The sequence below is a fragment of the Acomys russatus genome, chromosome 15 (genome assembly GCF_903995435.1).
Source record: "Acomys russatus chromosome 15, mAcoRus1.1, whole genome shotgun sequence".
In the NCBI taxonomy this organism is placed as follows: Eukaryota; Metazoa; Chordata; class Mammalia; order Rodentia; family Muridae; genus Acomys; species Acomys russatus.
This window is the reverse complement of record NC_067151.1, coordinates 67,226,985-67,297,033: the sequence shown is the minus strand read 5'-3', so window position 1 is coordinate 67,297,033 and position 70,049 is coordinate 67,226,985. Positions and strand designations below refer to the sequence as shown.

Genomic DNA, 70,049 nt, shown 5'->3' with positions numbered 1-70,049 from the left:
TCAAAGCATCTGACTCTTTTTTTTTTTTTTTTTTTTTTTTTTTTTTTTTTTTTTGATTTTTCGAGACAGAAGCATCTGACTCTTATCCCAACATGTACACACGTCCCTTGCCAGCAGAAAGGAACACTGGGTAACGTGGCTAAAGCATTACTCTGCCTATGTCTTCCATCCACACAGAGAAGGAGGGAAGTGGAAACCTCATGTTCCACTCAAGAACTTAAACTGCAGAGGTCCCTGCTCTTTAGCTAGGAACCTCTGAGATGTTCAGAAAGAAATGACAAGAGCCTCCATCCATCACCCAGAAGTCCAGGCTCGATGCCCTTAGAAAGTGCCCTGCTGCTCTCAAGCGAAACTCCAGGCAATGCAGGAGCCCCAGGTTCTGTGTCTCAGTGTGAATACAAGACTCCACACTTGTGATTTGAACCAGCAAAGTCACAAAGAGGAACCTGGAGCTCCCTCTTGCACTGTCCTGGGACACAGTGCTTTCTCTCACCTTCTCTGTCCTCCCCTCTTCTCTCCTTTTTCCTTTCTGGCAGTGAGAAGTGAACCAAGGGCTTGTGATTGCCAGGCAAGTGCTCTAGCACTGACTGTAACCCTAGCTCTGTTACTTCTTATAATTCAATATTCTGGATTTTCTCTAAAAGTTATAGTACAAGGAGGACACTAATAAAGTTCAGTTATCTCCTGTCTTTTATTCTCTTTAATTCCTATATTTTTCTATTTCAAATAACACCCACTGGAATGTTAGCTCTGGGCAGATAGGACATTTTCTGTCATGTAACTGCTCCATTCCCAGGCCAAGCACCAAGCACTGTGGCCGATGGTCAACAAATGTTTACTGAATGAATACTGAACGCATAAATGAACAGTGAGGGAGGGGTATTGGCTTAGTTTCTGGGAAGAGTCAGGTTAACATAAATAGGTTAGTGCTGCCACGGCCTTTGCTCTTATGTATATGGAGAGCGGCTCCTACAGAGACACAGACAGCTGGGCAGACAGGCGTGAACTTTGTGGAATGGAGAGAAAACACCGGTGAGGAGGCTTATTTTAGGATGAATGGAGAGGTTGACCATGAAGCAGAAAGGTGCTGAAGAGGGAAGGAGGGTTGTGGAGTCATAAAAGGAAAGCTCGCAGGGGTGTGCGGAGCCCTCTGTGAACTTGGAACTGGAACATGACTATTCCCAGCTGCGGCACAGGTGTGATGCCAGGTGTGCGTGCTCTACAAAGTGCTCCCCTTTCACAGCTGCACTTTTCATGAGTGGGTCTGCATATTTAGGAATTTGGACCTGTAGATGTCACAGAGGGTTGTAAGCAAAGCCTTTCATCCCACAATCCACAGTGATGCCAACTGTTTATATTCTCAGGAGGAAATTGTTTTATCCATTATTTAGAAACCAAAGCCCACCATTTCAGCTCCACAGGCTTAAAGACCTAACTCTCAGCCCTCACCCAAGAATCTCTGGGCTCCGAACTACTGTTTAATTTCTCCATTTCCACTCAAAGTAGAAACAACAATGGTCTTTATTGGCATTATATGATGCTTTTCTGTGAGGCACCTAAATCTTCCCTTTAATATTGATTACAGCTGTAAAAGGTGTGTTATTCGTAGGTGGATGCTAATTCTTCCCTTTATATTCTCACAAAGAAAACACAGTAAAGAAGGTTTAAATAACATTTATAGCCCTTGCTCTTCTGATCCGTGACAGAAAACACAATAAAGGAGGTTTTATTAATATTTATAACCCTTCTGGCTATATCTTCTGATCCATGACAAACTGCAGAAAGGTAAGATTCTAAGCATGCCCAATGCAAAAAGTTCTTTGGCCTGTGCATTACATGCAGTCACACTTCCCTAGTGACAAACTTCTCTGCTGGTTATTGCCTGGGATGACCCTGAGGGGAGAGACTGCAGCCATAGGTTGTCTCCTGACAGTGGTGTCTATAGTATATGTGGACATTTCTGGAGATTTTATTTTATTTTTCAAGTTGAGATTTTTAAAGACAAACAGAGATTTTTAGACAGTAAAAGCTGATGCTTTGTATTTGAAAGGAAGCAGTGTCCACATGAGACAAGGAGGAGGGGACACAGTGGACAACAGAGCCAAGGCCAAAGCCCAGCAGCTTGTGCCAGGCTGGGGACAGCAGGAGGGTGGGTACTCAGGCAGGATGAAAGGCAGTGCTGCCACAGGCCTTTAATCACAATGCACGTGCGCTCTCGCTCTCTCTCTCTGCATCTCTTCTATCCTCTTTCTCTGCCCCCTTCCACTTTGTCGTCAGCATGGAGACTTCACTGACCTCCCCATATGAGATCAGTGAACCTGCCTGAGAGCTGCCCCCAATAAACCTGCCTTTATACTTTAATTTGTCTTGAATTGGCTCGTTTCCTTAGCAGAGAATACCTACCAAGAATTTTACAGCCAACATCATCCTAAATTGAGAAAAACTTGAAGCAATTCAGCAGAACATAAAATTTGTGTGACAGTCCCTGAGGATTTTTGGAACAAGGCAAAAAATGTTAATTATTTTTTCACACACTTGATTCCCGCTGAGGACACATAGAAGTTTGAATCAATATCAGTAGCCTTCCATGCATGTCTCTGTATGCTGACCATGGAGCAAAGCCTGAGGGAAGCTGTTACAGTGGGTACTACAGAACCATGGCGAGTCAGGAACCAGATTGACTTACTACACTGGTAGGCATTTCATTACAGATGTCTATACCTATACCTATATCTATGTGTGTGTGTGTGTGTGTGTGTGTGTGTGTGTGTGTGTGTGTGTGTGTCCCGTGGCCCCCTCCACTGTATTTCTCCTTGCCAAACCTCCAAAACAAGAATCTACATCAACTAGCTCAAAACTCATTTTCTAAAAAAAAAAAATCTATTAAATATAATTTGCCTCTTAACAAATTAGTTAATGTAGCTTAACACAAAGTAAAGCACTGAAAATGCTTAGCTGGATCTTCCCTCATTCCATAAACATAAAATGTTTGGTCCTAGGCGGTAAGATTATACATGCAAATCTCCATAACCCAGTGTCAAACCCCTTAGAACTTCTTACCAGCCCTAGGAAGAGGGTATCAAGCACAGTAAAATAGCTTAAGACGTCTTACCTTGCCACATCCCCATGGGGTCCAGCAGTGATTAAACATCAAGCGGCTCTGCCGCACCTAACCAAGAGGTTAGAGCGGCGAAGGCGGAGCCCAAGCGAGCCTGTCGGTCAAGCCCGCCTATGCTAAGGTGGACACAAAGCCGAAAAAGGCCGGGGGAAAGGATAAATATCAGAAAAAAATGTGCAAGCAAAAGGTAAGAGGAGCCGGGCCTGGTGGCGCACGCCTTTAATCCCAGCACTCGGGAGGTAGAGGCAGGCGGATGGCTGTGAGTTCGAGGCCAGCCTGGTCTACAAAGCGAGTCCAGGATGGCCAAGGCTACACAGAGAAACCCTGTCTCGAAAAACCAAAAAAAAAAAAAAAAAAAGGAAGAGGGAAGCAAAGGGAAAACAGATGGAAGTGGCTGACCAACAAGCTACAGATCTGCCTGCAGAAAACCATTGTTTCCTTGTACAATCCATTACCTTTTCAAATGAGTGGCACATGAATAATACATTAAATAAACATTGAACAAAATGAACTTAAGTTTCTACTAACATACAATATATAATATTTTGTCAACATATAACATACAATACATAAGGCAAAAAACGAATAGCAATATACAACGTAATTTTTTATCAGTGTGAAGCAAAAGTTGAATAAAATACTCTTAAATTTCCATCAGTCAAAAGTGTTACATTTTGAGTGTATATTTCTGCAAAATACCAAATAATTATTTTAAATGTTAACATATTTTAAATCAGAAATAATATTTCCTTCTTTCAAAATGTTATATAATATTTTAAAAAGGAAAATATTCACAAAAGCATAGTTGAGAAATAAACTCACACCATTAGGTTTTCAACCTTTCTTTATCTTTTCTTTTTCTCTGTTCATCTTGATTTTACAGGTTCAGATTTTCATCCTTTATTCTACATTTTTGCACCCTCAAATGATGCTTGAACATCAGCATGGAAGTTTTTCAAGCCTAGGGTCTGGAAATAAGTTGTAATTCTGACACCAGAATCTACGAAGCACATGAAAGAAACAAAACACCAAATAATCAAGATAAAAGTGTACAAACAAATTGAAAAGGCAATTTTCAAAAGCGAAATACAAGCATTCATAAACGTGTGGAAATGTCCACCATCTTTAGTCACTGAGAGTCATTTCTCCCCATCATGAAGCTCTCACTGAGAATCAAACACCAGTGTGCTCTAGTGTTGTTGATGAACTGTGGAGTCACCCAGAGCCTCATGGTCCCCAGCTGGGGTGTGGCTTCAGGAGGCTGTGATATCTTTGAAATCACGTTGTGTCTTGCAGGAGTATGTAATCATATGGGTGGACATGAAATGACATTTGATTTAAATCTAAGCTTTAAGTCGTATTATTCTCATAGATTCATATTTCCCTGTTCAATCAAATCAAGCTCTTTCTATCATCCATCCATCCATCCATCCACCCATCTTTCTATCATTTCTCCCAATTTGGTTCCTCAGTCTTTGTACAATAGTCTTAATCCCAGGAACACTCTTTGGTCTGCACTTGTTATAATAGAGACTGTTCCCCAGACAGCCAAATAGTAACAGCCTACAATCTAGGAGCTCATAATGATGACGATTTTAGACTAGAACACAAGCTATGATTGTTTTAAAAATCACTGAAGCGTATTCCTGCCTGTTCACCCCGCAAAGAAAGTTTGATAACATGTTAAGTGATAAAAGTTCAAAAGAAATTAGTTACTGTATAATTCAAATGGTGATTAAAATCTTCATGGAGACATAAGAATTATTTAAATAATACCTTGCTATACAAGATGAGGCGAGCCGGGCGGTGGTGGTGCACGCCTTTAATCCCAGCACTTGGGAGGCAGAGGCAGGTGGATCTTTGTGAGTTCGAGGCCAGCCTGGTCTACTGAGTACAGGACAGCCAAGGCTACACAGAGAGACCCTGTCTCAAAACAAACAAACAAACAAACAAACAAGATGAAGAATATTTTCCTTAAAAGATCATATTACGCTCACAACAATTTCTGGTAAGGAGAGAAATTTAAATTTTTCTTCCATTCAATTTCCCCACATATATTCCTCCCCATATATTTTAAGAATTCCAGTCAGCGTAGAAGCACTGGATAAGAGTACCATAACATCAGGCTCAGCCCTGAAATCTGGGTTTATGATTTTAGACAGAGCATCTCCTCTCTCACTAAATGGATCTTCACAGTCCACAGTGGCCTCTGGTCATACTGAGATACTGAGTGTTTAGGGGAGGACAGTGCAGAGGAAGCACACAGGCAGTTCCTGAGAGCTACTCCACAGAAGCAGAGACAGAGCTGAGGGGTAGACAGGAGCACTGAGACAAGGGACTTTACTGTGGCAGCCACCCTCCACTGCATCCCTGCTGTTCAGCAGTAATGTTGGGATGTGAGGGGAACTGGCTTTCACATCTGCCAACCCTCCAGCAGCAGGGCTCAGTGTGCAACCATGCTGGATCTGGGGTTTACAGGTAGAACTGGACATTTAGGGCAGAGAAACGGAGCTGTTTTATATGTCTAGGACACAGGAGCAACTGTGTTCCCTGCTTAGGTCCTCCTGACAATCTCTCTGAAAGTAGAGTCACTGCCAAGGCTGATTATTCAGGTTTGCAAGCTGAGCACCAGGGGGCTGAGGTAGCTGGGTCACCACTAGCTTATGGCTAGCACCCTCTAATAAATAATGATTTCCTAGAAAACATACCCTATAAAATAAAACCCTGCCCAGTTTTAACTGACTCTTTTATGCATGTTAAAAGTCATTGTTAATTTTTCCAATATATTATTTTTATTGATTATTTGGTAATTTAATACAGTGTACTTTATACTAGTTTTCCACTGCTCCCAGTTCCATGTTACTACCATTGTGTCCCACTCAAAAATTTTTTATATAGTGCATCAATTCCAATCTGAGTTGTTCACATACACATTGAAGCATGGACAAAATCTCAGTGCCCTGTCCCTTAGTGATAACTGAGTCCTTCCTCATCCTCAACACCAGCCAAGAACCATCATTCCTGAAGCGCTACAAATCAGCATTTTTATCCCAATTGTAATGACTCTCTTCAGTGGCTTTCTGTCTGTACTGCTTATTCTGATGTGGGGCCTGAGAGGTCATGGGCGTCCACATGATTTCTGGCTGAGGCAAGGACCATGACCACAACCATGGCTCCAGCTACAACACAGACTATGGAGGTCGTTTCAGGAGGCCCAATCCAGAAAATGAACGCCTGTCCATCTCCACAGTTATGAGCTGCAGAGCCTCTAGTTTCACTTCTCTCTGCCCCATGCATGGGGCTCTGCTCAGCCATCTCTTCTTTTCCAATTTCATGAGCCCACTTTTTACGAGTATATTATCATAAATCTGCCTTTTTGTTGTTGTTATTCTGGACATAGTGTGTGCTCTGCATCCTCAGCCTCTGCTCCAGGGTCTCTCCTCTGAGCCTTCATGGGTCTCTCAGGCTCCTTGGAGTTTTCCACAGTGCGTAAGGTGTCTACAGCCACTGACATCTTGACTCTTCATTTTACATCCATAGGGATAAAGCAACAATTTAATATTGCTGTTTTTTTTTTTTCAATTAAATTTGTTTTTAAGTGTTCATTATACAATGGAGTTTGTGACTATCACCCTGCCTCAACCACTGATTTGTAGACTGAAAAGCCTGTATCTTCGGAGCTATAGTGGTCCTTATTTTAGCAATGCATACATTAACATGAATTAACATTAATTCCTTGAGAAGCAAAGGATCTTCCTAGCTACTTGTTTAGGTAGTGGCAGGAGGGAACCTTGGAATATTCAGGTCCTCAGACAACAAAAGTGTCCTGATAATAAAGGACCTTGCACTAATAGGACAGAAAACGTGGTAGCATTGAAGCTGCAAACAAATGTAATTTGCAGTACCCTGGCTAATTTAAAAGCCTAAAGTCTTTTTCTGTGTTTAAACTAGTGAACTCAAGTGATCATATATCATTTTTTTCTTGACATTGTCAGTGGGATCAGAGGACACAAGTCAATACTGCGACCAGTTAGTTTTCAGAATACATTGCACTTCAGCTCTCAAACACCTTGATTCCCAGAAAACATGCGAGACAAGCTTGTGCAATGGTCCAAGGTGCTCACCATCATCAAGGGTTAGTTCCTTCTGCCTCTTCTCAGCTTTAGTTTCCAAAGTCCTTCAACAGCAGGAACTGAGCTTTCCTTCCTCATTGTCACTAAAATGCTCTTGAAGACTTGAGCATCGTGTCTACTAATTAAATTACCAAGGGCACCCTATCACAGAGCCTCGTACTTCTAGCTGGGATTGGATTGTGGAAGACATGAATAGGGGATCCTCCCAGCTGAGGTGCTCCATAATAGTCTTGGTGATATCAGGAGACACCTCTCTTGTCAGTGCTGGGTTCATGCTTATGCACAGTCCTCCAATGTGACCCCAAAACATACAGCTATGCAAAGTCTTATTGTGCTAACCTCAATAAATAGGCTGTCTTTAATAACTGGTCCTAACATAAATACTGCCTGAGAGCTTCACTGCATTGCGTTTTCAAGGGGCACAAACACGCCTAGTTCCGACGCTACCATTTTACTGCCATAGTAACGGGATCCCACACTTGATTGGTCACTACCTTTATTGAACTAAATCACAAGTGGTGTTTTATCCGTTCCAATATCTTTAGGGAGATGTTTGTCACACATGTATGAACACGCTTGCACATGAGTCCTGGGAGACACACACACACACCGTGAGCTAGCTGGCCAGAATAGCAGGATAGAAGGATGGCAGGAGATGGGTTTTGGTGTTTCCTGTCTTCTCTTTTCTATGTTAGAACATTTGAAGAGACAATGATGTCTACCTCCCCAAGAGTGGCTCCAAACCTTAAGTTAAGTTATAGGTCAGAACATTGAATTCAACAAAAATATTTCAGGGTAACTTACATGAACCTGAGAAAATACTTCTTCAAAATGGCAGCTGACCTGGATAAATGTGGACAACATGAAGAAGCCTTTATTATCTACCATAAATTCCCCATGTGAGACGCTGCAGTTTCTGTCTCCTTTCCTGGGACTGTTCCCTCACCCATGCTGCTCTCCTGTTTGTGTTCCTCACATTTGCTGACAGTCACTGAACTTGACAATGTCATGGCTAGTCAGATTTCTGAAAGTTCATAAATATGTGTTTTTCCTACTTATAAAAAACAAGAGGACCCAAGGTGGCAGTATCACAAAAAAAGGATTTCATGAGTAGGAGATTTAGTTCTTGATCCTTTGCCCACGTGCCCAATTTTAAAAAACGGTTTGACGGAGAAGCAGGGTGTGTCCAGATGCCGAGTGACTTGACTTCCCCATTTCCCCTCAAGCAGCCAGAAACAGCCCAGATCCCTCTTCTCTTAGGCTGTAGCCTCTTGAGTACCGTAAGGGGTTAGCCTTCCCTGCAGGGACACAGTTATCAAACGACTATAGAGCACATGGAGTCAGTGTGGTTCGTCACATAAAGCCTTTTTCAAAGCTGATCATCATACTTGGAGAGGAAGAATAAAAAAAAGATTGAAAAGCTGTCTCCAGCTAAGGACTCTTACCGCCTCAGTGAGGAGAGTACTGTGTGTTCGGTGAAGTGAATGTTGGTAAAATCTCACCAGTCGTGTGCATCCCTGAGTTGAGTGAAGCAGAACCTAAAAAGATGCACATGGGTCTCAGCAGCTCAGGCACTAGGGAGGGGGTTTCTGGGACATGACTTCCCTTGTCCTTAGAAGACTGTGTGTACTGAGTAGGTACATCACTTTCCTGTTTCACAGAGAAGGAGGAAGCTCAGGATTAGACATGACCACAAGTATGACATTTTTCAAGATTGCATTTCCCAGGTGGTGCAACTCCTAGTACAGGGGCTGCGTTTTGTTTTCCACAGATAGTATCCTGAAGAGTGAAGGCATTCTCCTGAGAACACAATAACCCTCCTTCTCATTTCCTCCTCCTTCCAGAGACAAATCACTCTCACCAGGAATTCATGTGTCTTCCCCGATATCATTTTGTCATACTGAGTTTATGATCACACCTTCCTCCCAAGCAGAATTTCTGACAAGGTCATGAATCTTTCCTAATTCTTAGTCTGATGTGAGGGTTGAGGTAGCTTAGCAGTCAGTACCCAGGTGTACAGCATCCCATGGGTGCCCACAGCACTACTCCCGCTAGCTCTGAGAATCCTCAGTGTCTCCTGCCATTACCTCATGGTCTCTGAGGGGAGGTTGTGCCCTGCTGAGAGACAATACACAAAGGTGCTGTGTGAGCAAAAATCCATATTGTGGTTGGTAATGGAAGAAGGAGACCAATGCCTTCATTTTCTCTTTTAAAGTTCAGGAGTGTGACCTGTTCCTCGGGGCTCCTTGGGTCTACTAATTCCATCTGCTGACTTCTGAGAGCATGGAAGAAAAGTATGCACCATGATAGCTTAGCTCTGCTTCTCTGCAGCTGATGTTGCCAGTCTAATAGAAGAGTGTGGACACTGCTCTGTCCAGGCACCAGGTCAGAAATGGATGCTGCACTCCTCCGTGTCCCTCTCTGGAGCCCCGACGCAGAGGCCACATTTCCTCAGGGCACTACTTAGGCATGTGGAATTTTTCTTCACGTCTTAGTCACTCTGCTCTGTCCCTTTAGACTGTACCTGGAAAAACTCAACAAAGGCCCCACACAGAGAAACAGTGCTGCCAGTAGATGACCAAACTTCCTCAAGGTGGGTCTTGCTGTCTATGTGTCTGACCAAATATCTTCTGAGCAGAGCTACTCTAAGAGAAGCCACATATCCTGACACTGGGTGGTGCTGCCTCAGTAGAGCAGGACAGAGGAGAGGGATGGCGGGCATGGGGTTCAAGTTGTGCATGAGCTGCTGCCGCCTCTCCCAACTTGTTTTCTTTCTTTCTTTTCTGACATTAGAACTGTTCTAATTTCCCATTCCAGTTTTGTGTTGTAGGATATGCATACAGTGTTCAAGAGGGTTGAGACACTGAAGGGGGAATCCCTAAAAAAAATACATCATCAAATATGAGCAACACCCGGCAGAGAGGGTCAGTGTGAGGAGCAGGAAGACAGGGGAGTGTGTGCAGCTAATCAGCCTATTCCCAGGACTGTACCGTGCTGTTCAGTGGACTCTGTGCTTCAGTGAAGAGGCTCCACATTCACTTGCACATAAATGCACTTGCACTTATACAAGCTCCGCCCCCCCAGCACACAAAGTGGGGTAGGTGCTGAGAAGACTGAGAATAAGCTGTTACTGAAGACAGTCAAAGACAACTGAGTAAGGGGGAGTGGTTGTTTTCCGACACCCAGGTTTATTGACCCTATGCTGAGATACCAGGAGAACTACAGTTTGTTCATCTCTGTGCAGACAAGACTTTTCTTCTGAGATTTGAAGTATTAACCTAAATCCTTTCCTCTTCCTGTAGAAGAAAGAAGAGGAACTTGCACAGCAGGCAGCCTTCTGGGAAGACATAAGAGACATCTTGACAAAATCAGGATTATTCAGCTGGGGCTGTCTTTCATTCAGGCCTGTGTATGGTTCTGAAGAAAGCAAAAGTGGGGAGGCAGGACCTGGTGCACCATTAACATCAAAGGCAGCTCAAACTCCAACACCAACCGCAAACTCCAGCCCACCTCCTTTAGGAGAGGGAGCCTCGGATGAAGTAGTCTCAAGCACATCATCTGTCAAGCATCTTGGGAAAAACGGCACAGTGAAAGGGCCAGGTAAGTCACCAGAGGTTCCTGACTTGGAGCAGACATGTGTAGAAGTGGTCCCCATTGCATCTACGTCAGCCTCACAAGTGTGAGACTGGAGCTTCCCAGTAAGGCAGGCAGCTGGTGGGCAGCTTCTGAAGTCTGGAGCACTGAGCACCACAGAGACTGTTGCGTGTCCTTGTCCGTGTCCTCAGTCTTTTGCCTCTATGGATCCACTCACTCTGCTGTGGTAACAGAATCCCATGTGATAACTGCTGTTCTGCCACTCTATCTTATAAATATATAGTTTAAATCATGTCTGTTTCCTCAAAACTTATTGAAAGTCAGACCTTCATCTTTTAAGAGCTCTGTAAGAAACTGTGGGTGATACAGTCTGGACACCTTGAATTTAATGACTTTGTATTTGGTTGCTTTTGAGAGCCCCTTGGAATTTTTGCTTCAATACTACATTTAAATTTTTTCATTCTAGCAGTGGCAAATGCCAGTAATTCAGGTCACTGGCAAACTGAAGCTGGAGGCGTCCCTCAAGTTCAAACCAGCTTCGCAGGCAGAGTGAGCCATTGTCTTGAATGCAAACAAGGCAGAGAGCGGGCATGAGGCATGGAGACAGGCATGCTGACCAATTCTAAAAGGAAAAGGAGGACTCAATTATTTTGCGACCTGGTCTGAGCACCTGCTCTGGTAAGCCATGGAATATAAATTATCTAAACACCTCAAGACTACCAAGCAGACTTGCTGGCTGTTGCGGGGAAGAGTAGAGGCCTAGGATGTGCCAAGAGGGACAGCGCAGGCTCATCTCAGCATCTGTTCCCTGTACAGTACCCAGCTAAGCACAGAGCACCCAAAGCTGGGAAACATTGAGTCAGGGAAGGAAAAAGAGGAAAGTCATTCACTGGGGTGGGTGACTTACTTGTGTTATGAGAGAGTAGATTGAGACCTCCAGGGAATTGTGACAAATTGTTTTCTTCTGGCAAGTTAGATAGGAGTATCACTTTACCCAGACCATCACTCCTCTACAGAAAGGAGGCCCTGACTTTTGTTATGCCGAAAACAAAGAAGAGCTCTTTTTTATGCAAGGAGACCTAGGGCTTCTCACCTTATGGTGGATTCTTGTGGACAAACTGACCTCCCTGGTGGTGGGAGTCTCTTGTCTGCCTCTTAACAGGGCGAGTGTAGTGGGACTGGGCAGAGGCAGAATCACCAAACAGAAGAGCAGGCTCAGAGATGACAGTAGAAGACAGTTGGTGCAAGAAGAAAGAAGGTAGAGTGGGGCTTGAGAGAAGAGATGGAGTAGAGTGAAAATAAGAGACAGTTGACAGTGAACTGAACTAGCAGAGTGAGAAGAAGAGACAGTTGGTGACAGTTGAGAGACAGTTAGGAGGAGAACTCAGAAAACACAGACAAGCAAAGGAACACTGTAGCCAAGAGAAAAATAAAGACTAAAGCTACAGGCTCCTATTCACACAGAGAGAAATCTCATGAATCTCAGAGGCAAGACTGAAGGCGGTAGACAGATGAAGACCCAGAGAGATTGTTGACCTGATATTTGAAGTAGTCATGAAAAATCTTGGTGGAGAAGGATTCCATCTGCTGTGGGCAGGAGGAAAGCAAAGGTGGGTTACAGGTTGAAGGACAAAGCATCAGTGGCTCCTGCCTACACATCAGGCCTAACCAAGCATGGATGATTAAGGAGCCTTGTTCTCAGGCTAAAAAGCAATGGAGAGAAACGCAGGTAATTTTGACCTTCATGTGTTAGGAGGGTCTCTCCTCCCCCCAGCAGATGAGTTGGGCAGTCATGGTAGAGACCAGTTGTTGAAGCTCCTAGGGCCTGCCTCCCTAGGTGGGTCAGGCATGGCTGGTCGTGCTTACTTTGAATCTTGGCTTCTTTTGTCTTCCCAGTCCCATCCAACCCACAACATTCAGGTCAAGCTTGAACCTACATACCCATTTTGCTCGCCAGAGGATGCTTCCCAAGTGCATCACAGTGCTTTGTGGCCCCAAACACAGTGAGTATATGAGATTCAGGTCAGGAAGGCACAAGAGCTCTCTGGATCAACACTATTTACAAACTATCTACATAGTGTCCCGACTGACTGTTATAAAAGCCTTCCCTTATATTGCACATTCTAATTAATACTAAGTCCTCTTGAAAGATATGTGACATCACTGATGGTTTTCAAAGACAAACCCTCAAGAAGTGTCTTCAAGTGCCAGAATTTGAAGAAATTCCATACCAAACACTATGTGAGTTTCATCCCTTTTCATTACCAATGTCATAATATTCTGAATTCCTCAACACAGCAAGTGCTGGGAAAGCCATGGATAATCTTGCTTTCTGTTGTAATGAACTTTTGCACCCTTGATGATTTCCCACATGGACTAGACAACCCTGTTCTTGGCATTTCTGTCCCTTGTTGCTCACACTGGTGGATCTAAACAGACATAATCCAGTCCTTGGTTCCTTCTCCTCATGTCTACAGTTGAACTCTTCTTCCCAGTCAGGTCACTGTGCAAGAACAGTATTTAGAAAGAGAGATCCAGAGAGGGATGTGGACATGCAGGAGCAAGCAGAGGAGGAGGGGGACAAAGGAAGAGGGAAAAAAGAGTGTTAAAAAAAGGAAAAGGGGGGGACAACAATGAATATTACAAGTGAAGGAGGAGAAAGATGAAAACAATCACTAGGAAGCACAGGAGGAAGAGGGTAACTGGTTCTGGAAGAGGAAGAGTGTGTTGTGCAGAGAAAAAAGAAATGGGGGAGAGGAGATGGGAGAAGAAATAGAGGGAAAGAGAAAGAGGGAAAGAGAGCTATAAAAGGAGACGAGGCAGGAAGAAAGGAAAATGAAAGAGGAGAGAAAGTGGAGAAGAGAGGAGGAGAAGACTTGAGAGCATATCTGGTTGACTGTGAATCTGCTTTTGCACATTACAGAATTGGGTTTTTCACACTGACACCTACTAGATTAAATTTCCTTCTGCCCCAGGAGGGTGATCCGTCCATATACACAGGACACAGCACTCTTCTGCACATGGATCTTTGTATAAGAAATCCAGGCCATGGATTTCTCAGTCAAGACATAGAGCTGATAATGTTGCTCATATTTCCTGACCCACTTGGAAGTTCAGCCCCATCAGTCTCCTGCCTAAAAATCCATAATAACCATGTATCTATGAGGCAGTGGGCAATGGAAATAAGTTTTCTCATAGTTGCAATCTGGTCATTTACTTTCTTTGAGGGTGCTGATCCTTTCTGCCCCTTTTACCTGAAATCTGGGGATACTAATACTATGTACTTTATGGGGCTCTTGAAAGAATAAAGGAAGTAGGCCTGGGTATACCTCAGAGTCAGAGTGTGAGCTCAGCATGCTTGAGACCCTGGACTCCATCCTTAATATCACATGGAAAAGACGTAACAGGCAAGAATGGGATCCAGTAGCTTATTCAATGCTTATCACGTGTTACTTTGTTCTTCATCAGTATCAGTTCCTAGTTCCCGTCAATGATGAATGCAAAGTAAACAGCCATGTGAGATGGGCATCTTTCATTCTGGAACTCTGTCTAGAAAGTAGGATTGCTACCTGCCTAGGAAGCGGCTTTCTTCTCCCAGGCTGTGTTCAGTGAGAACACAGTCTGATCAGATAGATCTCAGTATGTCAGTTCACCCACAGATCAATGAGATGCTATCAATTTCTTTTTTTTTTTTTTTTTTTTTTTTTTTTTTGGTTTTTCGAGACAGGGTTTCTCTGTGTAGCCTTGGCCATCCTGGACTCACTTTGTAGACCAGGCTGGTCTTGAACTCACAGCGATCCGCCTGCCTCTGCCTCCCGAGTGCTGGGATTAAAGGCGTGCGCCACCACGCCCGGCTGATGCTATCAATTTTACATCAGCTGAACTGGACTGAGTTTCAAGTCAGAAGAAATGCATCAACATAGTGAGAGGACCAGAACCTGTTCCATAAAGTATATACGATTGAGAGATGGAGCCACAGAGATCCCAGGAAGTACAAGATCCTGGGATCAGAATGCTAATTCCAGAGGTAGAACTAACTAACTAACTAACTAACTAACTCTCTCTCTCTCTCTCTCTGGTGTGTGTGTGTGTTTCTCTGAGGATGTACTAATGTTTACATACTAGGATGTTAAAAGAGATTATATAGTTCAAAATTGTGTAGAATACAAATTACCTCATTCTCAATGTAATGACCATTTCTAACCCTGCATGGAGAAACACACTTTTAACGCAGAGAAATGGCCCAAGGATCACAATGGCAAGTGCTTGGAATATATGTTATGAGGTTTAGAGTAGTTTGTTTAGTTTACCAGTAGATTTGTATCCGTTTAGATTCTGCATGGCACATAGTGCTAACAGCTTTAAAGTACATTCCAGACTCTGTGTCAGTTATTAGCCATCTTAGGCTGAACCGATACATTTTACTCTAACACCTTATGGTTTTGTATGACATAGTAAGCATACTTTTAGGGACCATAAGGTCACTTTCACCATCTGATTGACATCACAGCTCCAATGCTATATTGGACTTATTGGTCCCTTTTAATAAAGGAATATTTCACAATTGATGAAAACTCTGTGCAAACATACATGGGAAGACACTGGCTCTGAATTCAGTCCCCAGCACTTCTGGAATATGCCATGGTAGTGTCTGCCTACAGCGCAGTTCTGGGGAGCCAGAGGCAGGAGTATAAGCTCACGATCATCCTGGACGCCCTCGGTTATGGTCTAGCCTAGGTCACAGAAGGCTTTCTTGTTGTATAATATAACATGGTTTGTCTCAAAATGGGTTTTCCTTGCCTTAACCCCATTTCCTTTTCTTCAGTTACAGAACAGCATGGTGACTGTAACCGATCTACTCTTCCAGAGGTCCTGAGTTCAATTCCCAACAACCAACAACCAACATGGTGGCTTACAACAATCTAAAGTAGGATCGGGTGCCCCTTTCTGGCATGCAAGTATAATGCAGATAGGGTCCTCATACATAATTTTAAAAAAAACCACAAGGTTAGCACAGGTCACATATGTTTAAAACAGCATGGCTATATGCCTAAATCAATCTCTCTCTCCTCTCTTCTTTCTTTTCTCCTCTTCTCTTCTCCTCCTCCTCCTCCTCCTCCTCCTCTTCTTCTTCTTCTTCTTCTTCTTCTTCTTCTTCTTCTTCTTCTTCTCTCTCTCTCTCTCTCTCTCTCTCTCTCTCTCTCTCTCTCTCTCTCTCTCTCTCCCTCCCTCTCCCCTCCCCCCTCCCTCTCTTGTTTTTAAGGCAAGGTTTCTCTGTGTAGCCCTCCCTTGCTGTCCTGGGACTCGCTTTGTAAACCAGGCTGGCCTTGAACTACCATCAGGCCAAAATCTCTTGTTATCTGAGCCTCCGAGAAATTGACTTGTTCAAGATGATAGAGCAACAAACCAAAGACTCGGATTTCAATCCAAGCCTGTGTGTTTCACAGGATACTTTGCATGGTCCCACACATAGGTGAGGATTTCAGGACCCTAGAGGAGAGCTCCTGTGAAGGGTCGCAAAAACATCCAGAATGCCCGAGCAGTCTCTATCCTAGGAAACTCAAACAGTGCCAGAAGTCATTGGATACTGGATTTTATTTGTTCTGACCATCCAGTCACTGCGGTGGAAACAACAATCCTCAGGAAGGAGGCTCTGAGGAAGACCAGAGACACCAAAATAAACACTGCAGTTACTGTGAGAATTCCAGTTGCCCATGAAGCAAAACATAGGACAAGGGGAGGGGAATTTAGGGTTAACTTGAGATTTCCAGCAAACATCAAGCAAGGTCTGAAAAACTCACTCTGGCAGAGAAACCTGCAACACGTGACAAGTCCCAGAACCATCTTCCTTGGTGCTATTACTGCCATAGAGCCGGAGTGGGACAAGTCAGGGGTTACTCCCCAGAGACCTCAAGCCAACCACTCAGGGGACCATGCAGACCCCCCTTGTTTGGATCGCATGGGCTGCTGTTGCCCAATGCTGGCGGGGTGAAAGGGCTTCTCTTAAGGAAGCCCCAAATGAGTGAGCGAAGGAAGCTGCCAACGGGCTTCCCTGTTATTCCAGTTTGGACCACCTGGGGGCCCCTGGCTTCAGAAAATTCAGTACCAGGTCCTGCCTTTGCACCCAGGGAAGGATGAGGGGTTTGGGAGGCCTGCCTGAGCCCAGAGAGCCTGGGAGCAGCTGGGTTTCCCCAGCACCTGAGGGCGGGCATACCGTGAAGTTTCAGGTTTCAGGGGGACTGGCAGTTGCCTGTCTGAAGGTTTCTCTGTGCCTTGGAATCGTACAGAATGTCTCTTGTGGCTTTTTCTCCTCCCTCCTTTTTTCCTGTTGACTCTCCCCATCCGGCTCTATGAATCACTGGACTCCACAGGAAAGTGGCAGATGTTGACTTTTACTTCTTTTAAGCCAACATCAGCTCTCTCCTGTGGAGTGGGGAGCAGGCAGGAAGGTGAGAGGGAGTTGGGCGGGGGCGGGGTGCAGGGTAACCTTTTCAGAATTGTGAGGAAGGACAAAGTAATGGGAAAGGAGGCAGGAACAGAGTCTGTGATGCTGATGGGCGCTGGGGAAGATAAGCCCCAAACAAAGACCCAAAGTTGGTTGTGGAACCCATCAGGAGGAGGAAAGCAGGGTGGGGACGTTATGTGTGCCAGCCCTTCGTGTCTGAGGCAAAGCCTCATCACCTGCCAGAAGCATCCCCGCGGCTCAAAAGTCAAGTCAGGCTGCAGGACTGGAGACTATTCCAGAAGCGCTTGTTCCCCTTGGAGCCTCCAAGCCTCACTTTTGGACATGAGTCTCTCGAAAAGGCTGCCAACGAAGACATTTTGAGCCTTCTCCTACAGTCAGTGCTCCAATGTCTCTTCCCTTTGTTCTTCCTTGGGGATTTTCTTACGGGCAAAGAAACCAAGCTATGGAGGAAAAGATACAAGTAATGGCCCGATGCCCTGACTGAGGGTCTTGCCAACAGCCCCCCTCATCTCTGAGGTCTTCGCTTTTGTTCTGCTTCCAAAAATGGGGTTCAAATTTATTTTTATTTGGCTGAGATTAATTTAACCATCATTCATGAGCTAGAGCAGAGGCGATCTGAACATCTCTCCTCTCTCTCTCTCTCTCTCTCTCTCTCTCTCTCTCTCTCTCTCTCTCTCACACACACACACACACACACACACACACACACACACATACACACATGCCTGTTTAACTGTCTAGCACAGAGCCTGTCCTTCCTGATAGAATAAGATGCTTCAAATTGTGAGCCTGGTGTTCCCCACCACCCTCAGAAGCCAGGCTTACCTTCCACAGGCAGATGACAAAGAGAGCGAGCAGGAGCAGCCCTCCCAGGATACTGCCAAGGAGGACCCACAGGGAGATGAGGGTGACCAGGGTCTGAATCACCTCCAAGAGGCTCTGCATATCAAAGAGAGTGTGTTTTGCTCTGTTTTGTTTTAGGAATGAGTTTCTGTGGGTTTGTTTGTTAATTTGGTTTTGAGGCAGAGTTTCATTACATGTCCCAGGCTGGCCTTCAACTCTTGGCAAGTCTCCTCTCTCAGCCTCCCAAGACTCGGATTACAAGCATACATCACCACACCTGGTTTGTGTTTTATATGTGTCCTTTAACACAGATAGCTTCACTCAATATAACAAAGCCAGCCCCCAAATAGAGTCAAAAATAAAACAAAACCTCTTTCTACTTAAAGCACTGAATCAAGAAGAAGAGCCGCAGTGGAGCGGCCACTTCTGGTACAGTTTTGCTCCGAAAAATCTCACTGTGGGATTGGAGAGATGGCTCCGTGGTTAAAAGCACTTGTGGCTCTTGCAAAAAGATCCCATTGGGCTCCCAGTACCCACATGGTGGCTCAAATCCATGTCAGGTCTGGGGGACCCAATGCCTTGTTCTGGCTTCCAATCACATGTGCACTTTACATGCAGGCAAAACATTGATACACATAAGGTTTTAAAAACTAAATTGGAGGGCTGGAGAGATGGCTTAGAGGTTAAGAGCACTGGCTGCTCTTCCAAAAAGGTCCTGAGTTCAATTCCCAGCAACCACATGGAGGCTCACAACCATCTATAAGGAGATCTTATGCAATCTTCGGTTGCGCAGGCGTGCATGCAGGCAAAATACTGCATATGTAATAAATCTTTTTTTAAAATTAAATTGGAAAAGAAGAGGGGAGGGGGAAGCATCCTTTACCCATCCCACTGCCGCTATTTCCACAGCACTGGCCCTACCTCACTCCAGCAGGAGGCCTCGTTCAGCTGTAGGACACTGCCCTCCTCAGTTCCTAACTTGAAGGTGCTGACCACTGTCAGAGACTTGAATTTGGCCTGTGATAGGAAGACATTTAAACTGAGCGACATCATCTCAGGTAATGCAGAACCCCAAGAACAAAGTTGACGCTCGGCAGCATAGTTACTAGAGCCCCAAAGGTCACAATAAGATGCTGGAGATCAAGGAGACAAAAGGAGACAGGGAGGAAGCCTCTTCTGCAAATGCACTGTTGACAAAGGCGGTCAACTCCCCTTTCCTGTCAGGGACTTCCGTGGGACATGTTTCCCACCAACTCCCACTAACCCTGATACTAGGATCTGAGTGTGGGTTGAGTGTCTTTTACCTTTCATGTGGCAGAGCAAGTGTGAGACAACCCCCAGCCCAGTGCCATGCAGGCCCTGGATTGGGTGGGCCACACCTGAGATGTCACAGGCAGGGCATAGCACGCCCGAGGTGACCCCAGACATGCAAAGGCCCTAGTCACCACTAAGATGAGCAAGCAAATGGAGAGATGAAAGAGAACAAGAAGAGAAAGATGTGTTCACAGTGAAGAGAGGCAGAACCAGAGACCTGAGGAAAGTGAGGAACAGCCTGATGTGAGTAGGTGGTGAAGCAATTAAGGCCATGGTGAGGTCCTGGCCATGAAGGAGGGAAGAACGGTGGGAAAGGGCAGGTTTACCCTCCGGAAGAATTCATTGTGAACCAGCCTCAGCACTCCAACAGAGATCTCAGTCCCCTTCACCAGCTGCCCAAGATGGCACCTCACTACCTGACACCGAGTGTTACTCCCATTCTGTCAGAAGAGAGATAAAACAGTGTCCTGGAAGATAAAGATCCTCACTCCCACCACCTGTCACCAAACAGCTGTCTCTGCTTGCATTCCCGTGCCAGACACCTTCCTACCAGTCTGCTGGTGTGCTGAAGCTCCTCTGAACGCACAAGGGATCCTGGGGGCTCAGTCAGGTCCTGCACTGTGCAGCTTGCCTAGACAAAGAGCCAATCTGAAAGACCCTCCCAGACCAGCCACACTACAACCCTTCTCTACATAATCCCTTGCCTTCCTCCCAAGCTGCAGGTAACAGCACAGGTCACAGGAGGAGGCGGTCCTCTACGAATTCAAGTTGGCAGGGTTCCACATGCTCTAGCCCAGACTCACATTGCTAGCAATGACTTGAGATAGTGACAGGAAGTAGTTGCCCCCGTGGGCTACAGCTGGAAGGAGGGCTGAGATGATGAGGCCACTGACCACACGGCAGCCAAGGTTTTGAACCTGGGAGAAGAATTTAAGTTGGCATGAGGCGAAGGGCAGAGGGCCTGGTTCACCTACCGGCCCCCCTTCAGCCACTCGAATCCACAGTGACTCTTCTCAACCTTTCTCCTCACAGCCGGTGCTGTTCCCCACGCTCCCCCAGAATGCTGAGACCCCTCCAGCTTCTCACCCTAATAGTGGTTTTGAATTCAGGGCCAGGACCCACGGGGAGAGTCCTGTAAGGGTGAACCTCGTATCGATGTAGCGTGGACTCACTGTGTAGACACCAAGCCAGGAAGTGTAAGGCCACAGCCACGACACAGACACAGGGCACACGGTCAGCACACAAACATGGGTTCAGGGAAGGTAGGGGTCAGCACACGGATAATGAGACAGGGATGTGTGACAAAGAAGGAAGATAAATATAACACAATCTTCCTTAAAATGTTTGGCCATATCCTCATAACGTTTTATCCCAGTTCTAATGCTGAGGACCTGACAAAGCTCAGGAAAGTGAGATATTTAGGAGGAACGGTTGATTACAGGTGAGGACCAAGGGTTTGTGTCCCTAGGAACACTGAAGCACAGGGAAGGGCAGGGAGAAAACAAAGGACGTGAGTCTGGGTCAGAACAGATGGCCGCCAGGAGCCCAGCCTTACCTAGAGAGCATGAGGTGAGGCTCATACCGCACGAAGGCTGAGGTCTGAGCTCTATTATCCTGAAGGGTCTTGTTGCTCTCCAGGCTACTGCTGCAGGGTGAGGACGAGACTTTTACACCCCAGCCCCTCCTCTGGGACACTTTTGCTACTAAAGGAATCAGGGCTGTTCTTCCAGCCCCCCACTTCTCTGATTTCCAGTCAAGGGCCCTGAAAGGGGTAGGAAAGGGGGAGGGGAGGGGGTAGCTGCTTTGTTCTCACCTACTGGCAGCCAGCCTCACGGAGACCTGGTTCAGGAGGAAGGTGCAGCTAAATTCAAACTCTAACAGGAAGGTCACCTGAGGGCAAGGGACATGCATGGGTTAATAAATCCTTCCTTGTGGAAAACCCACTGAGGAACAAGAGCCACATCTACCTCCTTCCCAGAAAGTCCACACCCAGAAAGTCCCACCCTGCTTTCCTGGCACCTTTTCCTCATTCTGAGCCCCTAACTCACCTTGGCCCCAGCCTGGAAGACCGGATGCCCCACCATGCATAACCGGATGTGGGGGGAAGGCACCGCACACTCCACCTTCACTGATTTGGGCCCCTGCAGGCAGAGGAGGGAGGGGGAGGTTAGAGCTGAGGCTGCCCTTCACAGACTACACACCTCCCGCCTCCTGCCTTCCTCAAGGGGACCTGAGGAGTGAGACTGGCCAGGTGGAGGTTTCTAGAGAAGCTGAGGTTCAGGCTGGTGTTGAAGGCATTCTCCTTCTTGTTCTCCAGGGTTGCTGACACCAGCAGCTTCTGACGGCCACCCCGAACAACAAACGGGGATTTCCTAAGAGTGGGAGACAAAGGAGAAGACGGAGAGGGAAAAGAGAATCAAAAGTCTCACTTCCAACCTGTAGTGCATGCTTTTAATCCCAGGCCAGCTAGGCCTGCACAGGGAGAATCTGACTCAAAAGCCCCCTCCCTCCCTCCCTCGAGTCCCTTCTGCTGTGCCTAACACGTCTGCATCGAACCTGGAGCCTCTGATGTCCATGTCAGCTCGAAGCACCAGGTCTGCAATGCACTCATTGTCAGGGCCACAGTCTTTTGAGAAGGGGACCTAGAAGAGAGTTAAGGGGCTGAGGGCTGAGAGGAAGGCAAGGAGGAGGAACTGAAATTGGGGGAAAGTGAAGAGAAGAGAAGCCATGTTTCCAGCCCTGGGACCCTGCTAACCAGCTTCTGTATAGAGGTGGATGATCCCTCATCCAGCACAGGCCCTGGCTTTGTGGTGTTGTCCAAGGCAAAAGCCACAGTCAAGGCCACTGGCCGGAGGTAGTCCGAGGTGTCCTGAGGGAAAGCAGAGGGCAGGGTCACTGGTGGGGAAGCAGGGTTGGGGTAGAAGCCAGGCCTCTGCAGAACATGCTGAGTATGACTGCCTATGAAACACTTCCTATGTCTGGGCATTGTCCCCAGGGTTTCACAGTGCGGCGAGCTAACTCAAATGCAGCACCTGTGACATGCTTGTCAGTAGACACCACGCTTTTTCAGACAAGGATGCTGAGATGTGGCAGTTGAGTGGCTTGGCAGAGTTCACAGTGACAAGTTCTAGAGCTAGGGTCCCAATCCGTACCATCCTGACCCCCGACCCTGAATTGTCTCTCCACTTCGGTTTTGTGTTTTGTGGCTGATCTGGTTAAAATCCTTCTGGCACCCAGGCTTTTCCTCACTCTCAGGACCAATGCAAAGCAGTTCCTACCCCGTCCTCACCAGGACATGGAAGTGCAGCTGTTCACATGTGACATCGCCTACGCTGAGCTGTAGCTGCTGAGGGGACAGCCGCTGGCCAGAGCCATCAAATGCCGCACGCACCGCAGCTGTCCACTCATCCAGTGATGCTGAGAACCGTATGTCTGCCGGGGAGAAGCAAGCGTGAGTGGAGACAGACACAGACACTGAGGAGGGCCAGGGCTTGAGGGTCATCTTAGATACATGGTAGTCACTCACAGAATCTGCGATCCCAACGCCCAGGGGTGTGAGAGGTCACTCGGAAGCAAAGGGTTGCAGTCAGGCAGGCTGCCTCCTGGCCTCGTCGCCTACAGTTCTTCTGGACCACGCTGATGTGAGGTGGGGTCACATCCAGGGTTGGTGTCAAGTGGATGATGGGCTGGGAGCTGCAACAGGGTGGGAAAGAAATTTGAAAAGGAACAGCTAAGTCTGTCTCCCCTCTCCCCAACACACACGCGCACAAGCGCGCGCACACGCACGCGCACACACGTACAACCCTAGACTGGAGATGGAGCTTAGTGGTAGAGCTCTTGACCTGGGGCTGTGCTTCAGAAGAAAAGGTAAAGGTAAAAACTGCAACCTTAGTACTTAACTTCTCCCATAATTAAGCAAAAATTAACTAATTAATTTTTAGAAATTTGACATGGTCTAACTATGTCAGACCAGAAGCCTATGACAGAAGTTACATAATAATACATTCAATTCAATAGGCACAAATGTCAGGCTGTAGAGATGGCTCAGCGCTTAAGAGAACACTGGCTGCTGTTCCAGAGGACTCGTGTTTGATTCCCAGGACCCACAGGGCAACTCAAGGGCAGCTGTAAGACTCGAGTTTCAGGGGATCCACCGCCCTCTTCTGGTCTCCACAGGTACTGCACACACACAGTGCATAGACGTGCAAACAGGCAAAACACTCATAACACACAAAATAAATAAGCACTGTCAAAAATTTTTATGTGGACAATCTAATAGGATATTTACAATAAGCCTGTAAGATAGCAGCAATTACTTTCATTCTAAGAACTAGGAACCGAGGCATCAGATTACTCGACCAAGAAACCCAGGTTTAATCTGTGACCTTTGTTCTTCTAAGCTGTCCTCCACTGTCCGCTGCTACCCAGGCCTCCTCACCTGAGCAGGACAGCTGCCCCATGAGCACCCACAGCAACATCCACAAGCTCGTCTCCATCCAGATCTAACCTGCCATCCACACTTCGGCCAAAGTAGCGGAGGGCCTGAGGCATGGAGACAGCAGCAATCCTCTGGGAATGAGAGAAAAAGGACTGAGGAGGGACTCACACCTGCTTGTCTGTCCCCCACTGGGTTCCTTCTAGCAGTCCCATCAGCTAAAAGAATAAGAAAAGCCTGCCTGTCTCAGGAATCCCTCACTCACCATCTCTTTTTCAACCTACTTGAGCTCAGGCGCTTGTTTGGCTTGAGTCTTAAGCCAAGTGGAGGGTAAACAGGCAAAGAACACAGCTCCCTTCCCGCCGCTGTGCCCCATTTTCCATTCTTTGTTTTTGAGACAGCATTCTCACCAGGTTAGCCTTGAACTCACAGAGACCCACCTTCTGGGATGGAAGGCTTGTGCCACACGCACTGCTAACCTGGGTGGGATGTGGCCTGATTCCGGTCCGGGTTCCATGATACAGGTACAGTGCTCCCTGGTGCCCATCTTCCAGGGGGGCCCCAATTGCTACATCACCAAAACCATCATGGTTCAGATCAGGAAGAGCAGCCATGGCAAAGCCAAACCGAGAATCCTGGGGGCGTTCTGGCTGAAGGGTTCCTTGGAGCATCAACAAAATTTGCTTGTAATGGAGAGGAGAAAGAAAAAATTACTTATCCGTGACCCTCCCCCCTCAGCAAGCTCTCACATGCATGTGTCTCCCTCTCCCCTTCCTTTCACCCTCTTACCTGGCCCACCACATACACATAAACACGTCCTGTCTCTTTGTTCTGGGGACCCAGGAACATGGGAGCCGCCACAAGTAAGACGTCAGTTATTCCGTCCCTATCTGTATCCAGCGGGCAGAGCTCGCTGCCAAAGTACGAGCCAATCTGGGAGTGGTGGGTAGTGATGACCCCAGAGAAGAGGAAAGGTGGTTGTGAACAACTGGCCTCAGCGGGAAGCACTTGCCAGCCAGCCAGGCTGGTCCTTACATCCCTGACAGGCCGCCTGCCAGAATTCCACAAGGACTTCCTAGTGTTGCCCGTTCCCTTCTCGCCCTTCTCCTTCAGTCCATGGGGGTCCAACGGTGCCACCCCCGCTTCACGTCATACCTGCTCCCCTTGGAGGCTCTGGGCAACCCTCACAACCCCATCTTTCTTTAGCTGGAAGGCGATAACTTTTCCTCGATGTCTAAACCTCGGTGCCCCCGAGAGAAAGAGGCGGCGTCCACCCGGCAGAAGCATGGAGGAAACAGAGTAGCCTAAAGTGAGTGGACATCAGATGTAAAAGGCAACAAGATAAGGTCAGGACGGAGGGTTTGCTGCAGGAATACGGTGGGGTCTCAAGAGATTTAAGGAGACCAGTGAACAACTGCGTGAGTTAAGAGGGAGGGCCTCATACACCGGTCTCCCGACTCTCCCAGCTTCCTGCAACTCTAAGTTACTCACCCAAGTAGGCTGCGTGGTTCTGCAATGCAGAGGGGAATTCATCTTCCAGGGCAGTTCGTGGGGGGGAAAGGTGGCGACCTTCTTCAAGCCATAGCACTGAGCCCCCCCAGTCATAGGCCCCCACCATTCCAAAGAGAATCCCGTCCTGAAGGGCAGAACCAAATGAGGGCACTGGGAAGACCTGGGGGGAGGGGGGAGGGGCGCGCGAGCGGAATAGGCAAAAAAGAGAGCTCTCCAGCAGTAAGGGTACATAAGGGTTAGGGTTAAGGGTACGCCTTGGTCAGAAAAGCACAGAAGGTCAGGATGTGGGCTGGCTAAAGGAGAAATCTAGACGAGCCTAAGGGTTGAAGTTATCTGATTCAGAAACAGGAGAGGATTACGAAGAGATTGAAGGCTCTGTCTGGGATGTTGCGGAGGATCCGGGTCTATCCAACCTGTAGCCGGTGGGTGGAGAAGCCAATCTCAGACATTTCTAGCCCAAAAGAGCTTTCATTTTCTCCACGGGACCCTTGGGTGGGAGAAAACGACAAGGCGCTATCAGGGGGAGCTCACCCTACTGAACTCACTCTAGAACACCCCAATCCCGTCTTCCATTTCGTCAGGATACTCATTACCTTCAAGACCGAAAATTCGGTCTCCCAGGGCATCCACAATGTCCGTCAGTGCAGCCTCATCTGTGACATTAAAGAAGAATTGCTCATCTGGGTCACTAGCGATGTCTCTGATTTCCTGAAGGAAAGAGCTGGGGTCTCGCTGCCGACGGAGATAGTGACCAAGGACCTGAGTTTAAGATCGGGGTCCATTAGCTGTGCGGAGTCGGGTGCTAGAGCAGACTCAGAACACAGCCAGCCAAGGCAAAGGAGGGAAGTCCAGGCGGGGGCCAATACTATTTTCTCTATGTGTCATATCCTGAAAATCTTTCTCCACCAGTCTTTCTAGACCCAGAGTCAGTTCTTGGTCTGGGAAGATGACTCAGTGAGTAAAGTGCTTGCCTGAGTTCAGATCCCCAGTCCCACGTAAATGCTGGACACAGTAGCACAAGTTTATCTGCCATCCCAGCATGACCAAGAGACAGGAGGCTGAGACAAAAGCCTGGTGTGGCAGTTTGAATAGGCATGGCCCTTATAGACTCATGTGTTTGAATGCTTGGCCCGTAGTGGGGTAGCATCATTAGGAGGTGCGGCCTTGTTGGAATATGTGTGGCCTTGTTGGAAAAAATGCAGGAAGTGCATCGCTGTGGAGGCAGGCTTTGAAGTCTCATATATGTTCAAGCCACTCAGAGTGCAACAGTCGCTTCTGCTGCCTGTAGATTAAGATGTAGAACTCTCAGCTCTTTCTCAAGCACCATGTCTGCCTGTTCCCTGACATCCATGGTGATAATAAACTAAACCTCTGAAGTGTAAGCCAGCCCCGATTGAACGCTTTTCTTTATAAGAGTTGCCATGGTCATGGTGTCTCTTCACAGCAATGAAACCCTAAGATGCCTGGCAAGATGGAAGATGAGCACCAACGTCTAAGCTTGTTCTGTGATGTACATTTACATGCTGTGGTGTGTGCACATACTTATGCAAACACATTCTACAAACACACACACACACGCACACTACAAAACAAAACCAAAAAACGCCGGAGTCAAGTCTCACTGCAATCCCGTAACGTGTCACTCTTCCAGCCTCACAGGCCTTGAGCGCTGCGGGGAGCTCCTCTCCATCATGGGACTCGCCATCAGTGACAACCACCAGCAGCCTAGCAGCCTCTGGCCTGCCCCCCCGGGACTGACTGAACCCTTCTGTGCTGAGGAGAGAAGGAAAAGAATGAGATATGGTCATGCGTATGTGTGTGCATGCAAGTACACACACACACATATGCAAGTACACACATACACACACACACATGCGAGTACACACACACACATGCAAGTACACACACACACATGCGAGTACACACACACACATGCGAGTACACACACACATATGTGAGTACACACATACACACAACACACAGTGCATTTAACACCATCAGCAGTCTTTTAGGCCATCCCCTGACAGAGTCATAACTTGGATGTTTGGCTGGCACACGCCATATAGAACAACCTGTCACCAGTGTAAATAAGGTCAAGCTTTATCCGTTCATAGATTAATTTAGTCAACGTTGCATTTGGGTTGACAAGATCAAGGGACTGGAGAGTAGAGGCTAGTTAGGTCAGGTAGTCTCCCCAGGGGTTAGCTTAGGGTCATGTTTGAAAGGAAGGCTAGGACATGAGTGACTGAGAAGCTAAGAATCAGAATTGACACAAGAAGAGAGGAAAGGAGGTGGAGCTCTGTTTGCAGAGACAGAACAGACACGGTGAGACACGCGCTCCACTCCAAACCCCTCCACAGCCCTGCTGACCCTTCAGCCTCCCACATCTCCTTCGCCATGCCTCACCATGCCAACATTATTGCTTGGGCAGTCCTCGTTTCTCTCCCCTCTTGCCGGCTGAGGTTCCTTGCTGCTCTCACAACTTCTTCCTTTGTTCGGAAGTCTCCCAGGGCCCACTCGTGCACGGGGATCTCCCCGTACTGCACCAGACCTACCTGAGAATGATAGACCACGTTCCCAAATGGGATGCATGTAGAGGGTTTGAAGGTGGAGAACAGAGGGTGGACGTAGGCAGAAGGTTATTGTGTAGTTTAAATGCTGATTTCTGTCTCAATGTTGTGAAAACGCCCCTCACCAATTGTTCCCTGGTGTGCCAGTAAAGCAGTTTACAGCCAATGGCTGAGCAGGGGAGAGAATAGGGCTGGACTTCCTGTCAGCCAGGGGAGGAGGAATTAGAGGAAGAAATAGGGGATTCACCAGAAAATGGAGCCACAGGTAGAGGTCCAAGGAAGGTCAGGAGGAAGGAGCTGGAGCTGAGGAAAGCTACAAAGTGCAAGTATAGCTGGGATGTTTGCTGGGAGTGAGACAAAAGAGCATAGAGGGTTAAGGACAGACTTGAACTACTCAGACTGTGCTGTGAAGCTTAATTTAAAAAATATATATAAAAGAGTCTCAATTATTTGTGTGATAGCCAGGTTAAGAAATAAGCTTCAACAAATGGCGGGGCAGGGAGGAGGGAGACATGGAGGAATAGCAACTGAAGTCTCTGGGCCCCAAGCAACTGCATGCAGCAGAGCAGAGCCGTGAGTGTGGCTCACACAAAACCAGACACTTACTTCAAAGATTATGAGATTTTTGTGACTTTTTGGTAACTTAATCGCACAATTCTTGAGCATGACTTCTGTAGACGACAATGTCCTGGTGTGATGTCAAGAGGTTGGACATCCCTGATTACACCAAAGGGACCCTCTAAGCTCATCCATGTTTCGTTCTCTTACCTGTATCTGCTCTGGATCAATAAACAGCCTCCCTACGAGCCTCCGAAGGAAAGTCTGAACTTCTGACCAGGGATAGATACTATTGGAGCCGTCCAAAACAATGACAACATCCATGTAGGTAGGACAGCCTGGAAGAGGGATATAGTGATGGGAAACTAAAACATGGAAGGATGCTGGATGGAGTTTTGTCACAGGAGGATACTTCGGTGTAAGCATTTACTGGGGACGTCTCTGTCACATACAAGGGAAGGACTGTGCCAGGCCCTACGTGTAGAAATGAATGAAAGGAGAGGTGTGAAGAGTGAAACACACACTAGGCAGAAGCCTACCACTACTGTGTGCTAGGGCAGACTGAGAGCGGGTTACGTGTGTGTGTGTGTGTATGCATTGTGTGTGTGTATGTGTGTGTATCTGTGTGTATGTGTGTGTATCTGTGTGTGTGTGTGTGTGTGTAAATTGAACCAAGGCCTCTACTCACGCTCTACACATGTGTCACTGAGGCCAACACGACAGTACGTGTTTATTATGCCAGTCCTTGAGAGGCTGAGGCAGGCAAATTTCCAAGCCCAAGGGCAACCTGGGCTACATAAGACTATCTCCAAGAAGGCAGCAAATAAGAAAGTATATGCAGGGCAGGAGGGGAGATCAATAACTGATTGCTCGCTTGGCATCCATAAGATCCACAAAGAGTAAGAGAGACACCAAACACTCTGAGAAAACGCACTGAGATAGAGAACACTGTGAACAAGGGAAAATAGAGGTCCCAAAGCAACTGGCTCACAGTAAGATTAACAGAAGTGCAATGGCCGAGGTGTGCAAAGCTGGGTCTTTTAAGTTGGTTAAACCAGATCCTGGCGTCTTGAGGCTCTGGTAAGGAGTCTGAATTCTAATCTGTTAGCAAACAGGAGCCTCTCCTGCAAGTGCAATGGGGGATGACAAGGCTAGCCATGCGGACCCTCCGCCAAGCCTCTTGTCCTGTTTTTCCCACCCAGCATCCCCATCTGGGAGCCGCGGCCCTTCTCAGGTCTTTCCTCTGGCTCACGTTGGGCGGTGGGTGCCAGGCTTCCCTGAGGCCGGAATGAAGCATCCACATGGGCACATATTCCAGAACTGAAGACGGAGCTGCCACAAGCACGAGACCAAAGAGGGGCACAGGCCTGGGTGGGTGGGGAAGCAGTTATTCCCAGGCTTGGGAGGGGCCCCTCAGAGCATGCAGCTATTAGAAAGACACTGAGATCACTCCGTAGGCCCTATCTCACTCTCCAGGGTGTTTTAATTCCTCGTCTCTTCTATGTAGACTCATTTCCCGTACCATAATGCTCTTTTGTTGTGGTTTGGTTGGTTTCTTGGCTTTTTAAAAATATATTTTATTAATTTATTCATATTACATCTAGATTGTTATCCCATCCCTTGTATCCTCCCATTCCTCCCTCCCATTTTCCCCTTACTCCCCTCCCCTATGATTATGACTGAGGAGGACCTCCTCCCTCTATATATGCTCATAGGGTATCAAGTCTCTTCTTGGTAGGTTTTGTTTTTTTGAGACAGGGTTTCTCTGTGTAGCCCTTGGCTGTCCTGGAACTTGTGCTGCAGACCAGGCTGGCCTCGAACTCAGAGATCCGCCTGCTTCTGCCTCCAGAATGCTGGGATTAAAGGCGTGCACCACCACTGCCCAGATACCATAATGCTGTCTGTCTTCCCTGCTTTCTGAGGCCCTTCCTTTAGCTCACCATGAATCCCCCATCACCATCGGTCCCAAGTAGAGACATCCCCAGGTGCATATTCACAGCAGGCTGAGATGAATTTCCCAGTTGATAGTCACCTGGTTTGGGAGGGGAGAAGAGAACGGAGTCATGGGGTCATAGGTCAGCTGCTGCAGTTCCGGTTGGTTGGAAAGAGAATGAAAAGGAATCAAGTTGAAGACAAGGTCCCTGTAAGTTATGGGGTAAAGAAGCTGATCTACAAGGGGTCAGAGTTCCTGGGTGTCAGGCGTCTTCTTACCCAGGTGGCCCTTGGCACACGGAGCGTCGTGGGATCCCCCCATAGAGCAGCGATAAACATCCCCCCTCCGGTCACCTGAAGGCCCATCCCAGGGGGCGCCCACCAGCACCCTGGGAGGGAAATAGGGATATAAACACCAGGTAAGCAGGATCCTTAGTATAGGGAGAGGGAAAAAGGCACAGAGGTGGCAAGCTTAAAGCCCTGGGCACTTTCAAAGACCAGCTTGGAGACCCATCTATCTTGCCTCCCCTTTATCACAGCCCCTCTCCCCAAGGTCCTCCGGTGTTCTTCTTACGATCGCTGTCCACCCCCAACATGCTGTAAGACACTGTATCCAAATTCGGCCTCTGGTGGCCCTGTGAACAGGCGTGGGTGATGCTCATCCAGATTAAAGGGGGAGCAGAGACCTGGGGGGGGGGGCAGGATCATAATCAGCATCAACAAATCAGTTGATGAGAGACTAGAAAGGCATAGCCAGAGACAAGACACGAGGGAGTGTTTCCATCTCAGTGTGTCTGCCTGGTTACTATAAGCTGTCCTGGCTTGTGTCAACCTCAGGGACTCAGAGCCCCAGATGGGGTGACTGGATGAGTTTGCTCCTGCGTGGGGGTCCTAAGGCGCTCCGCCAGGCTGGAGCACAGCTGGATTTCTATTCTCACTCCTGAAATCTCATTCACAGACACATCTAAAAAGGTCAAGTTACTCTCTCCTCCTACACATCCTCCTGAGGGAGCGGGCCGTTGTGCAGATGAAGAATAACCACCCCTTCCAAGTCCCTCCCCAACCCAGGGCCACGGGGAGAGCGAGGGAAGGGCGAGGAGCTCCCTGTCTGGGTGCCTCCTCTTTCCATTCCTTCTTGACACTGTCACCCTAGCACGGTTTCTCCAATGTCTAAGACGCTGGTTGCTTCCAGCCCAGCAAACCTCAGTGCTAATTACCTGGGTGGAACCACTGGCCTGCCCGCCCGCACACAGTTTGCCATCTACCCTTGTTAAGGGTCTTGCCACCCCGAGATTCCCCCACAATCCGCTCCATATCTCACCCACCTCCCAAATATCCCTTGCCTACTCCCACTCAGACTTCAGCCCACTCTAAGGGTCCCACGCCCCACTGGTTCCTTTCTTCTGACCTCAATACCCATAAAATCAGAGCTGGTATTTTAAGAAACAAAGATTATAGGGCACTAGCAGGGGAAAAATTCCAAGCCTCTTGTCCCGCCACGATTCACTTCTCCACTTGACTTGTTCCTTACATTCAAGCAACCGTCCCTCACCACACCTCACACCCCATATCTGAACCTTCACCTCAAACTGTGCTCACTTTCAGAAAGGCATTTTGTATGCGAGCCGTTTTGCATCCAGGAAATTGGCAGGGTTATGAGACCAGGAGCTGTAGCTCCCTCGTTAGATGAGCCCAAAGCTCTGACCACACAGTCAGGCAGTGTATGCCTCAGCACCAACGAGCACTACTGGTGGTGAGAGGCAGGGAGGGCAATAGTAGGGATCAGGCCAGCTGCATTGAAGAGGAGAGACACGTTTCTTTTCTGTGGCCTCATTTCTGCAGAGTTTAGGGCAAAACTTTTAGATAATTAGGTACACGCGCACTCAAGCCCTTGGCAGTCCCAGCTCCACCATTTGGGAATCTAAGAATGTGAGCGCACATGCAATGCAGCATCAGGGTTAGGTCCTGACCAGAGCTGCCGAAGAATTTTAACCGTAATGGTTCTGGTTCTAAACAACCCACATATCTTCCATTCCCACCAGAACCCAAGTTCCCTCTCCTCACCTGTCAGCAATGCCAGGGGCAAGAGCAGGTGAGGAAAAGAGAGGCGCTCCATGCCTGCTGTCCTGTTCTGTCCGAGACGCCCTCTGTGCCTCCCGGGCCCTCTCCTTTCCTCTGCTGTTTTACTCTCCCTCCTATCCTGCCCCCTCCCACTGGCAGCTAAAAATAAAGTTGGACGGAATGGGAGGGGTGGTGGTAGGGAACTGTGGGGAGCCCCAGACCAGGAGGACAGAGCACGCTTAGTCCCGATCTCCGCCTGGTGCTGCCCCCTGGAGGCCTCGGCTAATACACAAGGAGACCACACATTTTGACCCTTTCTGAGGATACTTTTTCCCCACTGTTTATTTGTTGAACCATTTCCTTGGGTTTAGAACAGAAAGAAGTTAAAAGACAATGTTTTGACTTATTAATCTCGACCTGATATATGCAAAATAAAAGCTGACAGCAGTGACAGCAGCATTTTCCTCCCTACTGTGTGAAGGACATATCCCACTGTGACCTTGCCAGCCCACTGAGTTCTGGTCACGTTCACGTGTGTTTAATAACTTTCGGAGAGTCTTTGCCTGTGAGCAGGTGAGCTATGTAGGGTTAATACCATTGTTTTGGCTTAGACCATCCTACCCCAACTTGAGGCTCAGGAGTGGTAGAATCATCTTAGTTCTTTTGTATGTCCGCCACCTACTGCTGTCTCCCAACACCTAAGTTCTCAATGAAAACCTGGGGGTAACTAGCAGCCGATACCACAGAAACCCACCCATAGTCACAGGAACTAAGGCTTAAAATATCCAGAACATGAAGAGACCAGACCAGATGCTGACGAGCAGCTGGGTGGAGTGGCACACACCTGTGTTCTGGTTACTCAGAAGCCTGAGGCAGAACTCAGAGGTTCAGGCCAGCCTAGGTAACACAGTGAGACCCCCATCTTGAAGTTGAATAAATAGGTCAGTCAGCAAACTGATCTTTAATTTGTTGACCTGGAAGGCTCGCCTGCACTGTGGGCACAGACCACAGCTATTTACACAGATTCATTGTACAGTATTTACAGCAAGAGGCCAGACATACCATCAGTCCGGATAGTTAAAGAAAGGGCAAGAGAGCCAGGTGAGGAAGGACACGCTAACATCAAAGCAGAAACTCAAAAGTGTGGGGACAGAGAAGGGGCAGGGGGCAGGGAGTCTGGGGAGGGGACACAAGGAAGGAGCAGCAGCCTGCAGTGGAGAGATTCACTGGGAGAATTTGCTGGGACACGAAATTAAGCCTTGGAAATTATGGTGTATGAAGGAGGAGGAAAATGCTACATGCTGCTCCAGAGAACAAAGAACACAGTGATTAGCACCTTACCACCCTAACTTACACTCCCTACCAAGAAGTCACTCTCCTAAAGTATCTAAACAGGGGGGTTAAGAAAGACAATTCTGCCGCACAGTGACAAATTCTTAACTAGACTCAAGTCAGATAAAGGGAAGAGAGCAAAGAGATTCTGGAAATGTGAGAGACCAACTGCACAGGCAGCTTCTGTTGACCTTCCCGGCCTCGGCTTGGGCAAGGTTCTTCCCTTTGTCCCCAAGTGTCTGGATTTTAACTTCAGTCACGGAGCGGATCAGAATGGTGCTGGCTCATGGGGGAAAATCTAAGATTCCATGTCACCAGCTCAGGCTCCCTCCTAGCCTGGACATAGTGTCAGGGCTTGAGTCGTAGCCAGGGACAGATCAGGGTGAGAATAGACAGAATGGAGGATATGAGGCCACACAGGCCCACGACTCCAGGGCCACAGCGCCACAGGCCTAGTCTGTCCAGTGGTATGAAGAGGTCACAGGCATTCCTCAGCACGTCCAACAGAAGAGGGGGGTGACCCCTAAGAACACGAACCAGTAGCAGGATTCGGAGTTGAAATTTCAGAGCCAGTTGTGGCAGGGACCCTCCTGGAGTCCCTGGTCCCCCAGGTCCCCCAGTCTCAACTCCTACACCAGAAACCTTCATGCGCCTGCTGTAAGCCGAGGTCTCCTGCTCCATCAGTAGGCGAATCTCGTAAGCGTCACGGCTCAGATTCATGATGAGGGAAAACAAATAGTACCTGAGATACACAGGGCGGAGGCAGGAGTTAGAGCAGGCACAGACAGCTACCTGCACATCCTACACAGTGTAAACACGCTCTTCATGTGTCCATGCAGAGCAATTCCGATGAGAACATCAGGAGTGAGCGCTATAAGCCACTACTAGAAATGTCCATGCTGGACTGGCGCGACAGCCTAGTGGGTTACGGCACTTGTCACCAAGCCTGAAGACCCAAGTTCAAACTCCAGAACCCACACGGAGGCCGGGGCTGACTTCCCCACGCTGTCATCTGACTTCCACAGACACACCACGGCACCCACACACCCAAAACAAATAAATAAATGTGTTTTTTAAAGTTAAAAATATGTCCTGCCTTAGAGGTGGTAGGGCTCACTGGTAAGGGCATTTGCCTTGCATGCACAAGTCCTGAGTCCAGTGTCGGCAACACCAAGAAGTCCTTCCCTGAGGACAATGCACCCAGCTCAGGAGTTCTGATACAGAAGGACATATGATCTCACCCATGTGAGCCTAACTCACCAAGGTATGGAATAAAATGGTTGTCGCCGTGACAGGAGGAGATGAGAAACAGGAAGATGATAGACAATGGGACAAACAGTCAGTTCTACAAAATCAATAGGTTCATTCTGTCTAAAGCACAGCATGGTGGCTACAGTTACTGTAACTGCATCATAAACTTGACATTGCTAGATTGGTAGATCTCAGCTCAGGTGTTCTTATCATTAAAAAAAGATGATGTCACCATGAACAGTAGCAGGTACTTGAGAGGCAGAGGCAGGGGAATCACCTCGTCTTTTTTGTTTGTTTGTTTGTTTTTTTGTTTTTCAAGACAGGGTTTCTCTGTGTAGCCTTGGCTGTCCTGGACTCACTTTGTAGACCAGGCTGGCCTCAAACTCAGAGATCCACCTGCCTCTGCCTCCCGAGTACTGGGATTAAAGGTGTGCGCCACCACACAGGTCACTCTTTTCTTATCAAATGACAATGAAGCCTAGAATCTCTCCTGATGAGCTACATCCTCAGCCCTCTAACTTCACCTCGTATCATTCTTTCCATAATTATGTGTGTGTGTTCCTGTGTGTATGTGAAAGTGTGAGCAGGTGCACATGTGTGTGTCTGAGAGACCAAAGGACTCCTCATGCCTGGAGACCGAAGGGCAACCTCAAGTCCTGTTCTTGGTATTGGCTGCCTTGTCTCTGGAAACAGTGTCTCCCATTGGTCTGGAGCTGGCTGTTTGTTGTGGGTGGTTATTTGTTTTAGGTTTGTTTTTTAAGAGTTCTTTATTTTTATTTTATGTACACAGTTGTTTTGCCAGTGTGTGTTTCTGTGAACCAGTGTATGCAGTGCCTATGGAAGGCAGAAGAGGGCATCAGATTTCCCTGGAACGGGAGTTACAGATGGTTCTGAGCTCCATGTTGGTGACGGGAATCGAACTCACGTCCTTTGCAAGAGCAGCCAGTGCTCTTAACCACTGATTCATTTCTCTAGACCCCTGCTTTAGTTTTGTTTTTTAAATTTAGTGTGTGGGGGGTGGTATATGTATGCCACTGCACATGTGTGGAGGACTCAGTTCCCCCTCCTACCTTATGCTCTAGGGACTGAACTCAGGGCATCAGGGTCACTCACTTTTAACGCATTGAACCATCTCAGAACTGCTGTAGTGGAAGCTCTGGTTTCTTTAAAAACTCAGTTGTGTTATGTAAATATGTCTTTGTTTTACTCCCAAGTGTGGGATCTGGGACTGCCTTAGTTTACCCACAGCTGATCACAGCCTCACTTGGCTTGGAGAAGGGCGTGGTCTTTGCCAGCTGGAGATTGTTTAACCCTGAGGCCTCCGAGAGGGTAAAGGGCCAGGGCTTTGAGAGAGATGGAGGAGGAAGGTTGTTGGTTCTTCCAGATGCTGCATTTGCTGTTGCTGGACTGCAGGACATCCTGATGACAAACATTATTACTTCCCTAAAGAACCTGATGACCCTAACCAGCCGGAAGTAGCTAAGAGATCTACGCCCCTGTCCCTTCTAACCTTCTTTCTTTCCTACCTGGGGTTGAGCAATTGGAAGGGAGGTAGAGGCCAAAGGAACTCCAAATAAAATAGAGTTTAAAAAAAAAAAAAAAACAGCACTGCTGGGCGGTGGTGGTGCACGCTTTTAATCCCAGCACTCGGGAGGCAGAGGCAGGTGGATCGCTGTGAGTTCAAAGCCAGCCTGGTCTACAAAGCAAGTCCAGGACAGGCAAGGCTACACAGAGAGACCCTGTCTAGGAAAAAAAAAAAATTAACACCAACACACTGGTCTAATTATTTGTTTTAATAACTGGCTCCCTTACTACACTGTAATGAGCCTTGGCTTCTTTTTTCTTTTTAAATTTATTTGTTTTATTCATCACTATTATATGTAGTTTTGTGTGTGTGTGTGTGTGTGTGTGTGTGTGTGTGTGTGTGCGTGTGCGTGTGTGTGCGTGTGAGAGAGAGAGAGAGAGATGGGGAGGCACAGCGCCCCTTCAGTATACATACTGAAGTCAAAGAAAAACTCTGTGGACTGGTTCTCTCCTTCCGCCTTTATGTAAGCTCCAGGGATCAAACTCCAATCGTGAGGTTTCCTTGCTTGGACTCACTGAGTCATCCTAAGCTTTAAGTTTCAAGGGTCAGGCACCACACTTGTTTGGCTTTTGCCTAAGCTCCTGGCCCATAGTAAGAAACTAAGAAATCTTTTTGGAAAATGCAAGCACAGTGGCAGTGGTGCTGACGCATGCAGCCACAGACGCTAGAGTGGCTAAGGTAGGAGGGAATCTGTACCAGCGACACACCAAGACCCCATCTCTTTCACACGTGGGGGTGCACATATGCATGGGTGTGCATGCACATGTGTGCACATGCATGTGGAGCCAAGAGTTCAGCCTTGGGGCCACTCCTCAGGTGCAGTTCAGCCTTGGGGCCACTCCTCAGGTGCTGTCCACCTTGGGGCCACTCCTCAGGTGCTGTCCACCTTGGGGCCACTCCTCAGGTGCTGTCCACCTTGGGGCCACTCCTCAGGTGCTGTCCACCTTGGGGCCACTCCTCAGGTGCTGTCCACCTTGGGGCCACTCCTCAGGTGCTGTCCACCTTGGGGCCACTCCTCAGGTGCTGTCTACCTTGGGGTCACTTCTCAGGTGCTGTCCACCTTGTTTTTGAGGCAGGATTTCTTCTCTGGCCTGGAACTTGCTCATTATCCTAGGCTGGCTGGCCAGAGAGCACCTACACACTGGTCTAATTATTTATTTTAATAACTGGCTCCCTTACTACACTGTAATGACTCAGTGGTTAAAAGCACCAGCTGCTCTTCCATAGGACCTGGGTTCTGGGAATCAGAACCCACAAAACAGTGCAGTCATCTGTAGCTCCAGTTCTGATGCCATCTTTTGGCCTCTGCCAGCACCAGGCACTCACATGGCGGACAGACACACATGCAGACAAAATACCCATACACACAGAGTAAAATGTTAAATGTTACACACACACACACACACACACACACACACACACACACACTGCAAGCTATGCAAAATGGAGGCTACCAACCTGAAGGAACGCTGCGCCCACTTTTCCTGGTCCACACGGGGAGCTAGCCCAGACTTTCCAGCCCACAGAACATTGTCGCAGGCAAAGTACAAGGCTCGGTTGAGGTGACTAACAGTGATGCAGAGCCTCAGGACACCATCCGAGAGGTGCACAGCTCTCTTGGCTGACTCAAGGGCACCTGCCGAGTCACCCAGGCGCAGCACTTGTGCAGAACAATAAGAGATTTGAAGTAGAGAGGCAGGCGGTGGGGCAGAGAAGAAAAAAAAAAAAAAAAAAAAAAGTGAGCCAGCAATAATAACATACAATAAGAAAGAGTAAAAAATATTTTGTTCTCCTTTAACTTCACATTATAATTAATTTTTTTGTGAAGTTTAGTTTTGACTTGCTCCCTTTTCTCCAGTCAGTGCTAAGTCCCTTACACCTGCTCTCTTATGTCAACTGGAGGTACACAGCAGAGGGCCAAATGACAGCAAACTCACAGAAAGGGAAAACACATTAAGAAGAGGAACTAGGCTGATAGGCTGAGTATGAGAAAAGAAAAGTCTGGTTTCTTACGCTTTCTTCCAAGGCTCAGATGCCCCTCCAGTTGTCGGATCTGTTTCTGTAGCTCAGGGCTGGCCCCATGTCTCTGCAAAGCATGGCCAAGGAGGGAACAGGCGTATTGAGCAGCCCTGGAGGGGAGGACAGGCAAAGTAAAGGACAGGCCGCTGGTACCTCTCTGACAAAAACGTCCCCCAGCGGGCTGGCGGGGAAAGGACCGGGGTTCCACTCCCAGCACCCACATGGCAGCTCACAACTGTCTGTAACTTCAGGTCCAGGGCATCCATCGCCCTCCTCTGCCCTCTGCAGGCACCAGACAGCACATTACACACTTGGAGACAAAACACCCAGACAAATCATAAATTTGAAAACAAGAACTCCTCCAGGAACATCCCCTCTTTTTCATACCAGTATCTTTCTGTTTTTCCTCAAGAGCAGAGGAAGGGAGAAACTCGAGGGGGAAATAAAGCCTAGAAAGATGGAAGAGCGCACCATTTGGAGTTAGGGGAGTAAGGGTTTTGAAAATGGTGAGGCCTAAAGAGGTCAGTAAGCAGCCGGGGTCCATCACAAGCGTCCACACGCGAATGTACACATGAAACACGGCAGAGGAAGGGAGATCTAGGTGAAGGGCAGGTTATTCCCCCGGGTAGGTGAGCTAAGAGATTAAGGTCCTTGAACTGAATGGAAACCGAGAGAGAGCCTGGACAGCGCTGCTGCTAGGTGACAGGACGCAGAACCGAGAGGATCGCCCCTCGTGCCGCCACAGCAGTGAGGAAACTGTTGCTCCCCGCGGACACTGTAACCCTGGGCGACCTCCCCGCTGGCCATCTCGTGCCTCAGTTTCCCCATCTTCCCCGTGGGCAGGAAAGAATCATCTCACAACCGGCTGCAGAGTGCGCCTCTCGGGCCGCGCGGGCCCCCGTAGCCGCAGCTGACCCTTAGAGACCCCGTAGCGCGCCCGCCGCCACGCGGGATCCTGCTCTGCCCTCCCGCCCGCTTGCCCGCTCGCCCGCCCGCCCGCGCCCCGCCGTCGGCCGCACCTACACAGCCGCTCCCGGGCTTGGCTCTGAGCGCTGAAGCGGACCCAGGCGTCCATGACAGCGGCAGCCCGGGCCCGCGGCGCCGCAGCACGCCTGCTTCCAGCCCCTAGTCACGCCTCCTGGGCGAGCAACGGGGCTTCGCGAGGGACAAACGGCGGCCGGAAAGCCGACCAGCCGGAGCCGGCCCCGAAGCGGAATCTCAGGACGCGAGGCAAGGTCGAGGGTGCATTTCCGGCAGCTCCCCCCTTCTTGGACCGTCTGCAGCTCCTAGGCTCGGCCCGGGGAGCGCACTCTGCTTTAAGGGGTGGGACCTGCGGGAGCCCCGGGGCGCTGTAGGAAGCAGCGGAGGCACAAACCTCCCGCCCTAACCGGCTCAGCAGAAGCCAGTCCCACACTGATTGTCCAAGGCAAAGCGGGTGTGAGGATATCCCGCTTGGCAACCTTGTCCCGAATAGATGACAAAGAGTCTAGGGGCAGAATTAAGCGGACAAAGTTCCCAGGCTACGCCACCCGCAGGCCGCAGCACACCTTCCGGGACAGCAGTGCTGAAGGAGTGGAAATAAACGGTCAGATTCTCATCCTCGAGGAGCAGCAGTGCCCGAATGGGCATCACCATTACACTCTGCGTTACTTTGCTGGAAGAGGCCTGGCAGTGCAGTGGCCAGCGACACCGCGGTTGGCACCAGCCAGCTCCACCCCTTCCCAGCCTCGCTATTCTTGACTCATTTAGCCGCTGCCAACTTACCGGTGTCTCCTGCGGTCATGCCCCTAGCGTATTGCTACCTGAGATATTCTTGTCCAGTGTCTGGTTAGAAACATCACATGTTAGACACCCATGTCTATAAAAACTAGTTGACATGTGGGTAGGGGCCTTCCTGCCAGGAAACTACTCTATCTGCTTTCATCCAGTGCTCAGGTGGAAGGTGGGAACGAAATGTTTGGGGGAGACCTGGTTTCTTGCTTGCCTTGCCCTAGGAGAACGGGTTGTCAGGGCTCCGGGAAGGGCTGAATTTGGATGCACACTAGGTGCCTAGGCTGCAAACTTCGTTGCCACTAGCCGTGAACCCTCAGGCATGGAGGCTGCCATCTCCCTCGAAGTTATGAGAGGCTGGAGACTGCTGAAAGTCTAAAGCCATCTTAATTTATCTACAGAATTGCATACAGTCCAGCCAGAGCTAACGTACTGAGACCAACTTTAGTCAAGGGCACTGGCTTGGTGGCAAAGAGTACTGGTGCTCTCTCCGTGGACTGAAGGGCAGCTCACAGCTGTCTGTGACTCCAGTCCAGGGCATCTGATGCTCTCTTCTGGCCTCCTCCTGTGTGAGGCACATGGCGCACTTACATTCACATCAGGCTGGCATTCACACAGGTAAATGTCTTTTTTAAGCAGGGTCCTAATATCTACATCTTTATCTCTTCCCTGAGGCTCTAGGGATTTGGTAGAGAAAAACTCCAGGGCAGAGAAAGACATTGTGCAGCCCAAGAATCTATGAGGGCGACTCTAGGTAAGACTCCTAGCAATGGGGGACAGAGCCTGAACCTACTATCCCCTGTAATCAGGCAAGACTTCCAGTGCTACACCAACCCAGCCACAAACCCTTCAATCTACAATTTGTCCTGCCTACAAGAAGTGCTGAAATAAAGGTGGCTCAGAAGCTGTGCAAGTGGCCAGCCAATGGCTGGTCCAGCTTGAGACCCATGCCATGAGAGGGAGCCCACCCCTGACACTGCCCCAGGGGGGCTCACCCCTGACACTGCCCTGAGAGCCCAGAGACTGAGGATAGGACCAAGTCTGATGGGGAGAAGGTGGGGAATGAGTCCTCACGATACTCTGCTTCATCCAGCAACTGATGCAAACCGATGCAAGACCAAGAGCCAAACACTAGGTGGAGCTTGGGAATCCTGCTGAAGAGAGGAAGGAAGGATTGTAGGAGCCAGAGGGGTCAAGGACACAAGGAAAGCACCAAATCAATTTACCGTGCCTCATGGGAGCTAACAGATACTCAACTGCCAAGCAAGGAGCCTGCAATGGGATTGACCTTGGCCCTCTGCACATCTGTTACAGCTGTGTAGTTTGCTCTTCGTGTGGGACCGCAACTCTGCCGCCTCCTTCTACTGGGCTGCCTTGTCTAGCCTTAATAGGAGAGGAGGTGCCTAGTCTTACTGCAACTTGATGTGCCATGGCTGACATCCATGGAAGGCCTGCTCTTTTCTGAAGAGAAACTGGAGGGATGGATGGGAGTGGGCAGGGGGGGGAGAGGAGGGAAGGAAGGACGGGAGGGAGGGGAAGCCAATCAGGATGTAAAAAAAGAAAAGAAAAAATATAAATAAAGGGGTGGGGATGGGGAGTCAGCAGGCATAGTGACTTTAATCCCTGCACTTCGGAGTCAGAAACAGATCTGAATCTGAGGCGAGGTCTACAGAGCAGATTTCAGAAGAGCCATGGCAACGCGGAGAACCCTGTCTCAAAGAACAGAAAGTCTGGCTGGAGGGTTGAGGATCACCTGGGTTCAATGCCCTCACACATGTGGGCTCACAACCATCTGTAACCCCAGTTCCAAGGGATCCAACAGCACCCCCCACCTCAGCAGGTACCAGGCAGCATGTGGCACACAGACGTAAAGCAAAACACCCAGACACATAAAAACTTTTTTAGAAAGTGAAATTTCGAGCTTTGGGTTAACCTTTGTGGTTTTTATTCCACTCAAGAAAAAATGTCAGATTCAAATGCACACCTGGCCACATTAAGAGTTAAGAATGGAATGTGGGGGGCTGGAGAGATGGCTCAGAGGTTAAGAGCACTGACTGCTCTTCCAGAGGTCCTGAGTTCAATTCCCAGCAACCACATGGTGGCTCACAGCCATCTATAATGCCATCTGATGTCCTCTTCTGGCCTGCAGGTGTACAAACAGGCAGAACACTGTATACATAATAAATAAATCTTAAAAAAAAAAAAACAATGGAATGTGGGCCAGGTGTGGTAGCACACACCTGTAATCCCAGCACTCGGGAGGCAGAGGTAGCCTGATCTACAAAGGGAGTCCAGGACAGCCGGGGCTACCCAGAGGCCAGGCTGGCATTGAACTCACAAAGATCCGTTTGCCTCTGCCTGTGCCACCACACCCAGCTTCTCTAACTCAACTCTTTTGAAGTCCGGGGAAAACTTTTCTGAGGTAAGAGAGGGAGGGTGGGCTAGGTCACAGGTAGCTGTATTTATCCTGAGGCAAATAGAGACACTAAAAGGTGGAGGGTGACATAATAAGCTTGTGGTTTTTACTCTGATTTTATAGCTATTAAAATTAGGCATTGTGGCACATGCCTGTAATCCCAGCACGCTGGAGACAGAGGCAAAAGGATCACATGACTAGCCTAGGCTATGTAGTGAATTCCAGGCCAGCCAAGGTGATACAGTCAGACCCCATCATTAAAAACCCGAAGGTTTAATCCCCAAATCATAAAAAATCAGAAATGTAACACAAGCCTGCCTGTTCTGCACCCACTAATATCAATGACCCAGCACTGGAGGAAAATGTACTAAGATAGGTTGAGTTCCATGCTTGCTGAAGCTAAAGACCTTGCCTAAAAACAGCAGCACCAACAGCAGTAAAAGCCTGACTATAGTTCTAAAGCAGAAAAATATTAGACATCCCTACCACCACCATAAAAACTAACCTAGGACTGGAGTTGGACCAGTGTTTAAGAGCACTGGCTGCTCTTCCAGAGGACATGGATTGAATCCCCCCACTCACATGGCAGCTCACAACCATCTGCAACTCCAGTCCCAGGGCATCTGGAGCCCTGCTGTAACTTTCTCCTGCACCAGGAACACATGGTGTACAAACACACACACAGGCAAAACACTCAGAGAAAGAGAGAGAGAGAGAGTGTAGAAGAGAGAGGAGACAGAGAGAGAAGGGGGAGTGGGGGTGGGGAAGGAAGGAGGGAGAGGGAGAGCACTGATAAATATTAAAAAACAAAACTGGTCAATGGTGGCACACGCCTTTAATCCCAGAATTTGGGAGGAAGAGGCAGGTGGGTCTCTGTGACTTCGAAGCCAGCCTGGTCTACACAGTGAGTTAGTTCCAGGGCTACACAGAGAAGTGTATGAGAAATATATATGAATTCCTGGCATACATTCAAGTGAGCATAAATTATCTTTTATGATATAAAGAACGACATCAGGAAGAGCAAGAAGTTGCTTATTTCTGTAAACTCAAAAGGAGGGTTTCTACTGCACATGATTAAGTTCTTCAGGAAAAAGGAAGGGCGGCCATACATCAGTGAGTTTTCCCTCTTTCCACTTCCTGCTTCCCAAGACAAGCCTTCATAGGACCCAGTCAGACCTCCAACTGGCTCTGTGGCTGAGGAGGGCCTGAGCTTATGCTTCTTCAGTCTTCACCTCCCAAGTGCGTGCTAGGATTGCAGGCAAGGCCAACCTTGCCCATTTTGGTGGTGTATGTGCATACAAGGCAGGCATTCTACTAACTGAACCACATCCCTAGCTCCTTATGAGCTATTTTTATACTTCTCAAACAAAGCACAAAGGCCATCCAGAAATACAAGGACCCAAGATAAAAGGACCTTTCCAGCTAGTTCAGAGCAGCCAGGTCATAGCCACGCAGCTCATCTTAAGTCTCTCTGGCTGATGCTAATTTACTAGTTGGTCCTAAAGTCCTTCATGCTTGCTCGGCTCACTCCTCCAAATACTTGAGAAATCTAGAAATCTGAGAACCAGGCTTATCTTTTGCCAAACTAACATGTTGACTCTGTTTCTTAGCAATTAAACTTTATTATGCAACCCAACTAGCTTATACAAGAAGGAAAAAGGTTAAAGGGACAAAAGAGTGAACCTTCCGGTAGCCGTTCCACGGGACGGGTCCTTAGGTGTCTCTCTGACCCGCGTGCTGGTCCAGCTCGTCCGCTGCCCCCGCACCCTCTCTCTGTCTCCGACTTTGTTATTCTCTCTTCCCCAACTCCTTCAGTCAGGTGGGAAGGATCTGGCTCCTTCTCCCGGTGAGGGTCCATTAGAAAGACAATGGTCCAGGTGGGGTTCCCAGGTCTGCTTCCTGAATTCCAGACCCAGGATGGCTCCACTCAGTCTGTCACAAGGTACTCATGGGGTGCCCCAAGGGTAAAGCCCGCCAAGACTGCTCTCACCTGTGACAAAGCTTAATCCTTCCCACACTAACAGCTATTCAATCTACACTACCAGAAAGAACCAAGGCACCCTAACTAAACTAAAACACATTCTTAACCAATTCTTTCCAAAACCCCCAACAATTTACCAAAGGAAGGGAAAGGCAGCCAATAGCATTTGTAAAAAAATGTTAAGTTTAATATTTGCCATTAAGCAATGGGGAGACAAAGACAGGAGCATCTCATGCCTGAGGACAGTATGGGCCACATAGTGACCTTAGACTTCAAAACAACAAAAACAATACAAAGTTACTACAGCCATACTAGTAAAATCATTTCAGCTAAAAAACAAAAAACAACAACAAACTGATAAGGGGCAGCCCCCGCCCCCTTTGGGAGACAGGGTCTCTCTTATATAGTCCTGGCTATCCTAGAATTCTCTCTATAGAACAGGCTGGCCTTGAACTCAGAGATCAGCCAGCTTCTGCCTCCAAGGGCTGGGATTGAAGATGTGCATATTTTTACATAGTATTGAAGCTGGTTTTCTTTCATGTTGTAGGCCCTAACAAACTTCATGTTCAGCACCATATTCAAGGTAGCACTGGCTGAGCATCGCAAAGCCATGTTTTAATTCTACAGACCACATAAATGGGGTATCATGGTCCAAACCTAGAATCTTAGCACCTGGGAGACAAAAGGCAAGTATCCAAAGTTCAAGGTCACTCTTAACACAGAGTTCAAGGCTAACCAGGGCCACACAAGATGCTATTCAACAGAAAAGCAAAAGTGACATTAATATACATTTGCTCACAAGAGTCTGTAAGAATCATTCCTTAATGCCGTAAGAAAATCTCACTACCCCTGCTTTTGTTTTCTAAAAACCAAAAAGAAATGCTGAGCAGCCTCCTTGAGCCTTTCTAGAAACTCAGAATTCCACTTGAGGCACAAGTGTCTTCACAATGACTCGTAATAGTTGTTCAGAGAACCAAGAAATAATTTTAAGTGTACAAAAACAAAATGAACATTTATTTTTTTTTTAACTCAAAACACAACTAAGTGGATAGGGTAAGACATTAAATATAAACACAAGTCTACCCTAGCCCTATTTATCCAAGGCAGGATAACCAAATGGACTCGAAGCGAGACCACCTGGTCAACAGACGATCTATCAACGGCGTCTCCGGTCTGGACTCCTGCTTCGTCTTCGGCCACCTCTAAAAAAAAATAGGGGAAAAAAAGCCATCAGAGGAAATATACAATATCCTTATTATTCTAAGATAAATGTTTTCCCGCTCCCATCTTACCTCCTCTTGCCCTTTGGTGGACCGCGAACAAAACACCAGTCAACACTGATTGGCTGTCCCATCAAGTCTTGACCATTCAGTCCCTCCATGGCAGCCTGAGCCTCTTTGTATGTTTCATACTCCACTAGTGTGTACCCCTGGGGAAAAATATAAAAGTATCAAACTTTACTCCACCAACCACCAAGCACCCTCTTCTATAAACTGGAACTGCATACATAGGAAACTTACCAGCTCTACATCTCAAGAAGCACATCACACACACAAACATGGCCACGCTGCTTCTATCTCTCTTGTGGGCAACAAAATCCACTCCTAAGGCCACCCACCTGTTCCCTTTCTTGGCCAACCACAACAAACACAAAATAACCACCAACGTATCTAAGTTGTGAGCGAAGGAAGCAAGAAAATCTACCTTCAGGTATCCCGTACGCCTGTCCAAATTAAGGTGGATGTTTTTTATTTCCCCATATTCAGCAAATTTGTCATGGATGTCTTCCTCAGTTGCTTCTTCGTGGACTCCAGTGACAAAGAGAATCCAACCTTCAACAGCTGCGGAATAAGAGCTTGTATGAGCACAGACAACATGGTATCACACCCCTGCAATCCCAGCACTCAGGAGGCTGAGGCAGGTAGAGCTCTACAGAGTGAGTCCAGGACAGCCAAGGCTGCACAGAGAAACCCTGTTTCAAGAGAAAAAAAAAAATTATTTTTTAAAAAGCCCAGTAGCAGATCATGGTGGCACACGCCTTTAATGTCAGCTTATGGGAGGTAGACAGGTAAATCCCTGAGTTTGAAGCCAGCCTGGTCTACAGAGTGAGTTTCAGGACAGCCAGGGCTACACAAAGAAACCCCATCTCGAAAAACAAAAACAAACAAAAACCCAGTACTCAGGAGACAGAAGCAGGCAGATTTCTGAGTTTGAGGCCATCCTGGTCTACATAGCAAGTTCCAGGCCATCTAGGGTTATACAGTGAGAATCTGTATCAAAAACAAACAAACAAACAAAAATCATTTTTAAAAGGCAAGGCGTGGTATGGAAGAACTTTAATCCCAGCACTTGAGAGGCAGAGGCAAGAGTTCTAGGACAGCCATAACTGTTACACAGGGAAACCCTGCCTCAAAAAAAACAAAACAAAACCAAAATTTACAAAAAACTAGAAAAGAAAAATTCCAAGCAGAATTGCAGTAAGCAATGACTTGGCTCCTGGATCGCCAACACATACCGACTCCCCACAGACCCTATTTACTCACAGCGTTGCGGTCCTGGTTCATCGCCGTCCTGCTCCACACTGTCATAATCCTCCCGCATCCGCGCTCGGGACCCCTCTTCTAAAAGAAGACGTACCAGATCACCGAAAACTGTCCTCCAATTGTGTTCCCATCGGACCCAAATTCGCGGACCATTACACCACCTATCCTGTTCCCCACACTCACCGGAGCCAAAGCCGCGGCCCTTCCGTTTCTTCGCTTTTTCTTTTAGTTTGTGGATGCTTTCTAGAGTTCCAGATGAGAAAATGAGAAGTCACAAAAACAAGAGTCATTTTTTTAAAAAACTGTCTTGTTCCCAAGACGACGTGGGAGCGCATAACCCGGTTCCGCCCAGAATTCCTTCCCAAGGGGGAGGAGCCTATTTGTTCGAGACCCGGTTCGCGGGCCCTCGCCCGAGAAGACTCCTGCTCCCGCACGCTCCTCTCGCACCTTCCCCTCTCCCCGCAGCCGCCTCCACTCTCCTCACCGTCCCCATCTTCATCCATGGCGAAATCCTCGCCCCCGGCCTCGTGAAGATCCAGCACGTCCGCCATCTTGCCTCTCCCCGAGCGCTCGGCTGTGCCGCTGGGAGCTAAGCACCACGGGAAACTGTCGCAGAGTGCAGACGTCACCAGTCAGGCCGACCAGTCCAAACTTGGCTCAAAGTCCCGCCCTCGGCACGGTGAACATTTGCTTGCAGACGCTGTCTGCCGGGCTCTGAAGTGGAGCTGGAGCCCTGGCGTGGCCGAGCGCTTTTAGCCATAGCACCCGGGAGCACGGTTGGATCACTTTGAGTTCCGGGCCAGCCACGGCCACATAGTTTGTCACTGTGTTTGGTTTGGTTTGATTTTTCGAGACGGGTTTCTCTGTGTAGCCTTGGCTGTCCTGGACTCGCTCTGTAGACCAGGCTGGCCTCGAACTCATAGAGCCACCACCGCCCGGCCTTTGTAGGGTTTTGTTGTTTTCTGTTTTGTTTTTAAACAGGGTCTCATTAAGTAGCCATGGTTTGCCTCGAAATCACAGCTATCCACCTATATCCACCTTCTTCGTGCTGGGATAAAAAGCGTGTGCCACCGCGTCGGGCTCGGAGGTTACAGAGTGAGATAATTTCTCAAAAAATATGAAACAGGGGCCAGGCATGGTAGTGCACGCCTTTAATCCCAGCACTCAGGGTTAGGGAGGCAGAGGCAGGCTAATTTCTGTGAGTTCGAGGCCAGCCTGGTCTGAAAGCTGAGTCCAGGACAGCCAAGGCTACAGAGAAACCCTGTCTTGGAAAAACCAAAATAAAAAATAAAGTAAAATAAAATGGTGCCGGGATTGCTCCTAACAGCCATCTTTAACAGGTTAGGGGCACAGCTGCCTTTGGACAAATTCAAAGGTTGAATGGAGTCAGTGGGTTTTTTGTTGTTTTGTTTTGTTTTTCGAGACAGGGTTTCTCTGTGTAGCCTTGGCTGTCCTGGGCTCACTTTGTAGACCAGGCTGGCCCGGAACTCATAGAGATCCATCTGCCTCTGCCTTCCAAGTGCTGGGAGTAAAGGTGTGCGCCACCATGCCCAGCTAGTGGTTTTCTCTTAAAACCTTCATCTAGCAGGAAATCCAAATGAAGCCATGTCAATGTCCTTATTAGAGGTTTTCCTTCTCCCCACTTCATACTAGGAAATGGAAACTGAATTAAATTTTTGTTGTTTTTAATCTCAAACAATGAGTACTGGTACTGAAGAGATGGGTCAGCCAGTAAAGGCTGTTTCTGCCGAGTCTCACATCCTGAGTTCAATCCCCGGCACCCACATGGTAGATGGGAAGAAACAACTTTTCCAAGGTGCTCTCTGACCTCTACACGCTTGCAGTTGCACATGATGTAAACACACACACACACACGTAAATTTTTTGGTTTTAAAATTAGGACTGAAAATTACCTTAAAGCCGATATACTCTGAAGAAGCAAGCCGATCTTTATAGAAAGCATTACAAAAGAGAAAAAAAGGGGGGGGGGGCAGAGGCTGGAGCGATGGCTCAGGGGTTAAGAGCACTGCCTGCTCTTCCAAAGGTCCCTGAGTTCAATTCCCATCAACCACATGGTGGCTCATGACAATTAGATCTGGTGCCTTCTTATGGCAGGCAAGCCCACATGTGGGCAAAATACTGTATAAATAATAAGTCTTTTTTTTTTTTTTTAAGAGTTAAATGTTGGGTGATCATGGTGCACACCCTTAATTCCAGCACTCAGTAAACAGAGTTAGCTGGAGGTGGATCTCTGTGAGTTCAAGACCAGCCTGGTCTACAGAGCAAGTTCCAGGACAGCCAGGGCTACACAAAGAAACTCTGTCTCAAAATACCAAAAAAAAAAAAAGGAAAAAAAAAAAAAAAAGTTAAATCACCATTACCAGTTCAAAAGCTGCCCCTGGCATAGAATCTCTTTAGAAAATTTGTAGAGAATACAATTGAAGTTTCATTAGCCAGGCAGATAACAATATTTTGGTGTCGTTTTGAGACAAGTCTCACTGTAGACCAGGCAGGCCTGGAAGTGACAAAAATCTGCCTGCTTTGGCCTCTGGAGTGGTAGGGTTAAAAGTGTGTCCCACCACAGCTTAATTTTTTTTTTTTAAGTAAGTCTTCTGGAACTGAGAATGTAGCCCATTTGATAAGAGTGTCTGCTGTGGGATGCATGAAGCCCAGGTTTCATCTCAAGCATGGCACAAATAGATGAAAGAAAGAAGAGAGAGAAGCATCAGAGCCTTAAAAACAGCAGCTTAACATCCTTGAAAGTACTGTGGTGTGTAAGTCAGGGTCCTCTAGAGCCACAGAACTTACGGAATGAATCGCTCTGTCTTTCTACACACACACACACTCACACACACAAACATATGGGATTTATGGGAATGACCTACAGGCTGCAATCCAAATAAGCCAACAATGGCCAGCTGTGTACGGAAAGTCCAAGAATCTTGTAGTTGCTCAGTCCCACAAAGCTGGTGTCTCAGCTGGTCTTGTGTATATGCCGGAACCTGGAAAAAGTAGTCTCCAACACCAGAGAAAGTTAGGGCGAGCAGGCAAAAAGCAAAAGCTTCCTTCTTCTATGTCTTTATATAGGCTTCCAGCAGAAGGTGAGGCCCAGATTAACAGTATGTCTCTGCCCCTCAAGATTTGGATTAAAGGTGTGTGTCTTCCTGCCTCAAAATCCCAATTAGAAGGCTGGAGAGGTGACTCGGAGGTTAAGAGCACTGTAAATTCTTCCAAAGGTCCTGAGTTCAGTTCCCAGCAAGCACATGGTGGCTCACAGCCATCTATAATGAGATCTGGTGCCCTCTTCTGGTGTGCAGGCATACATGCAGACAGACATTGTATACATAATAAATAAGTAAATCTTTAAAAAAACAAAACCAGACCTGATCAGAGGTGTGTCTTCCTACCTAAAAGGTCTGGACTAGAAGTAGATTCTCCCACTTCAAAACCAAGAAAATCTTCATTTCTAGATCGTAGTTCATTCCGGATGTAGCTGACACCAAGAACAGCCAGCACATCCAGGATTTGCTTCTTTGTTTTTTAAAGCAGGATCTCACTGTGTGTAGCCGTGGCTGTCTTGCAGCTCCCTATGTAGACCAGGCTTGCTTACTGAAACCTCCTGCACTTACTCTTACCTGGGATGACTCTTTCTCATCTCAGGGACTGTGCAGCTTAGTGGTGGAGCTGCACTTGCTGGCCCAGGCTCCACCCTGATGCTGTCCCTCCAGCTCTGTGGCATACACGGCCAAGCTTCACCCTGCAGGGTTAAGGACCACTGCCACCTGAAAGCATCTTTACTATCCTCCTTTCCTGTCTCCTTCTTAGAATTTATGAGGACGTCTAATTACCTTGCTTGGTTTCTAACTTGTTTATAGACTGTTTGTCCCATTATGCTGTACCCTTTATAGTAAAGATGCCTTTTGTTTTGTTTTGTTTTGGAGACAGGGTTTCTCTGTGTAGCCTTGGCTGTCTTGGACTTGCTTTGTAGACCAGGCTGGCCTGGAACTCACAGCGATCCACCTGCCTCTGCCTCCTGAGGGCTTAGTGAAGATGCTTTAATACATATAATTTTATGTGCATCAGTGTTTTGCCTGCATATATGTGTGTGTAAGTGTGTTGGATCCTGGAGTTACAGACAGCTGTGAGCTGCCTTGAACCTAGGTCCTCTGGAAGAACAGCCAGTGCTCTTAATTGCTGAGCCATCTCTCCAGCCCCTGTAAAGATGTTTCTTTGTAATTATCTCCAAAACTTGTACCTGGCACCTGTCCCATGGTAAAGAAGCAATGAATGACTGTCAGAATGAAAAGGAATTCTGTGTGTTTACAGTTGTGTGACCAGGAAGTAAATATCCAAATCTGGGACTCCAGAGTAATACCAGATCCCGAAATACCAAACAGAAAAATAAATAAATAAATAAATAAATAAATAAATAAATAAGTAAATAAATAAATGAATGAATAAATAAATAAAGTGACCTCAGGCTTACTGGCACATAGGCTGGTCCCAGCACTTGGGACTCAGAGGCAGAAGAATGCAGTGTTCAGGGCCAGCAGCTTTGATACGTAACAAGTTGGAAGCCAAACCTCAGCTACAGGAGATACCATCACAGGAGAAAAAAAAAATCATTCTTGCTTACTAGACAAAAAAAAATTTTTAATTGTGTAACATTGTACATATAAAATACATATAAAGTACCAAAAAGATGGCTAAAATCTTTAGCATCAAAAGTGACAGAACACTTTCTTCTCATGTTCTTTGGAGTCTTGAGTTTTTGAGAAAAATAAGAAATCCCAGAGGTACAAGGGAAGTTCTTCCCAAAACTCACAACCCTTACTACATCTCACACAAGGAAAGGCGTACAGAAGAAGCCGGAAGCCTCATGGCTCCCTGTGGCTCTCGGGTTACAAATACCAACTTAAAACAGTTACACCTGTCACATAAGGGAGGAGGGGTGCTCTGATCCAACACTGTGTAGTTTATGAAATAAAGAGACAGGGCTAACTGAAGGGATCCAAGAAGCCTTTTCCAAGCACTGACACTGTTGTAATGGACTCCCTACCCTGACCCCATGTGTCCTGTCACAGATGATTTCCAAAGCAAGAAAGCTACTTTTCACCTTGTCCTACCCACTGGGCTAACAGTGATCCTACCTATCCCTTCCTCCCTTTCCTCCTTCCTTCCTTCCTTCCTTCCCCTCCAAGCCTCCCCCGCCCCCACGCCCTTTCAGTAGAGATTACACTCAGGCCTCACAGGCCAGTTAAACTCTCTACCACTAAGTTATGTCCCCAGTCCTGTTTTTACTTCCTACATCTGATACTGTCCTGCTAAGTTACCCAGGTTGGCCTTGAACTCACTCTAGCTAGACCTTGAATTTCTGACCTTCTTGAGCCTTCAGGGTAGCTGTGGTTTCAGACCTGCTCCACCAAGGCCCAGCTCCTAATCTGATAGCAAACTGCAATTATTAAACGGGAAGTCGAATAATAGTAGCAATTAAATGTCCCAAATTGACAGAAAGTGCATGGAACAGAAATTCAGTGTAGCAGAGATCACAGAAAGACAGGGGAGGGGAGCTCACGACACAGACTCTGCAGGAGCTCGGCGTTCTGCCCGTCTTCCAGGCCATTCTTACGTCACGCAAGTGCAAATTCTCCTTCCTGTCCTGCAGGCTGCCCCGATCCCACACAGGAAGAGCCACATTCTCACCCAAATTTGATCTGCTCGTGTTCTCAAAGTCAGTGTGGAGGAAAAGAAGGAGGAGGGGGAGGAAGAGGAGAAGGAAGAGGAGGAGGAAGAGGAGGAGGAAGAAGAGGAGGAGGAGGAAGAGGAGAAGGAGGAGGAGGAAGAGGAGGAGAAGCATGAAATGGGACTCTAACAGCACAACTCAGTGGACAAGAGAAGACACAGTTCCCACTAAACAGAACAGATACAATTCCTAGAGAAGGAAGTGATTCTCATCACTAAAGGAAGGGTTAAGGCAGGTGTGGGTGCTCCACTGTAACCCTAGCATGTGGGAGGTGGGCCCAGGAGGCTCAGGGGTTCAAGGTCATCCTCACCTACAAGGAGAGCTTGAGACCAAGTGTGTGTGTCTTTACTAAGTATGGTGAGAAGTGACACCAGGGCATGGTTCAAGGTGACCAGCTGCAATGCTCACCCTCTTACACCAAGGAATCTTTTAACTGCTAGCAGGGTCTAGATAAGCCCAGAAGCAGTTTAGGCAGTGCCACTGGTCCACCTCCAGAAGAGAAGGGTTTATTATTCTCTTGTTCTTAGGTAGTCTTCAGGAGTGACTACAAAAATAAGAGCTCAGCAGGAGTCCTCCCGATAGTCTGAAGCCCTCCTCCACTACAGAACCTCCAGGCCAGGGTGAGACGGCTCACAGAACAAAAAAAGCCAGAGCCCAGACCTGCCCCATTCCTTCAGGATGAGGCTGAGAAGCCCCCAGTGAAGAAGCATCAGGAGTGTCAGAAAAGCCATCTCAGCCCAAAGGCTGACAGTGAGGGCACGGGTGAGGGTGCAGTGCACACTGCTTGTTCTAACTGTCCTTCTCTGTGTGGAGGGGAGGCTTGGAGGCAGGGTCTTACATGCCACAGCCCATGCTGATCTGGAACTCACTATGGAGTCCAGGCTGGCCTCGTACTGACAGCAACACTGCCTCAGACTCCTGAGCGCAGACATTATAGCTATAAGTCACCACAGCTGGCTACTATTTTAAAGGAAAGAGACACGGCTGGATGTGGTGGCTCACACCTGTAACACCAGCACTCAGGAAGGCAGAGGCAGGAGGATCGCTGTGAGTTCCAGGCCAGCCTGGTCTACTAAGCAAGTCCAGGACAGCCAAGGCTACACAGAGAGAAACCCTGTCTCGAAAAACCAAAACCAAAACCAACGAAAGAAAGAAAGAAAGAAAGAAACATGAACACCTGGCAAATTGTACTGTACTACTGAAATGACTTCTTTCCAGAGTACATGTTAATGACTTAGTTAATCTGAAGGTTTAAGAACCAGAAAAGCCCTAAAAATGGAAAAGTGACCTTTCAAAGGTAACTACATGCCAAACTGGAAGTTAGAAAACTGATCTTTTAGCAAACAGGAATCTGGGTGTAGAATTTACACACATATATATATATATCTATATTTTAAAGTATAAAATTGAGAAAGTATTTACAGAAATCATCCTACGTCTTAGAAAGGAGACATACAAACAGGGGCGGGAAGAGCACGCGAGCAGAGGGCGGGTGCTCAGCAGCTGGAGGAATGCATGTTGCCCAGCTGCCCAGCAGCCAGCATCAGGATATCTTTCTTCTCCTTGTGGAAGCGCAGCTCCTTGCCTGCCAGCCGAGCTTCGTCCAGCTCCCGTTCCGTGGAAGCCAGCTCTCTTGACAGAGCCCCTGGGACACCCTGCTCCCGGCTCACCCAGTCCAGAGCCATTTGGTGGCGGATCTCATCATCCAGGGCCCGATGTGAGTAATGAGCCAACACCTCCTGGTCAGGGGGACGGAACGCAAAGATCACTGAGAAGGTAAAAACACACTGTTCACATCATACAGCACAGTGGCTCCAGGGGTGAAAACATATGCCACACACATCATATAGCACAGTGACCCTAGTAGAACTTAGCCTTGATGTCTTACAAAGAGTCATTTACCCCTGACTTATAAGAGTTTAAGTAAGCTAGGCACTGTGGCTCACGCCTTTAATCCCAGCACTCAGGAGGCAGAGGCAGACAGATCTCTGTAAGTTCAAGGCCAGCCTCGTCTACAAAGTGAGTCCAGGACAGCCAAGGCTACACAGAGAGACCCTGTCTTGAAAAACAAAAAACAAAACAAACAAAGTTTAAGTAAATCAGAAAGGAGTGAGGCAAGGCGTTGAATATATGAATAGATCAGGGAGAGACAGGGAAGTTCAGAGCAGCCAAAGCTCTGAGCTCAGACACAGGTCACACCTTCCCATACCCCAGCAGTGTACAGAAGGTGTTAGACTTAGGCAGACAATGTGGTCATCTTTTAAAGCAGAACAAAATCTCCTAAATGGAGCGGGGGGAGGGGGCTGGAGAGATGGCTTAGAAGTCGAGAGCCCTGCCCACTCTTCCAAAGGCCTTAGTTCAAATCCCAGCAACCACATGGTGGCTCACAACAATCTATAATGAGATCTGGTGCCCACTTCTGGTGTACATGCTGGCACAATACTGGATACATGATAAATACATAAATCTTAAAAAAATCTCCTAAATGTGTGAAAATCTCAGCACACTATCTCCTTTGTGTTTGTTTGTTTGTTTGTTTGTTTTTTAATAATTTATTTAATTTTATTTTTAGTGTGAGGGTGTCAGAGCCATCAGAACTGGAATTACAGACAGTTGTGAGCTGCCACATGGTGGCTGGGAATTGAACCCGGGTCCTTTGGAAGAGCAGACAGTGCTCTTAAACACTGAGCCATCTCTCCAGCCTGTGTTTGTTTGTTTGAGACAGGGTTTCTCAGTGTAGGCCTGGCCATCCTGGAACTCCCTCTAGCCCCAACACTGTCTGTCAAGTCACCACAGATACTTGCTCAAGGGTCTGTAGGAATGCCCATGACTTGGCAAAATTATGTTTCAAATGCAATGATCATTTCATCTTTTCCACTCCAGCCAGTTCCTTGTTGTTCTAGAAAGAGTGGAGGGGGCTCTCCATGAAACAATGAAGACTGAGCCACGGTTGAAAGTGATAGACTCGGTCCTTTCTGAGCTTAGAAAGACACACAGAAGGTGACAGTTTCAGCGTTGTCAGCCCATCCTGGAGGGGAAGCAGACTAGGACACAGAGAGGCCAAGAAGGTAGGGATTGTTTTGCTCTGATGCAGTGTCTCACTGTGTAGCACTCGCTGACTAGAGGAACTAGCTGGATCCGCTACTGCCTCTGCCACCTAGGTGCTGGGACTAAAGGTGGAGGCTACGAAGCCCAGCTCAGCCAAAGAGTTTCTTAAGGGAAACTTCATGGGGAAGTGAGGCAAAAAGACCACAGTGACATTCAAGCAGCAAAGAATACAAGAGCAGGCTGGATGCTGCAGGAGGCAGAGGCAGGCAGATCTCTAGTTCCAGGACAGCCTGGTCTACAGAGCAAGTTCCAGGACAGCCAAGGAATACAAGAGCACAGAGGATGATGGACTAAGCTTATAAGCTTCAATGATCACAGCACAAAGCAGCTCTTCTGCCCTCTGCCCTCTGCCCTCCGCCCTCTGCCCTCCGCCCTCAGCCCTCTGCTGACGCGTACCTGGCGAGAGCACTGCCTTTCCCTCATGGCCTTAAGGCTGCCATTCCAGTGCAGTAGCTGAAACACTGTCATGAGCTCCTGAGGGGAGAAGAGACGAGATACCAGTGTGAGGGCTGTTTGGTCGCCGACTTGCTGAAACCCCACACTGCTGGGCACACCTGTGAAGGATTTTGCTTGATTGGATCCCTGGAGGTGGGAAGGCACCCCCTTAAATCTGGCCATCCCTAGTGGTAGCCTATGCAGAGGACATGGAGGGAGAGAGCTTGCTCTCTGTGCCTGCTGGCTCTGGCTCTCACCAGCAAGTCCATTCCCTCACTGGCATCAGAGCCTACGTTTTCAGGGTGCTGGTGTCTACTGAAGACCAGCGGAGACATCCCAGCCTCGTGGACTGAGCAACTACTGGGTGCTACGAGGCAGCCATTGTTGGGGAAGTCAGCCCACAGGCTATAAGCCACTCTAATAAACGGTGTGTGCACATGCATTCTATCAGTTCTGTTTCTCCAGAGAACCCTGACTAATCCAACCAGGGTAGTGATTTGAAGTCAGGGTAACTGCATCAGAATCACAGAGGACGCGTCATACAAATCGTGTTGTGTTTAATCACCGAATCCGGTGTCCTGGCCTTGGGAGGAAGAAAAGGTCATTGTGCTTTGACAATCTAACCGCCTTCTCTCTGTGTGTTTTTGCTGAATAAAGAGGTAAAGATCAGAAGATGGCGTTAACCTTTGTGCCGGGCTGCCCCATGTTGTTAGAGCTGGGAAAATAAGCTGAAAGGTACCTGGAACTCCAGCATCGACTTGCCCTTATTGGATTCCAGCATGAAGCGGAAAGCACCAATCCCTGTATTTGGGTTGTCGGCTTCCTCTCTGTTACCCTGGAAACAGGAAAGAAAAAGACAAGTAGACTCTCAATCAGAATTATTTTGACCAGCACTACCTAACAGCTATTAACGACATTCTTTATGTTTTTAAAGATTTTATTTACTTTATGTACACAGCACTCTGCCTGCATGTACACCTGCAGCCAGAAGAGGGCATCAGATCACATTATAGATGGTTGTGAGCCACCATGTGGTTGCTGGGAATTGAACTCAGGACCTGGAGGAGCAGTCAGTGCTCTTATCTGCTGAGCCATCTCTCCAGAGCCCCCCCACCCCGACTAGCCACATTCTTATGCATATTTGTGTGTGTGTGTCATGGATGTGTACTCATCTGGATGCCGAGAGTAACCTCAAGTGTTACTCCTCAGGAACACTGGCCACCTCCTTTGAGACACAGTGGTGCTGGCCTGAGCTCAACAATTAGGCTAAGCTGGCTGGCCACAGAGCCCTAAGGATGCCCAGCTCTGGGACTATACGTGTGATCTCCCACACTCACCATTTTAAATGGGCTTGGGGGTGGGGTGGGTCAAACTAAGGACCTCCTGCTTGCAAGGCAAATGCTTTCCCTCTGACCTCATCCCAGCCCTTCATGAGATTAAAGGCAAGTGCCACCATGCCCAGCCACCCACATATTTAATTTTTAAAAGTTTTTTAAAAAAATGTGTGTGTGTGTGTGTGTGTGTGTGTGTGTTGTGTGAATGCCAGCAGACGCCAGAGGAAGGCAGCAGATCCCTTGGAGCTGCAATTATAGACGGCTGGACTGACAGGGAATTGAACTCTGGTCCTTTGAAAACCAGCAGGTGCTCTTAACTGCTGAGCCATTTTTCTAACTCCCACATGTTTAATTTTAAATTTTCCAGTTGCCACACTGAAATAAGAATGTGTTTGAGAGTATATTCTGTGTGTGCACACTAGTGTGGAGGCCAGAGACTGATTTTAGGTTGGTTTCTCTCTCTCTCTCTCTCTCTCTCTCTCTCTCTCTTTCTCTCTCTCTCTCTCTCTCTCTCCCCACCCCTTTGCTCCCTCCCTATTTTTCCCCCAACTTTAATTTTGTTTTGTTTTTCTGGAACAGTTTCACTTTATAGCTCTGGCTGTCCTAGAACTCCGTAGACCAGGCCAGACTTGGTGAACTCAGATATCTGCCTGCCTCTGACTCCAGAGTGTGGGGATTAAAGGTGTAATGCCTTTATGCCTTGATAAAAAATTTATATCATTATGTATATTTGTTTGAGATAGGTTCTCTCTATGGCCCTGGTTATCCTGGAACTCCCAGAACTGTCATTGTAAAAAAAAAATTTGGGGGTGGGGTGGGTGGGCACCCACATGGCAGTTCACACTTGTCTGTAACTCTAAGATCTGACACCTTCACACCAATGCACATAAATTAAAATTAAATAAAATTTAAAAAAATTTTTTTTTAATTTCACAAAGCTTGAGTTAAAAATATCTAGATACCAAAGAATCACAAAGAGACAAATCGATAAACATAAAAACACAAATACAGAATTAAAAACAGACATGGAGTGAATGACACACATAAAAACTAATAGAACAAAAAGAATAGAAATGCAGACAGAAGGGCTACAGCCATGGTTCCGTGGTTAAGAGCACTGGCTACTCTCCCAGAGGACCAGGGTTCGATCCCCAGCACCCACATAGCTCAGAACCATCCAGTCCCAGGGGATCTGATGCCCATCTGATTTCTGGACACTACATGTATGTGGTGTACAGACAAACATGTAGGCAAAATACCTGCATACACAAAAACAATAAAATAGAGAAATGAGGACAGAAAAGGACAAAAACGCACGGGTTCCCCACCTTTCCTGTCCCCCACTGCCCCCCCCCTTCCATTTTCAAGTTCCTTACGTTGAAAGATGCCAGGGCCTCTGACACGCTCTTCTCAATAAACTCATCAGTAATTCTTCGGGACGGATGCTCGTTAAACACAGAGTTCATTAACGCAATCTTTGCAGCACTTCGCCGGGCCTCGGCTTTTGTAGGGCAAAACTAGGCAGGGGAGAAAGAGTGAAAACATATACACATGTGCATCGGAGCAGGAGGAAGAAACAGCAGGAAGGAGGCCCCTGAGGAGGAAGACATTTGGATGAGTCAGTTGCAGTCATCACACTTTCCAAGGCTTTACTGAAAAATGGCTGGGGTGTTTGGAAACATAATTTTGACTCAACATCCTGAAGTTGTTAAGGAATTGGACATGACTACCTCATACCAAATTGGATGCAGAGCTAGGAAGCTGCTGAAGTCAGCAGATAACCATAGGACTCGGAAAATGCCTCTATTTAAACTGTCAATGGAATAATTACTCAAAAGCTGGCTTGTCAGATAACCCAAGATTTAAGCAAGGCTGTGACCTGTTAGAAGCACCCACCGCTCAAAGCTGTTAACGCATTTTCTGCAGCAAGGCCCAAGGAGCCATGTAGGGTCTAAATCTGAAGGTGTCTTTTTGGCTCACAGTAGACACAAGAAAGACAGGTCGCCAAGGCAAGGAATATGACTGAGGAAAGCAAGGTTTTTAAACAGTGACTGACACGGTGTGGGGCAAGTCTGCTGCTGATAGTACCCTGCTCTAACTAGTCTGCTGCTGATGGTACCCTGCTCTAACTAGTCTTCATCAGATGCTGAAGAGGCCTCTAGAATCTCTCCTTCATCACAAGGAGAAGTGATGCAGCCTTTTGCTTTTTTGACACAAGGTCTCTCTCTAGCCCTGGCTGTCCTGGAACTCACTTTGTAGACCAGGTTGGCCTTGAACACAGATTCCTCTGCCTCCTGGGATTAAAGGCACGCTGCACCATATGGGCTCAATGTTTCAGTTTTCAAAGGGAGAGTGGGAGATGTCACTCAACCGTATTGTTGATTATTCCTAATGCCCTTTGATGAGCAGTTCCCTCAGAGAAAGCGTATGATTCACACTACAGCTTTTTCTTTCTTTGGTTTTTCTAGACAGGGTTTCTCTGTGTAGCCTTGGCTGTCCTGGACTCACTTTGTAGACCAGGCTGGCCTGGATCTCTGCCTCCCCGAGTGCTGGGATCAGAGGTGTGCACCACCGCACCCAGCTGTCTTTTTGTTTGTTTCTTTCTTTCATTTTTGTTTTTGTTTTTGTTTTTCTGAGTCAGGGTCTCTCTGTGTAGCCTTGACTATCCTGGACTCACTTTGTAGACCAGGCTGGCCTTGAACTCACAGCGATCCGCCTGCCTCTGCCTCCTGAGTGCTGGGATTAAAGGGGTGCGCCACCACGCCCAGAGGCCTTTTGTTTCTTTAGTTTCTCTATTTCTACATAATTACTGCTGACCTCTTTATCCCATATCACTACTACTGGAAAAGTCAGCCATGAAGAAGACCACCAGCAAAAATTCACCTGCCAAGGAGGATATAAAATAGTAGGGCCAAGAACAGATAATCTGATTTTCAGAAAACAACAAATCAAAGTAGAGTAACAGTTCCTCTGTGACCACCATAAAACACAAACAGCCCTTCAGCTTGGGCTGATGGGAGGAGGAGCAGTCCGACTCTTTACTAAAGAAAAGGGGCTGAGACGGCTGAGGGGTCGAAGTTCTTACTGCACAGACTTGAAAGGCAGAATTCAGACGCCAGGTTCTGGAACCCACATGCACAATGCCTGCCTAGAGTCCTGGCCTTGAGACACCAGGGCTGAGCTCCCCAGAGCAAGTGAAGTAAGGCGGAGGAGCAGTGTTTTCCCACACCAACCTCAGGATCCACATGCACACACAGACTTATGCAGATGGCACCCACAGGTGTGCCCAGTACACACATGAAACAGGAAACAAAGTGCAAACATTAATTACCCTGGGAATATATTTGTTTATCTGAAATGGCTCAAGCGTTGAGCCAAAAGCCTTAGTCATCTGATTTAAAACAAAGCCTTCAATCCCAGAACTCCAAGGCAGAGGCAGGCAAATCTCCAAGAGCTCAAGGCCAGACTGTTCAACATAGTGAGTCCCAGGACAGCCAGGTCTATAGATCCTGTCTATGAGTGAGTGAGTGAATGAATGATTGAAAGAAAGAAATAAACAAGGTTTCCTTAGGACTTTCTATTTGAGGCAGGAACTGAGCTACGGTGGCTTTTATTTATGCAGTAGATAAATTGTCATGTATGTATAGCTCTGAATGGATGGCAGTTTTTAAATACTGAACAAGAAAGAACACAGTTTGCAAGGACTTGGGTTCGATCCTATGTGTATATACACATACACAGAGCAAGAAAAAAAAAAAAAAGACACAGCTGGAATGCTTGGAGAGACGATCAGTAATGATACATTAACTTATATGATGGGGAAGCCTCGGGTGCTATGGAAACAGCAAGGGTTCCAACCTTATCTAAAGGTGACACAATCACATAAAAACAGATCAACTTTAAATTCCTACTCAGCCCCTCTCTCTCTCCCTCTCTCTCTCTCTCTCTCTCTCTCTCTCTCTCTCTCCCTCCCTCCCTCCCTCTCTTGGTTTTTGAGACAGGGTTTCACTGTGTAGTCTTGGATGTCCTGGACTTGCTTTGTAGACCAGGCTGGCCCCAAACTCAGAGATCCATCTGCCCCTGCCTCCCGAGTGCTGGGATTACTGGAGTGCACCACCACACCCAGCTACTATCCAGACTTTTTTTTTTTTTAAAGATTTATTAGTTATACAGTATTTTGCCTGCATGTGAGCCAGCAGGCCAGGAAGAGGGCACTAGATCTCATTCTAGATGGTTGTGAGCCACCATGTGGTTGCTGGGAGTTGAACTCAAGACCTCTGGAGGAGCCGTCAGTGCCCTTAACCTCTGAGCCATCTCTCCAGCTCCCCACTATCCAGACTCTTAAGGTGACATTTGGAAGGCTGCCTTCCTGTCTGAAATGGGGGAAAAACAGTTCCTGGTAATATTCATACTAATCTACAAAAATTTCTTCTTAAAGATATCATAGTCTACTTTTTATTTTGGCAAGTGTGTGTATGTGTGTGCGCGTGTGGGGGTGTGTGTCAGAAGAGAGTGTCAGATGGAGCACCTCTTACTCTTCCAGAGGACCTGAGTTCAGTTCACAGAACCCACATCACAAGATTCACAACCACCTGGTACCCTAGCCCCAGGGGAATCTACTACCATCTTCAGGTACCAATGGCACCTGCACTCACTTACACATCCCCCAACAGAAGAGACACATACATACACATGTGATTAATAATAAAATCAGAGCCAGATGATGGTGGTGCATGCCTTTAATCCTGGCACTCGGGAGGCAGAGGCAGGTGGCTATCTGGGTTCAAGGCCAACCTGATTTACAAAGTGAGTTCCAGGACAGCTAGGGTTGTCTCATGGAGAAACCTTATCTCAAGAAAATAATAATAACAACAACAACAACAATAATAACAAAGACATGGCTCAGTGGTTGGGAGCACTGGCTGCTCTTCTAGAGGACTCAGGTTTGATTCCCAGCACCCACATGGCAGCTCACAACCACCTGGAACTTCAGGTGGAATGCACAAGCTGGAAATGGGCTTGAGTTGAGGGCTGAGACCTCTGTGCTCTCATGGGCCTGGGGTGCTTGTCAGAAGGGTTTGCCCACAGTGAGTGAGTCCTAAGTATGTGACGTCAGGCAGAGCTTAATGGCCAAGGTAATATAGTCTTCATTAGCACTCACACACTTACCTTTACTGGTTCTGCCCCGTAACTCTTACCTGGAAACTCCCAAAGCAGCTTCCCCCAGGCAGCGTGACGTAGCAGACGTAGGGAGGGCTGTTGGAGGGAACCATCTCATACACCACCAGAGCCCCGTTCTTTAGGTCAGCGCCCCGGGATTGCTTCATCTGCCAGAATTCCTGCAGGGCCTCCACCACATTCACTGAGAAAGAAGCAGAGAGCTCAGCACTGGGACAAGCTCCAAAGGCCCCCGGGTTTTAGTGCCTTGCTGCTGGTCATTACTTTAAAAACATTTACACTAGTGAAGGCAGACTGGCAAATCCTCACGGCAGCATTGGGCTTCCCTCGACCCCGGTTCTCCAGCCTCTCACTTCTTAAACTGTGGGGTTCTGGCCCTATATGGAGTCAGGTAAATAAGTGGAAAACTGGGGACAGTAAAAGGCTTCCAGATATGCCGTAACTGAAAATCAGTTCAAAATCAAATGTGAACTGCACCTGAGGTGTTTCTGACAATGCTGCTGGGGTCTTGCAGTGACATTGCAGCCTTGGTGCCTCGAGATGCCATAAAGATGGCTAAAACAGCTGGGCGGTGGTGGCGCACATTTTAATCACAGCACTTGGGAGGCAGAGGCAGGCGGATCTCTGAGTTCGAGGCCAGCCTGGTCTACATATTAAGTCTAGGTTAGCCAGGGCTACACAGAGAAACCCTATCTCAAACCGCATTCCTCGCAATGGAAACCCTAAGAGGAGGGCAGCGGCTAGGAGGATGGTTCTCGTGGGTAAAGCACTTGCTGTGCATTCATGAGGACCGAGTTTGGATCCTAGGACCCACATGAAAGCTGCTATGATGACGCCCATATGTAACCCCAGGGCTGGGGAAGGGGGAGCTGGGGTGAAGACGGGTCCCTGGGCTAACTGGTCAACCGGCCTTGATAAAAAAGGGAGCTTTAGGTTCAGTGAGAAATCCTGTCTCAAGGACAAGAAGTCATGGAGAATGAGGGAGGACACCTGAAGTCAATCCCTGGCCTCTGGGTACACGCGCGGGGAGTACACCAGCACACACACAAGACCATGCGTAAACACACTAAACACTAATAAAGTAAATGAAAGATGGTTCCACAGTCAAGTCATTTTGTTTTTAATTTGTTTTGCTTGCCTTACAAAACGCAGCTAGGCAAGAACGCTACACTAAGCTATATCACTAGTTCCTTTAGAGTTTTAAAAACCCTTTCTAAAAATATTTTTAAAATTTTTTATGTGTATGGATGTTTTGCCTGCATGTATCTGTGTGCACCACTTACATGCCTGGTGCCCTCGGAGGCCAGAAGGGCACTAGATCCCCTGAAACTGAAGTTCGAAATGGTTGTGTGGGAGCAGCTGGTGCTCTGAACCTCTGAGCCAGCTCTCCAGCCTCTGGGTTTTGGAGAAACCATCTTGCTAGGTAATCCAAGCTGGCCCAGAACTTGGGCTGTCTCTGTTTCAGCCTCCTAAATTCTGGAATTACAGGCACAGCCAATTTCAGTCAGTGTTCTTAAAACTTTAGGTAATACTGCCATTCGAGGAAATATGACACTCAAACTTAAACTGAGTAAAACAATGGCCGAAGTTTCTTTCTATTCTAGAATGCTGTGAGTGTTATGAGAGAGAATGGGGGGTACCGATTCTCTTCTGAGGCTTTACCTGGGTATAGATGTTTTTTTGAGGCAACACACCCTACACCCTGTGGGTCTCTTCCGCTCCTTCACACCTTACTGGGTTTGTGGCGACACTGCAATGCCCTGCCTACTTTTCCCATGGGTCACTACTCAGAACTGTGTTTGCAGGAAGAGGGAAGCAATGATTCCCACAAGAAAGAGCAAGCTTGCTGCCAGCAGAGGGGTTCACACCTTTATTTCCAGCATCCACAAGGCTGAGGCAATAGGACTACCTCAAGATTGAGGCCAGCTAAAAGACTTTCAACAACAACAGCAAAAAAGATGGAGGACAGCTTGGGAGATACACTAGACATAGTAAATTCCAAGCAAACCTGGGCTACTGAGAGTGAGACCTTGTCTCACAAAATTAATGCTGATGATGACTAAATGAATAATAATAGAATAGAATAGAATAAGCTTGCTTGGTGCTTATTTTTAAATGGAAGGTTCTCCAAGCTGGGTGTTCCCCCCTCACGATGCGACCCACAGCCTGTGTGAGCATCCACCTGAGCCTTCTGCATCAGATTTAGGGGGTGAGGAGACTGGTGCACCTCTGAGGCTTGTGAGTCAGGAAGCCCACCATCTCCGACTCGGAAGCCTTGCGACATCTCGCATTTATTAAATAGGAACCGGCTACCTTATTGGTTGTAAGCAGGGTACTATCAAACTCCAGACTCCCTTCCACTCCCCGATGTTTGGAGCTCAGTCATGGCACAGCTATCTTCCTGGGTGTCTGCTCCTTGGCCAACTGTGAGCTAGACTCTAGGCTGAGAGAAGACCTCCCTTTCTCTTGTAAAGAAGGGGAAAGGTGTTAGCTGGGTAACCTCAGGCGTTTGAGACAGCTGCAACTCTGATGAGCATTGTTGTGTTTTTGAGGGATTTTTGGTTGGTTGGTTAGTTGCTCAGTTGGCTGGTTAGCTTTGTCTTTTTTTGTTTGTTTGTTTTTTGTTTTGTTTTGTTTTTTCGAGACAGGGTTTCTCTGTGTAGCCCTGGCTGTCCTGGGCTCACTTTGTAGACCAGGCTGGTCTCAAACTTACATAGATCCGCCTGCCTCTGCCTCCCGAGTGCTGGGATTAAAGGTGTACGCCACCACCGCCCAGCCTTTGGTTTTGTCTTTTGAGACAGGGTCTCACTGTGTAGACCAGTCTGTGCTCATGTTCACAGGCCCGCCTGCCTCTGTCTCCCACGTGCTGATGTTCACGGTGTGCACCACCACACCCAGCTCTCATTTCGTGTTAAGGTCAATAAAGCTGCCCGGAGGGGGTGATGACTAAACCCTGAGCTGAGACTCTTTAGGCAAAAGGGTGAGAGCACGGCACTTGACATAAAGAGCAGCAGGTGGAGAGTGCAGGAAGCACACGCTGCCCTGGCTGCAGGAACTCAAAGGGATATGCAGTGCAGGATGTAGCTGCAAACGGAGGCAGCGTCCAGAGTGAGCAGGGCCCCAGTTAGGGCAAGAGTCAACGCAATGCATGTTACACAGAAAAGCAAATCTGGTCAGTTCAGCTTTGGAATGGATCACTCTGACTCCATTCCAAACATTTCAAAAGGGTTTAATTGGAGCCTAAGTCATCACCCATGCCTTCCAGTACCTCCAAGCTGGACCACTCCCCCACTCCCAGTTACCACAAAACTCATCCATGTCCTCATATTGTGTCCATTTGGGTCTGTCAAGAAGATGCTTAGATGAGATGAACGTGCTAGAGACTTATTGGGGAAGGAGGAGGAGCAAGGGAGCCTTCAGGGCTCAGTGAACATCTGATATACAGACACGAGGCAAGAAAAGAGGGTTAGATTTGAGACTCTCTGGCTGCAATGTAGTTCCAAGAAAGGTTTGGCCAAGCCTAGACATCTTTATGTCAAAGGAACCCCATATCTTACCCCACGTGCCTACATTGACATCCCGATTGTGCTCAGTCACTGACCGGGACAGCCACAGGAGGTGATGGAGCTAGAAGGGGTCGAGGCTGCGAGCCAGTTCTGCTTCTGAAGAGGCGATCTGATGCAGACACTTTCATTAAGCAAAACTGAGTCTTTAAGGCTGGAAAGAACTGCACGCAGCCTTGGCCAAAAGGATGATCAAAACCAGGTGGCCAGGGAGTGAGCTCTGACCTGCTCCACAAACTAAAACAAACTCCCACACAGCAGGCAGAGCGGAAGGCACCACCAGCCCATTCCTCATACCCTATGCACCTGACTTGACAGTGTCCCTTCTTCTACCAAAAAGACTGAGTGGTAAGGACAGGCTCTCTTTGCTGTTGGCGAAGCTTTTCAGAAGTCGCTCCTGCCCAGAGAGCTCTGTTCTCTTTGTCCCACGGAGATCCTTTTGAGCCTCCTCTTTGAGACAGTGACAGCTGCCCTGACATGGGAACAACAGGGAAAATAGTGGAGTGCAGAGAAGGGGAGGCCACCACCTGGAAGGGCCTACTCAAAAGCTTATCCCTGCCCCACACCCGGCTGACCCAGCCGCGGGCATACAGCACAGGGCTATTTTTTCTTTTAATGATTGCCCACATTCAGGAAATGGGAGCTAATTCCAATAATAGTGAGTTATGAAATGAGAGACTGGAAAAAGGGGAGTTGGGTTTTTATTTTTATTTGTTTTAGGTTTTGTTTTGTTTTTCTTTTTGTTGTTTTGGTTTTGTTTTCTTGGTTATTCAAGACAGGGTTTCTCTGTGTAGCCCTAGTTGTCACAGAACTCACTCTGTAGACCAGGCTAGCCTTGAACTCAAATCCACCTGACTCTGCCTCCCAAGTGCTGGGATTAAAGGTGTATGCCACCACCACCCAGAAGTTTTGGGGTTTTGGGGGGAAGGGGCTTGTTTTGTTTTTTGTTTCCGTAAGCAGATTTTCAGGGAGGGATCATGGACACAATGGTCTATATAAGATATTTGAAGAAGTGCTTTGAACAGAGTAAATGTTTGACAGACACAATGCTTTGTGGGAGCTCTGACGGATGCCGGGGTAGAGATAAAGACAAAAGCAGTGAAAAATGTTTAAGTGCTTACACCAGGGTGCTGCGAAAACAAACGGAATGTTTGGCTTTTTTTACCTGTGGGATATAAATCATTAGGTGATTGTGTAAGTGACAACTCATTTATCCACAAGGATAAAGACAGTAAAATAACACATCAGGCAAAAGCATGTGATTTCTGAGTTCGAGGCCAGCCTGGTGTACAGAGTGAGTTCCAGGACAGGCAGGGGTACACAGAGAAACCCTGTCTTGAAAGGAAAAAACACAACAACAGCAATAAAACACACATCAGGGCTGGAACTGTATTTCAATTGTTAAGAGTATGTCAACCTTAAAGACCTGGTTCAAGCCCCAGCTTTAATCTCTCCTTTCCTTTGCTCCCCAAGGAAACCAGCGAACTATGGAAAAGTTTACATTAGAGGAATAAAAAAAGGTGCTGGGAAGGCAGCTCAGCAGTTAAGAGCACTTGCCGGGCAACCAAGAGGATGAAGTTCGGATCCCAGCACCACAGAAGAACCCAGCTGTCTCCTAAACACCTGCAGCTTCAGCTCTGAGCAGTCGAGTCACCTTCTGGCTTCCTCAAACTGAGGTATGCACACACTTGCACACAGAACCAGGCAGGCAGGCACACCAGACACACAGACACAAACACACAGATACACACACACACAGTCAGACACACACACACACATATACACACATGCACACACAGACACACAGACACACACACACAGACACACACACACTGACAGAAACACACACAGTCAGACACACATACACATACACACACACACACACACACACACACACACACATACACACACACTGAGGATGTGAGTCCATACAGCACTCACCTAATGTGCACAAATCTCTAGCTCTGGGTCTAATTCTGAAGCAGGTGGAGGATGAGGAGAGAAACATAGGAACAAAATAGTAATAATAAAAGAATAGTTCCAGGGCCAGAGGCAGTAGCACACATCTACAACCCCAGTCCTGAGGAGGCTGAGCCATAAGGATTGGGAGTTTGAGGCCAGCCAGACTGCATGAGATCTTTCCTTGAAAACAAAACAAAACAAACAAAACCCAAACAAAGACACAAGTAGGAAAAAGGAATAAATACTGTGGTAAGGATGAAGAGATTAAAAGATGATAAACGGGCTGGAGAGATGGCTCAGAGGTTAAGAGTACTGACTGCTCGTCCAGAGGTCCTGAGTTCAATTCCCAGCAACCATATGGTGGCTCACAGCATCTATAATGTGATCTGATGCCCTCTTCTGGCCTGTATACATCGCATACATAATAATAAATAAATAAATCTTTTTAAAAAATGATAAATAGGCACTGACACTGAGAGGGCAGAGGTTCTTCCTCCCCCTCCCCCGATCATACAGGTTTGTAACAATAGGCTGGAAAGCTGGGCATGGTGGCACATGCCTTTAATCCAGCACTCTGTGGGTTCGAGGCCAGCCAAGGGCTACACAGAGAAACTCTGTCTCGAAAAACAAAAAGAATAAACTGGCAGAGGTTCATCCAAGATCTTATGGGAAATAGGAAAGCTGCTTATCAGTTTCATCTAACACTCCCTTTCTCCGTTTTTTGAAGACCATGAATATCCCAGGGTGCACAGGGGTTTTTGAAGGGCAGCACTGTGGAACAGAGCGACTTTGATAAATAACGCGTCCTGCCAAGCCGCTTATTCAGTCCTTGGAACCGGTGAATGTCACCTCATGTGACGAGGGCTTTGCAGATATGTTTAAAGCCCCTGTGGTGGCGCACGCCTTTAATCCCAGCACTTGGGAGGCAGAGACAGGTGGATCTCTGTGAGTCGAGGCCAGCCTAGTCTTCAAAGTGAGTCCAGGACAGCCAAGGCTACACAGAGAAACCCTGTCTTGAAAAACCAAAAAACAAACAGACAAACAAACAAACAAACAAACAAAACTGTGAGGCAGAGCCTGGATCGGTGTGGTCAGGATCAGGGTTCAGGAATGTCAGTACCACCAGAAGCTGAAGACTGCAAAGGAGGCTAGGCTTTCTGTCAGGATCCTGCTAACACCCACTTGACCCAGTGATACTGATGCCGATGTCTGGCCTGCAGAACTGTAGAAAAACATTCACTATTGTTGTTGCTACTGTGGTTTTAGTCTTTTGAAACAAGGGCTTACATAGCC

At 47.7% G+C, this 70,049-nt stretch overlaps 4 protein-coding genes across 5 annotated transcripts in view; all 4 read right to left on the bottom strand.

Moving 5' to 3' along the window:
• Positions 1-18,136: 18,136 nt before the first annotated feature.
• Positions 18,137-32,790, bottom strand: Itga10 (integrin subunit alpha 10; the record flags this gene model as incomplete). The annotated part of the gene is made up of 29 exons (XM_051156897.1): positions 32,540-32,790; positions 31,050-31,161; positions 30,755-30,864; positions 30,484-30,575; positions 29,796-29,910; positions 28,754-28,881; positions 27,822-27,970; positions 27,038-27,188; positions 26,009-26,174; positions 25,829-25,902; positions 25,395-25,539; positions 25,059-25,207; positions 24,693-24,836; positions 24,383-24,586; positions 23,907-24,037; positions 22,995-23,161; positions 22,758-22,900; positions 22,224-22,337; positions 22,025-22,110; positions 21,699-21,840; positions 21,517-21,609; positions 21,282-21,358; positions 21,024-21,113; positions 20,555-20,639; positions 20,272-20,385; positions 20,019-20,099; positions 19,795-19,908; positions 19,076-19,171; positions 18,137-18,250 (listed from the first exon to the last, which is right to left on the bottom strand). Coding segments are annotated over exons 1-29 (3,438 nt in total), but the record flags the coding sequence as incomplete, so codon positions are not given.
• A 420-nt stretch (positions 32,791-33,210) lies between these two features.
• On the bottom strand, positions 33,211-40,004 carry Pex11b (peroxisomal biogenesis factor 11 beta). The gene is made up of 4 exons (XM_051157741.1): positions 39,743-40,004; positions 38,718-38,833; positions 38,163-38,364; positions 33,211-34,610 (listed from the first exon to the last, which is right to left on the bottom strand). Exons 1-4 carry the CDS (start codon positions 39,796-39,798, stop codon positions 34,217-34,219), a joined length of 768 nt encoding a protein of 255 aa, XP_051013698.1. The 5' UTR covers positions 39,799-40,004; the 3' UTR covers positions 33,211-34,216.
• Positions 40,005-45,774: 5,770 nt separating this feature from the next.
• Rbm8a (RNA binding motif protein 8A) lies at positions 45,775-48,037 on the bottom strand. 2 transcript variants are annotated; one of them, XM_051156895.1, is made up of 6 exons: positions 47,918-48,037; positions 47,617-47,676; positions 47,434-47,511; positions 46,595-46,731; positions 46,183-46,319; positions 45,775-46,092 (listed from the first exon to the last, which is right to left on the bottom strand). In XM_051156895.1, exons 1-6 carry the CDS (start codon positions 47,982-47,984, stop codon positions 46,047-46,049), a joined length of 525 nt encoding a protein of 174 aa, XP_051012852.1. In that variant the 5' UTR covers positions 47,985-48,037; the 3' UTR covers positions 45,775-46,046. The 2 variants fall into 2 exon arrangements, with proteins under 2 accessions (XP_051012852.1, XP_051012853.1); XM_051156896.1 differs by having other exon boundaries at positions 47,434-47,508.
• Positions 48,038-54,031: 5,994 nt separating this feature from the next.
• Lix1l (limb and CNS expressed 1 like) overlaps positions 54,032-70,049 on the bottom strand; it is a 19,815-nt gene continuing 3,797 nt past the window's right edge. Inside the window, exons 2-6 of the mRNA XM_051157739.1 lie at positions 63,252-63,415; positions 59,430-59,570; positions 57,459-57,554; positions 56,681-56,758; positions 54,032-54,915 (exon numbers count right to left, since the gene is read on the bottom strand). Coding sequence (XP_051013696.1) covers positions 54,673-54,915; positions 56,681-56,758; positions 57,459-57,554; positions 59,430-59,570; positions 63,252-63,415 — 722 coding nt within the window. The 3' untranslated portion in view covers positions 54,032-54,672. The remainder of the gene's footprint in view (positions 54,916-56,680; positions 56,759-57,458; positions 57,555-59,429; positions 59,571-63,251; positions 63,416-70,049) is intronic.

Coding starts and splice junctions, on each gene's coding strand:
- Pex11b (XM_051157741.1), bottom strand. CDS start 39,798: ATGGACGCCTGGGTCCGCTTCAGCGCTCAGAGCCAAGCCCGGGAGCGG. Junction 38,365..38,717: donor TCTGAGCCTTGGAAGAAAGC/GTAAGAAACCAG, acceptor GTTCTGCACAAG/TGCTGCGCCTGGGTGACTCG. Junction 34,611..38,162: donor TGGGCGCAGCGTTCCTTCAG/GTTGGTAGCCTC, acceptor TGTGTATCTCAG/GTACTATTTGTTTTCCCTCA.
- Rbm8a (XM_051156895.1), bottom strand. CDS start 47,984: ATGGCGGACGTGCTGGATCTTCACGAGGCCGGGGGCGAGGATTTCGCC. Junction 46,732..47,433: donor TGAACCAGGACCGCAACGCT/GTGAGTAAATAG, acceptor CTTATTCCGCAG/CTGTTGAAGGTTGGATTCTC. Junction 46,320..46,594: donor GGCGTACGGGATACCTGAAG/GTAGATTTTCTT, acceptor ATTTTTCCCCAG/GGGTACACACTAGTGGAGTA.